Here is a 72089-nt window from a genome sequence, read left to right as displayed (position 1 = left end):
GAGGGTATAATGGAGGGACATGCTATCCTCTACTGTGGTTTCATGCTCGAATGTGTTATATTTGCACATGCCTTACAACACAATTTAATATCGATGTCACAATTGATTGGTGATGCTAATTGTGTTGTTCGATTTACACCTAATTTGTGTACTATACATGACCAACATTTTGGGAGTCTGATTGTAACAACCCCAACTCCTTGTACTAAGCAGGTCATTACCTAAAAATTAAATAACGAATTGACACTTTCTTGAAAAGAGGCAAACTAATTTTTATCAAAATAATTTCAAATAACCATTCGTAAACATAAATTTCGAGATAAATAAATAAAAAACACTATTATGAAAACTTATTTTAGGACTCTAACAAGTTTTAAAGATATAAAAATAAATCAATGACATGAAAAGTTTCACATAAAATGTTTAACATCGAAGTACTAAAAAACGAATGATGAAAAAGTGAAAGTAAAACTGAGTCCCCGTATGGCATGTCACGGGCTCTTCGTATTGCTTGCCAGCTTTACATTACCTCTAACATTACCTGAAATATTAGACATAGAGAAAAATGTGAGTTTAAAAATATACCCAGTAAGGGACCCACTACTAGTCCCATTAGGTATATGTTAACTTTTCATTAGGATTTCATTAGGAGGTATCCAAAACTATCATGTGTTTGATGGAACACAAGTAATCTAGTGATCTCGTAGCAACACTTTCATATGTCGGTGAACCTGAAGGAACACCTATGATATCAGACTGTAAGTGATCCCGTCGAACCACTTATAAACATGGCATGATAGATTGATGGTCCCGTAGAACGCACACAATCATAAATTTGTGATAATTTGTGATTTTGAGGGACACTGTACATGTAGGTACAACCTTAATGACCAAAGTTAACAGAGACACTACATTCCATAGCATGTAGCAACATCATAAACATGACATGAAATATCACTTATAAAATCTTAATGATGTGATTAATATATTATGCATAATCATCATCATAAACATATCAATCATCAACTACAACATTATATATGCATTTAGCTACCACCGATGCATAATAGTAAATATTTGTAAATTTTTTAATTCATGTTCGGGTTTAGTAGTAGAATCTCTTACCTCGAGATTTGCTAAAATCCTTGACAGTCAAAATCCAAATTACTCCTAAACATAAACAAAATAAAATTAATAATTTTGTCAAACAATCATCCAATTATTTACTTTAAGTTTCCAAACTTACCCAAGTTGAGGTTGAAACCAATTCAACTTCAGTTGGGGAAAATTCCACCAATTAATTGTTCCACAATTTGCCAATTGCACCTTCAAAGAAAAATAATCCAACATGAAGAAAATAATCCAACTTAATGCAAAATTAATTTATTTTAGACCAATAATTAACAATTAATGGGTATGCCTAAACCCAAATCAAGAACACACCAAAGTTCATCCAAAAGATGACTCAAAAGGCAAATGGCTTGGAAAAGTGAAAGCTCACGACTTGGCTAGGAAATGGGACTCAGCTAGAAAGCAATCGGCTCATGTGGTTGGAAGAGGAGAGATCGCGTAGCTCAGGTTGGGGAGTTCGGCTTGCATGAGAGGCATTTTGGCTATTTTGGCTCAAATCATGGAGGCACCATGACATTAACATTGGCATGTTGAAATTTGTATACTTTGTTATTTGAAAAGTTGTCTAGGTCAAGGAATTTTTCTTTACTCCATTTGTGATCTCTCTATATCAGACTAGTGTGGTTCCGATTAGGCAAGTTGTCCCCTAACTTGTCATTCTTTCACCAAATGACTTGTGTTTCTTGGCAATTCTCCTATCTCTTGTAAAACAAAGAAGCAACAAACAATGTCTAGTTCATCAGCCAAGGTTTAGTATCACTCTATGACTTCTATTACATATGAGCTTATATGGCTCAAGTTATTGCTTGGGAGTCTTGGGATAAATAATCCTTGTGCCATATATAATTTTGTTTTGTGATAGTTGGTCGAAATTGCATTTTGCTCAAAATCTAGTTTTTCATGCACACACAACACACATTGTGTAACATCCTAAATTTAAGGTAATTTCTAATTTAATTATCTTGAATTATTTAAAATCATATTATTATGGGTGCTAATTTAATTTGAACTAGAAGTTTAAGAAAAATGTGATTTGGTGTAATATGTTTGATTTGAAATATGTATGTTGGTGTATATATTTAATTGAGGTAAATTTGAATAATGTGGGAAATTTATGGAAAAGTAATGATTAATTAATTAATTAATTATATATATATATTTGTGTGTAATTAAAATTGAAAAGTTGTGACATATAAGGAGAGTGGGAGAGTGGGTATTTATTGATGATGTGATGGAAAAGAAAAGAGGAAATAAATATATATATAATTATTAGGGAAATTCTTATGGATAGAAAAAAATTTAAACTATTTACAAAATATAGCAAAAAACTAAAATCTACCAAAGAGAATTTGATAAATTTTGTTGTGTTTTGTAAATAGTTTTAATTTTTAGCTATACTTGAAATTATATATATGTATATATATATATAAGAAAATAAAAATATGATGGTTAATTATTGTTTTTTGTTATTTAATGGTATGGTTTCATTTGAGAACGCAAAAATTAAAAGAAAATAGAAAATAATTTCTTCATCTTCTTCTTCCCTAAGAAACACTAACACCAGCTCCGTTCTCCTCTTCCCTTAAGTTCTCTTGCCAGTCGACGAGTCATGCCACTCCTTACTCCAAGCTAAATTAGACCCTCATCGAGCCTCCATCTGACCAACTTCGTGCATGAGCCCAATCACGTCGATTCCTTTTCTGATAAGTCAAGTCGAAGTTGACGCCCTCTTTTCCAGCTGACGTCCAGCTGCTGCGAGCCCTCTGTCCACTGCCTCCAACTACTGCTGGTTCTTTCCATCACCACGCACCATATTTTTGTTAAGTTTGAGTGAGTTTGTGTGGTTGTTGTGAGGTTTTTTTTATGGATTTTTGAATACCCATTAAGGGGTATTTGGTAAAACGGGTTTGCAATTAGGGGGTTTGGCATCTGAAGCCAAACCCATGTTTGGGCACTTGAATAAAATTCTTAGGATTAAGAAACCAAACTCATAAGTTTGGAATGTGTCTTTTTTTTTAATTGAATGCCATAGGTTTTATGAAAAAAATTCACTTCAATCTCATATCAATGATCATGGATGACCGTTGGCAACAAACTTTGACCGACTTCAGTATCAATAATTCATTACCAATCGTGATCGTGATTGATTGGTGTCCACATTGGTTGATTGTCTTGACCGTTGGCTCTGGATCCTTTTGATCATCAGCTCCAAATCGTCTTGACCATTGATTATCGATTGTCTTGACCATCAGTGATCAATTATCTTGATCATTGGTGACCTACAACTTCGGACGTCAATGTCACCGGGTGAACATCTGGATCGTCGATGACCGATCATTATTATTATTGATTGATCGTCGTGCCTATTAACAAACGATCGTAGTGATGGTCAATAGGTGCGTAAAGAGGTTGGGTTCAAAGATATTCTCAACCCAACCCGTATTTCCGGGTTGGTTGGGTTCGAAACTCAAATTACCCAACCCATATTCTCTTCCAAATTTCTATAGCCCCTCATCTAGATTTTTTTTCTTCTATTTTTATTCATCTTCTTTTTCTTTCTTTCTTCTAGCTCCCCTTTCAGAATATCAAGATCGTTTAAATATCACTTTGATATGATCTAAACAATTGCTTACTTAGTTAACACGATCATTAAGCATGGTCAATATGATCGTTTAGATTTGAAGCCCTTTTCCCATCGTTTAAAAAGAACTACGCGATCATGTGGATTTCATCTAAACAATCGCTTACCTAGTCAATACGATCGTTTAGCATGGTCAACACGATTGCATAGAGTTGAAGCCACTTTCCCATTGTGTAAAAAGAACTCCACGATCGTGTGGATATGATTTAAACAATCGTTTATCTAGTCAACACGATCGTTTAGCATGAGTGAGACGATTGTTTAGATTTGAAGCTCTTTTTCCATCGTTTAAAAAAAACTACATGATTAAGTGGATATGATCTAAACGATCGCTTACCTAGTCAACATGATCGTTTAGCATGATCAACACGATCGTTTAGATTTGAAAAAGGCACTAGTATAATATATATATTATTATTAATACGGGTTGGGTTGGGTTGAACTGAATTTTTTAACCCTTAATGGTCAATGACCAATAGCCATGACCCTTGGCGACTAATTGTCACGATGGTAGGCAATCAACCAATCGTCTTAATTATCGACGACTGTTTACCGTCTTCACCATCGATCGACAACTGTCTTCGCGAAGGCTTCCTACACTCTTTCCCATTGGTTTGAATAATAAACACTATTTAAGCTCATGAATTACCTTTTTTTAAATTCAATCTAGAAACTTCGTCGGCCTAACCCCCGATGACTCTTGTCGTACAATCACTAGGTGCCATTTTCGACAACTCGCCGACAAACTTTCTGAAAAAGACACTAACCTTGAAAAATTAATATAAATGGATTTGTGAAAAGGGTTTTTTTTAGTCATTTCAAAGACGCATTTGATTTAATCACAATAATATTTGTTAAAATATACTTTCTCATGTTTCTATTTTTTTCTTTGGAGTTCCTTTTAATAATAATTATTATTAGATAATCTTTTTTAATTATTCTTTTCTCTCCTTTGTTTAAAATTAATCTTTCCTTCATTTTAGGAGATTTTGTTTATTTTGTTATTTTTTTTCTAGGTTAAAACTGATGACTTATCAATTGTGATTTCAAGTATAAGTCAAATATATATTGGTAAAGTAGTGAAAATTATAAATGTGACCATAACCATGACTAAATGTAACTCTACTTGACTTTCGCTTTTGCATGACTGTTTTGGTTATCCTTACTTTTGAAACCTATTAGACCATTTTCAATGTTGCTTAAGTGAAACTTTTGCAAACCACATAAGATTACATGACTTGTTATATTTTGTGAATGGTTTGGAATATTCATAATTAGATCATTGATGGTAATGCAACTGTTATCAAAATTATTGTTATTGAATGTTAAAATTTCTCGTTTTTACCTTCTTGTCATGAAATTCAATAGAGTCAAGAAATTGAATCAGAGGTACAAAATATAGTAAAAAAAAATTAATTAAAATTTTGATGAATGATAAAAGTTAGGATTTAAAATTCACAAAAAAAAAAAAAACTAAACAGATTAGCAAAACCCATGAATTCAAAACCAACACCCCACAGGCACCAAAAATCCATAATTTCAAATCATGCACCCCAAACACAAGCATTTGTAATTTTTCAGATATCAAAGCCCCATCAGATAAGTCCACAAACATTTAATTCCTAGACACATTGATTCCAAACATGAGCGTTGAATGTCATGAGAATGCTTGTCCAAGTCATTGCTTGCCTATGGTTGCATGCCCAAACATCTGCACATCACCTTATGTTTATGCTTTTATACTTAGTTTAGCTTGTTTCCTTTTATTTCCATGTCGCTTGCTTATATGTGACATTTCACTTTCATATGCATATCTGTCATTTGAAAATGTTAAAAATGTACTTTCATATGCAGATCCACTAGTTGAATCCCTGACCAAGCCCTGTTGTACTCTTTGCACTCTAAGCTTTCTTTGCAATTGACAGTCTTTAATGCTTTCTATAATAATAATTTCAATGCTTTTTTCTCTCTCACATTTTATAAAACCATTTTCTCTAAAAATGTGAAGGGAGGCTACATCATACTGTGAGTTTGCCCGCGACTTTCGAATTTAGTACGACTGACTTGTTCATCTTTGATATGGAACAATACTTTAAGGCCAGTGAAACCAACTTTAAGGAAACTAAGGTGACATTAGCCTCCATGCATCTATCTGATGATGCAAAGCTCCAGTGGAAGTAAAAAATGAACGACATCCAAAATGGTCAGTTTACCATTGATATGTGGAAAGATCTTAAGAAAGAACTAAGAAGAAAACTGTAGGAGCTCAGACACACAAGAACCATTAAAGATTATATTAAACAGTTCTTTATCGTTATATTGGACATCTGAGGCATGTTGGAAAAGAATAAAGTATTCTGCTTTGTGGAAGAGCTCAAGCCGTGGGCCAAGACTAAATTATATGAACAGAAAGTTCAAGATTTTGCCTATGTTCTTGCTATCTCTGAGAGATTGTTAGACTATGGTGCCGAACAAGAGTCATAAAAGAAGAATGTGACAACACCGAATCTCGGGAATAGGGTCTCTAAGCCTAATATCTCTCAAGAAACTTCATGAATGATAAGAAACTACAAACCCCAAGTACTAGTACTCCTCGAGGAGTACATCAGTCAGGTTCGAATTAGACAAGGCATATTTCCTACTTCCTGTGTAAAGACCCTTATCGAGTAGCCAGTGTCCACATCAGGGCTCGTTGACAGCTTTACCAGTCTCCTTACAATGTTCTAATGATTCTGAGTTAGAAACAGAAGTGGAAAGGGAGGATGAGGGGGAGACCCCTCGAATGGGTGTGTTACAATTCTTATTAGCAATTCAAAAGAAGGTCTCTCATAGAAAAGATTCTTTTGAAAAGGGACTCGTGTTTTTCGTTGCAGTCATCAACTTTAAAATCACAAAGGGTATCATGGGAGATTTAGATGAAACTCATAATTTCACATCAAAACAAGAAGCACATCAGTTAGAGTTGAAAATCGAGAAATACATAAGAAAGATAAAAGCTATTAATTACAAAGTTTTGCCAATTGTTGGAGTATCAAAAAAGGTATCTCTAAAATTAGGCGAATGGAGAGAAGATGTTGATTTAATTGTTGTTTGCATGGATGACTTGGACAATGTACTTGGTATGGAATTCCTCTTGCAATATAAAGTCATTTCCATGTCTCTGGCTCAATGTCTAGTAGTAATGAGCAGTAATTTAACAGTGGTCCAAGCTATCAAGTGAACTAGTAGGGTGAGAATGATTTCAGCCCTACAACTAAAAAAGGGGTTCAGTAGAGAGGAGCGGACCTTTATGGCCATCCTGCTAGTGGATGAGCAAATTGAAGCTGATACTGTCCTAGTAAAGATCATCCAAAAATTTATAAATGAATACGTTGATATAATGTTGCCTGAACTACCAAAGTCACACTGCCTCCTCGATGGGGGATTGATTACGAGATTGAGCTTGTCTTAGGAACCAAACTCCTAACAAAGAATGCCTACCAAATGGCTCCACCTGAGCAAGCGGAACTCAGGAAACAATTAGATGAGTTGTTATTCGTCGGATTCACCATACTAGTGAAAGCACCTTATGGGTCCCCTGTGCTGTTTTAGAAGAAGAAAGATGGGACACTCTAACTATGTGTAGACTATAAAGTTTTAAACAAAGTTAGGATTAGAAATAGGTACCCCCTCACGGTCATAATCTATTTGTTTGACCAGTTGAATGAAGGTCAGTACTTTATGAAGCTTGATCTCTAGTCAGGCTATTATCAAGTTTGAATAAGACAAGGGGATGAATTAAAGCCTACTTGTGTAGCAAGGTATGGGGACTTCGAATTCCTCCTAATGCCCTTTGGCTTGGTAAACACCCCTACAACCTTTTGCACCCCGATGAACTGGGTATTCCATAAGTATCTAGATTAGTTTGTTGTGCTTTATCTTGATGACATTGTGGTTTTCAATTCCAGTCTGAAAGAACACCAAGTCCATCTTCGGTTAGTTTTTAACAAGCTTCGACAGAATCATTTATATTTTAAGAAAGAGAAGTATGCTTTTGTCCAACAATGTATTAATTTTCTGGGTCACGTCATCGAATGTGAAAAGATTCGAATGGACAAGGATAAGTTGCGAGCTATTTAAAAATGATGAACCCCCACTTCCATGACAGAATTATACTCCTTTTTAGGGTTAGCTAAATACTATTGGCAGTTCATTGAAGGATTCCCAAGAAGGGGTATACCATTGACTAAGTTGTTGAAGAAAGGTACAACTTAGACATGGCCAGTCGAATGTCAAAATACTTTTGACGAACTAAAGATGATAATGCTAAGGGGTCCTGTCCTCAGATTGCTGATGTGTCTAAGCCATTTGTAGTCGAGACCGACACATCAGACTTTGCTACCGGAGGCGTCCTTACCCACAAGGGTCACCCCATAGCTTATGAGAGCCGAAAGCTTAATAGTGTTGAAAGGAGGTATATTGTGTCCGAGAAAGAAATGCTTGTAGTGGTCCATTGTCTGAAGGCCTGAAGGAGATATTTATTGGGATCACCCTTCGTTGTGAAATCTGACAAAAACAATATTTGTCACTTCTTTAGCCAACCAGATTTGACCTCTAAGCAAGCAAGGTGGCAGGAATTTTTAGCTAAATTTGACTTCAAGTTTGAGCACAAGAAAGGAACTACCAATAAAGCTGTTTACACCCGTAGTCATAAAGGCCGACATGCACTCCTGTATGCTAGCCCCCATTCATACGAGTAAAGTTGATGCATCGATGTGTGATATCATTAGCGAGTTCATTTGAAGGATTCCTCTAGCCAAGTTGTTATTGCTCTAGCCAAAGTCGGTAAAATAATACAATTTTGAGTCGAAGAAGAGTAATTAATGACAAGAGAAAAATGTATGTTGCGAGAGTAGGTGATCTAAGGGAAAATTTACTACATGAGTGTCATGACACCTTGTGGGTCAACCACTCTAGGTGGCAAAGGACCTATGCGCTGCTGAAGAGAAGCTACTTCTAGCCCAATATGTGAGATGATGTCATGCAATATAAGAAGACGTGTCTCACATATCAGCATGATAAGATTGAGAAAGCAAAAGTTGCTGGACTTCTCGAACCCTTGCATGTTTTGATGAGATCGTGGGAGAGCGTCTCTAGGGATTTCATTACACATCTCCTAAAGGTGGTGACCTTGAGGCCATCTTGGTTACCGTTGACCGGTTCTCGAAGTATGCCACTTTCATCCCTACTACCAAACTATATTCTGTCGATGACAACACAATTGTTCTTTAAGCATGTCGTGAAGTTGCAGGGTGTCCCAACGAGCATCGTAAGCGACAGGGATGGTAGATTCAATGGTACCTTCTGGACCTAGTTACTTACCTTCTTAGGGACTTATTTGAATATATCCTCAAGTTACCACCCTTAGATTGATGACAAAACCAAACAATTCAATTGTATGCTCAAGGAGTATCTACACCATTTTCTTGATGTAAGACAAAAGAATTGGGTCTAGTTACTAGACGTGGCTTAATTTTATTTTAAACGCTCAAATTAGTTCATTAGCGGAGAGGAGTCCCTTTAAAATTGTAAGTGGAAGACAACTCTTATTGCCTCATATTGTTGATCATTCTCACACGAGAAAAAAATCCACAAACTCACAACTTCACAAAAGAATGGAAGTAAATTACTGACATCACTCGAGCTTACTTAGAGAAAGCCTTGAAGCGTATGAAAAAGTGGACTGATAAGAAGAGACATCCTCTTGAGTTTTGAGTAGGGCATCAAGTCCTCAACAAGCTAAAGGTATAGCAAATTCGATTAAGAGGGCACAAAGACTAGTACCTCGTCAGAAAATATGAGGGGCCCTTGAAAGTCCTCAAGAAGATAGGAAATACATCGTATAGAGTGGCGTTGCCTGAATGGATGAAAATTTATCTAATAATTCATGTAAGTAACTTAAAACCTACCATCAAGACTTCAAAGACAAGCATGAAATGCATCGTATGGAGTGGAGTTGCCTGCTTAGGCACCTTGTTCGTCCATAATTATCAACATGGAACTTTGCAACCTTTAAAAATTGGGACATTCCCTCTCTATACTCAACTGAAAATTTATTTCTAAGTTTGATCCAGTCCTTGTTCATCGTTAAAGACCTAAAAGATTAATAGATTTGATTATTCAATAATTTAAATAGAGAGACAGATAGTTTATGGGAAGAGACTTGGGTTGTGTTTGGTTGGGATTTTTAAGTGTTTAAATTTGCAAAAAAGTTATTTTGAAAAAAGTTGTGGTGTTTGACAAGTTCTCATCATGCATTTTTTTAAAATTAGTTTACAAAATAATTCATTTTAGAGAAATCATTAAAAACCAGTTTTTTTAGAAAATGAATTATAAGTGATTGACCAAAATTTTGCAAATTTTTCTCATCTTATATTGAAATTTTTTCCATTCATACTACCCCTCCTTCTTTCATCTTTCTCCCCCATTTTTGACCTGCCAAAAACTCCTCCTCTCATCTTTCTCCCTAGTTATAAACTTTTGTGCTCACTCTTTCTCATTTTGTCTGTCAAATTATCAAGTGGATTCTTTACAAGGTATGTTTGGCCCATTATTCTTAAAGATATTTTGTTTTTATTTCTGATTAGTTTTTTTATTTGGGTTTTATGATAATTGTATTTGTGAAAGAGGATATAGGGGCTATCTGCATACGATATTCTTCACTATTATTTTCATCTCTAGTTAATCGAGCACATCTTTGTCATCATCTTTAGAATTTCATCACCTCTAATGGTACTTGTATTTCCCATTTGTTTCTCTCTTTGGTGGAATATGCTCGGAATTGCTTAGAACTAGAAGTATGGTTTCTACTATGTTCCTCCTTTGCATTGCCAGAGTCATTCTCATGAGTATACACCCACCTACTTTTTAGTAATCGAATGTCCAACTCCGTGTGTAACTTCCTCATAATTTTGAAGTCTTATATTCAATGCAGATATTCACGAAATTTCTTTTAACTAATTTATTTGATTTCTTATTGACTAGATGATAATTTGCCACATATTTACATTATCATGTTGTATGGGATGACCACAATTTACAACTGATCCATTTTTTGGTTCTAACTGATTGAGTTTAGGTTTGATTAAGACTTCTAAAAATTGAGCACAAGAACCACAAAAGAAAAAAATGGAACGACGAAAACTATAGCCGTCAATCTTATTACATTCTAGGTTACTCGTACTTGAAAATTTAAAAATAATTTAGATTGACTTATGCTATACGGCTATAGGATGTAGTGTAGAAGATTTGCTAAAGATGCAAGCACTAAATTAAAAGTAAAAGTGTTATTAAAGAAACATTTACTATATACTGCAAAGAATTGGGTAGGCTATAATGGCTTAACATGGTGTTTGCTATTGTAACTTTTCACTATTAGAAACAGGAGATCTCCTAACGCATAAAAGCGTCAAGAGATATAGGTAAAACCAACAAAAAATGATCTCCTGACGTATAAATGCACGTTAGGATTGAAGTCAAGCAAAATGAGTAGGGAGAGGATCTCCTGATACCAACATGAAGCGTCGGGACATGCGTAGAGAGATCCTCTATTTTAAAAAAAAACAATACCTTCCATTATTAAGTGGAAGGTATTATGTATCCAGACACTTCTCAGGTTTCAAGAATAATTTTAAATTTCCTCATCCAAATAAGAACATATAATATGCCATGGATGTTCTATGATATCTAATATGCCATGGATCTAAAGCACAAATAATACCCAATTTGGACATAATGGCCTTCACAACCCACAGTTTGACCTCATTATCATTGATCTGAAGCACAAATAACACGCACATAAAAAAATATATATATCAAATGTTACAAGTTCAATCGACAGTAGAAACAAGAGGCCAAAATGATTGTCATTATTTATCTGCATATTAATATTTGGATTCATGAACATAAAAACGTTAACTCCAAAGTCAAGAGTACAAAACAATGGATGAAGGAAAGTAAAGCTTATCATTCAAAGTGTTCTTTCTCACCATCCAAAAGAACGTATCTAAACGGATGTATGAAAATTCTACAGATTCCAAAAATTATCAACATTGTTCTTTGCTTTCTCAACCTCAGTTTAATCCTATGGAAAAAAAACCCTAATTTCGCCAAACCCTTAAAATTTTTCATTCATAGAAGAACAGTCGAAAACCTAAAACAAGAAGGATGAAACAAATTTGCTAACCTTTTAACATCAACGAGAGAAGCTTATGAGAATGTAGAAACTGAAAGAAGAAGAAAGTATATGTAGAATGAGCGGTGGGGTCGAACCATTTCTTCTTACCTTCGCATTACCTTTTTTGCAACCCATTCTTCTTCCCGTTTCCCCTTCACTGATATGTGAATCACAAATGAGGTAAAACTTTTAAAGGATAACTCCTAACCCACATTTTAATGTGTTAGGAAATTTTGGAGAACTCCCGACCCCACCAAATATGCGTCGGGAGTTCCCTACCATTTTTTGACACATCAAAACGTGCGTTAGGAAATTATGGCTATTTCCCGGCGACATCAACAATGCATTGGGAGTTCTCCAATCTCCCAACGCTCTAGTGATTAAGTCAAGAGATACCATCTCTCCCAATGCCTTTTCTCCGACAGTCTAATCCGGCGTTGGAAGATATTTAAATTCTTGTAATGTTTGCTACAAACTAAATAATGAATTTTTAACATTCTTTTTTAATAACTCTTCTGTATTCATCAAGGAGATAATCTTAAGACTAAAAGACACTCAAAATTTCACACTTTACTATCTACTTTATGATCTAGACAGTTACAATAAAACTGTAAATTAAATAGTAACTTGAATGTAATTTTTTCATTACTCTTTGTGAATGTTCTTCTTTTCTTCTCTATTTTTGTCTAGGTGAAATATTAAGGTATTTTGGTTATGAATTCACGTATATGTAGTTTTTCATTGATATGCATTTATCCATGCTTGTGTTGATGAAACTTTGAAAGGGAATATACCAAATGGACATTTAAATAAAGATGGATGAAAAAATGTTATTAGAATATTTAGAGAAAACACCGAAAGAAATTATGATCATAGACAAATGAAAAATAAATGGGCTATATTAAAAAAAAAAAAAGATCCATAGACATAGACAGACTTGGTTGGAAACAACACAGGCTTGGGTTGGGATTCATTGAGACAAATTATTGATGCACCAAATGAGTGATGAGAAGAGAATTTAAAGATATATCATTTATTTATATAGTATATTTATTAAGAATGAAAATTATAGTTAAATACTTCTTAAATCAATATCTTGTAGGTTAAGCCTGAGGCAGCAAAATTTCGAGTAAAGGGGTTGCAAAATGTAAACCAATTAGATATTCTTTTTAAAGATATTGCAGTGCCAGTTACAGGAAGATGAAGCATGGGCACCATCTCAAGGATTTGTACTTCAAAGTATGAAGGCAATTCATCTTGACATGTAGGAGAAAATATGATACATTTGAATATATGGAGCATAATGATACTAATGATACGAAATATTCAATACATACTGTTGAGGATTACACTTAAGGGAAAGGAAAAAAAGAAAAAAAAATAGGATCAAAAGGTACTGTTGTCAATAAACTTTGTAATAAGTTGAAATGTGTGTGGATCAATAAATAATAGTAGAAGAGATCTTCTAGGTTGCAGTATTTTTGAAGTGATGAATGTTTTACGAGACATACCTGGAATTGTAAAAGGTGATGAACTTTTCATGAAAGCTGCAAATATATTTAGAAAATAGAAAATAGAGAAATGTTCGTAGTGCTACGAGAGCCTGAGATTCAAGTTGCATGTTTGAAGCAAAAGAAAGTTTCACGATCTTAGATATATATGAAATGTTTGTTTGGATAGTGACTTTTCATCGTTTAGACAATTATCGTTTTGAAGTGTTCCCTTTGTTATGAATCTTTTATCATTAAAAAATTAATTGTCAGGATCTTTTGTTTTTAATTTCGTTTTTCAATTTTTTTTATATTTTTTAGATGTCATCTGATTATTACAATACTGATAGCAATGATCATTATGATGAAAGTGATGTTGAATATAAACTTGATCAATTAGTAAAATTGGGATGTGCTACTGTAGTGCATCATTTTGTGATGCTTGTTTGCAAAGAGTCTTATAGGACATTTTCTCACACTAGTTACAAATTTTTAATTGAGATTTTGAATGGTCACGAGGATAGATGTCACCAACAATTTAGAATGGAAAAACATATATTTCAGAAATTGTTAGTAGTTTAAAAAACAATATAACTTTAGTAAAGCCAAACATATGCCTTTGGAGGAGGCTCTTGCAATGTTTCTTATTACACTAGGTCACGGTTTCTCAAATATAATGGTTCGAGAAAGATTTCAGCACTCAAGTGAGATTGTATCAAGGTGGTTTAATGTAGTGTTAGATGTTATTGTCATATGGTTGTTGATGTAATTAGCCATCAGATCCATAATTCAAAACTACTTCTGATAAGATTAAACAAGACACTCGATATTGGTCATATTTCAAATATTGTATTAGAGCAATTGATGGTACCCATATACAGGTTGTAACACCTAAAGGAAGGCAAATATCGTACATTGGTGGGAAAAGTATTACCACCCAAAATATTATGGCAGTCTGTGACTTTAACATGTGTTTTACATTTGTTTGGGTTGGATGGAAGGGTGCTGCTCATGATGCTCGTATTTTTGTGGAGGCATTAAGAAGACCACATTTAGGGGTTCCACATCCATCAAAATTAAGGTTAGTATGTAAGAATTATAAATACATTAATGTTTATTATATTTTTAAGTATTTATTTTTACTATTAAGTGTTTACTTTATTATTTCAGGAAAATATTATCTTGTAGATTAGGGTTATCCACAAACGAAAAGATATTTAAGTCCTTATAGAGGTGAGCAATATCATCTTACTTATTTTCGACGTGGAAGCCAACAAAGAGGCATGAAGGAGGTATTTAACCATAGACATTCTTCATTAAGATGCACAATTGAAAGAACATTTGGTGTTTGGAAGAATAGATGGAGAATTGTTCGACAAATGCATAGTTTTCCATTTGACAAACATGTAAAAATTGTTGTTGCTTTAATGGCTCTTCATAACTTTAAAAGGGTTCATTCAAAAACAGATTTTGAGTTCAAGCCTTATGACGACGACGAGATGCTACTACCTTCAAATGATGAAAAAAATTATGAGGACCTCAATGAAGAGCATAGAAGTTCAGTTTGTGAAATGGAGATGAATGAAGAACGTGATCAAAACATAAAAATTATTGTTATGTTTTGTTGTTGGAGATCAATTATAGTTTTTATGATTATGAATTTAAATATCAAGATACTTCTACTTCTAAATTAAAATTGTCTAAAAACTTTAATACTAAAAACAAAAATAATGCTTGGTTTTAACTTTACTAATTTCAAAATTTTAAAACAATTAGTTTCAAAATATCGTGCAATTAATTTCAAAATATATTTCTTTCTAAAAAATCAAAATATATGTATTTCTTAATGATATTAGGTCATAGTGTTTAGTAGTCCTTTATGGTAATTTCACTTAAATATAAACATTTTTGGTATATGACAAACCAAAGGAAATCCACATATAAACACTTATAAAAAGATCTAACCAAACATGTAGGTGGTTAAATTTTAATCTTGTTTTCAAGAAAGTGTTTAAAAGGAAATATATTATTGAAAAACATTTTTTTCATATACAAACCAAGAGCACCCTTAATAACATGGAATTTGGGACACTCCCTCTCTATCTCAAGATGTTACAACTCTAAAGTCACTTTAAAAATACACTTAGTAACATGGAAAGAAACATGGAAGCCAATCGAGTCAATTATCTTAAAAATAAATCAATGCAATTAATCAAACTATGAAACTTCTCAACACCCAATAGTAAGAGTAAAATTGTTGAAATTAATAACATGGAACAAACATCATTATGTGCCCTATTTTGCAATATGAAGAAAATTCCAAAGCAAAATTGTGGATATTAATAACATGGAATAAATTAACTTATATGCGCCATTTTGCAATATAGTTTTGCAACAAATACAGATGGTAGTTTACAAATTTATTTTAATTTTAAGATCTTCAAACATGCCAAAATTTGAAAGTTTCCAAATCCATTTCCAAATTCACATTGTAGTTACCAAATTCATTTCCAAACTCACAATAAGTCTAACAAAGCATCAACCACAAGAACAACAAAAATAAAAAATCATCAACAACAACAACATTTACATATTGATAAGAAAAGAAATTATATACCCAAAGGAGGTGGCAGCGACAAGTGAAGAAAGGGGACAACGACGACGACAAGGGAGTAAACGGGGCCACAACGACGAGGGTGGAACGACTGGGGTGGTAAGGGGCTGGGTGGCGGCGAAACACAGACACAAATGAGGGCAAGGGGGCTAGGTAGCGACATCGTTTGACTTTCTCTCTTGTTCTCCCTTCTCTTTTCAAGTATGATTTTTTCAGATTTGAAGAGGGTTTTTATAAGGCAACTTCTGACGTACCTCAATAAGCGTCTGGAGTTGCCACAAACTCGTTACATCGTACAATGGTGTTGTGAAAATCCCACTAATGTCTGAATCAAAACTTAGTCGTTGGGAGAACCTTGCTGATTTTTATAATGCTTCGATATCTCTCGACACATGACTTTAAGCATTAGAAATGAGGATATATCTCCTGACACTGCCAATAAAACGTCTAGTGTGCTCCAATATATCCCGACGTTTTATTCAAGGCATTGAAAGTGCCCCAATGCGTCAAGTCATACGTTGGAAGTTGGTGTATAGCCCGACGCTTCGTATATGTCGTCAAGTATACTATATATCCCGATGCCTTTTCTACTGATAGTCTACACCGGCATTGGGAGAGTAGGAATTTCTTGTAGTGTTGTGTAGCTCATTTTAAACGATGGGAAAAAAACTTTAAATTTAAACGATCGGATAATAAACTCTAAACGATTGCGAGAAAGCTTCAGACATAAAAGATCGTATAATATAATCAAAACAATCATCAGATCCATATACACGAACGTTAAGATAGATGATTGTGTGCAATGAAATAATATACGTTAAACGATCGTGTTGACCATGATAAACGATCATGTTGGTTATCGTAAGCAATCGTGTACTCCAATGTAAATGATCATGAAAAACTTTAAATCTAATGATCATATAATACAATATACACGATTGTTTAGATTTTGGTACACAATTGTGAAATAGCTTCAAATCATCTTATCAAAGATGAAGAAGATGAAAAAGGAGATTTAAAGGATAAGATTTTATACTCTAAACGCCAAAGAAAGAAATCTGGAAGAGGAGATGAAAAAATCACAAACAAAATGAATAAATTGTAAAGAAGAAGAAATGAAGAAGTACACAACTCGCCCCACAATATTCAAAACCAACAAGGACATATATGGAATTTATGAAAAAATAATAGAGCTTCATGGACTTTTCTTATTTTGTTATATGAACCGTAAATATTTAGGGATTTTCTTACATTTATGTAAATTAACTTATAATAAAAATTAATTTTTTATTATTGAGAGATACTAATAGATGTCTCTTTGAGTCTATCACAGTTTCTTTTTTATAAAAAGTAAAATTTAATGTATTTATAGATAATTTTGATAGTTTTACTCTATTTAAATACAACCTTATTTAGAAACTATATTGGAAAATTTTCATAAATATAACAAACTAATAAATATTTACGCCCGTGTAACAAAGCCCATAAAGTTAGCCATTTCTTAAATATTCAAAGTTTTTCCTTCCATCTTTCTCTTTCTCTCTACGATTGTTTATCGTCTTTCTTCCTTTACTCTTTTTTTTTTCCGCTATGATTTCTTTCCATCTTTCTTCTTTTCCTCTTCTTTTTTTACGTCGTTTAGATTTGGGTAACCAAATCTGATTTTTTCTATTGTCTTTCTTTTTTTTTTCTCTTTTCTTTTTTCGCATTTCGTCTCTTTTTTTACGTCGTTTAGATGTGGGAACCCAAATATAATTTCTTTCTATCCTCTTTCTTCTTTTTCTCTTTTTTTTTTCGCTACATGAATTAACTTTCTTCTTTTCCTTCTCTTTTTTTACGTTGTTTAGATTAGGATAACCAAATCTAAAAGATCGTATATAAAGAATGAAAAAAAATCTTTAACAATCGTGTAGCCAAATCTAAATGACCAAATCTAAAATATCGTGTAACCAAATTTAAATGATCGTGTAACCTAATTAATGAAACGATTGTGTAACCAACTTAAGCGATAGAATTGATAAAATAAATTGTTTAGATTTGACTATCCAAATCTGAACGAACAAATCTAAACGATCGTGTATCAAATATATTATGCGCATTGTTGATGGGGCATTTTTTGTATTTTTCATTGTGGGTCTATGAGCTTTCTTCGTTTTTAGAATTGTTTTATAGAGTGTAAATATTTTTGCCGCTTTGTTATATTTTTTAAAAGATCCTAAATATATATACAAATAATTATGAAGGAAAACATATTTTGTTATTTGTTTTAGGAAAGAGAGAGAATGTTGATTGGTGATGATAAAGAAAGGTAGGGTTGATGTAGGGTTGCATAGATAATTGAAATGTAACAAAAATAAAATGAATAACAACTCCAAGGAAACACAACCAAACAAAGGAAAACAAAAAACTCCTTGAATGAAATTATTATTGGGAAGTCCCATTATTGATGTTATATTTAGGTCCTACAAAAAAAATATCAAATCAAATTAGGATGTGGGACCCAATGATGGCCACAGAGTTAAAATAAACCCATCACACTTACAAAATTGGAAGTAGAGTAGCCCGAACATGTTATTTTTCATCATAAGAGCTCTTTGTTGGGAGGCACTTGTTGAACATCATCATGCTCCAAACAAATTCAAAACCCTAAATAACAATGCTTTCCATATTGCATTTAATACTTGGTAAAGTCAATCTATACCATTCTAGAAAAAATAAATCTTGTATATAAATAAATTAAAAATTGATAATATTGTAACAATCTAATCTTTGGAGATCTTTAATCGGATCCATGCTAAATGAAAACTAAATAATCTTTTAAACTTAAAATAAAATATTTTCTAATAAGTAAGACCTCACAATATAGTGTCAACCACGGGGAATTTTCAATATTCAAATTAGGTTTTGAAGGAAAAACATAAAAGGAAAAAGAAACATTTTTAAATTTTAAATTTATTTACTTCAGGTCATTTGGGCAAAGATTATCTAGACTATAATAACCACCTTTTGCTATAGAAAATGCTATTTAAAAGTCTCCAATAATTAGCTATAGTAAATACTATTTCAAAACATTTAATTTTCTATAGTATTTACTATTTGACCTTCATAATTTTTTTATTCTTTCCTATAGTGTTTATTACTTGTTTATCAGTTCAAAATAGTCTACACCCGAATACATACTATTATAACTCAAACTAAAATAATTTGCACCTCAAACACAAACTATTCTAATCAAACTATAATAACTTATGGCTATAATAATCTACTCCTTACAAAACATATCCTTAGCTTTTTTCGTTAAATATATATTGAGAAGAAAGTCATTTATGAAAGTTATGAAATTAAGCAGAAGCAAAATGAAACAAGTCCCATGTGGCTTCTTTAATAGATTTTCTCTTTCTTTCTTCTTTTGTCCAGTGTTTGATACATTATTTTCTTTTACCAAAAAATTATTTCATGGAAGATGAATATATAAAATACTCAGTAAGTGGTCTCACTATTATCATTAGACTTGTTGGAATTAGTGCCTTACATCTTTTGTAACTTAGAGTTTGTAGTTTGATAACACAAATTATTTTTCTAATAAAATAAAGAGTATTTTATTTGACATTTAAACAACATTAGTTTAATCCAATAAACTAAGATTCAAGTTTATATGATGTTATTTGAACAATATGTGGTTGACATACAAGTAGTTTATGTTCAACTTATAACCTAAAAAATATATAGTAAATGAATAGAATGTTGAGTGTCTTATTCTGGTATGACTTCAAATATGACACACTTTGTAATTGTTATATGAAATGTAATTGCTACTGTAGCCCTAACTATGTTTGTCCCATCTAATTTTATTACTTTGAGGTTAATTTTAAATAATTAATCAACATTTAAATGTATGTTTTCTAGATTTCAAAAAATTGTGAAATAAAATTTGTTATAGAGAACAAAATTTGGATTGTGAGATCTTTTTTATTTATCATGAGAAAATCAATTTAATAAACTTTGGGAAAAATCAATCATCCATTATTGTTTTTTCAAAAAAAAAAAGAATCACACCATACTTGGTTAAATTAATCGTATTTAATTTATTATTTTTTTCTTTTAAATGTATTTTGTTTGATTCATTTTCTAATTGAAGGATGTTCACACGAGATTTCTAAAGAAATTTGATTCGTGGAGTTGAACTTGTGTTGATATTGTATTTATGTTGATTTAATGCGATGTGGTTCGATCTCTAAAATGTGATCCTTTGATTCTCTCTCGACTGGATGCTTACGCTTGATTTGAGGAAGCAGCACGTAATGTTCTTGAAGTTGAATTCTTGGAAGAAAGCTTGGATCTTCAAATGAGCTTCATGGTGATTCTTCTAGCTCTTGGGAGAGTTCCCTCGAGACCTTCTGGAGTCCAAAAAATTTTCCACCCACAAATGAAGAGAACTCCTTTATCTATAGAGTTCTCTGGTGGGTTTTTATGGACTTGAGCATGTTCTGGTCCATGAACCATACCCATGGGCTCAATCACTTGGATTTGGGTTATATTTAATTTTGGGCTAAATTAAGCTCATTTTTTAACTCAATTAAATTTTAGTCCAAGTAAATAATATTTAATTGAACCAAAATAACTAATTTGATCCAATTGTCATGATAAAGACATGTGACATCATTAGAATTGTCCAATTTGTCTTTAAATTTAATTTGGGACACATGTTGATTTTTTAGTTAATCTTAAATACAATTATTTTAGTAAATGATGTGGCAATTTGTAATTGGTTCCAAAATTTCTTATTCAACAAATGCCCCCTTTTGAGATTTATGCACGTATGGGTGGGTGAATCTCGAAAAGATAAATTTAAAGTCCAAATACGAGCTTCTTCTTTTTGCTTTAAATTTGAAACAAAGGCTTGGAATATATATGACATATCAAATTAATCAAACTATGAATCTAATACATGAGTTTGATTTAAATTTGAAATAAAGGTTTGGAATTTGTCCAACTCTTAATTTGAGAAAAGTTTAAGGATAAAAATTAATACGTGAGGATAAAAATTTGATGATTTTTTTTCTTGGTAAAATTTGGAACCATATTTTAATTTGAGACAAAGATGAGGTTTCTAGCATACCCTAATTTGTCCTTAGATGCACAAGAATTTGGAATGGTCAATTTTAATTTTAAGATAAAATGACCAAATCTAGTTTTGAGATAAATACGAGATCTCAAGCTTAGGATAAAGTTAAATTTATGTCTCCAATTTAAATTTGAGATAATTATCAAAAAGTGGAACTCGAGATTTTATTCCAAGATTTTTTTTATGTCTCAAGATTTTTTTTTCTCGTTTTTTTTTAAAACTTTTAACTTAATTCTTTTTTTATCTTCAGGTTTAGTAGTTGTTAATTTTTCGCACCAACTTGAAGCTCTATCAAAGGTTAAGGCCCTTTTTTCTTGCAAGCCCTTGAAGGTCCCATGCAAGTATATATGAGGTTACAGTCTCCTCGACGTCCTGCTTCTTTGACTGTCAGCTTCTAGGGTTTGTTCATGATAGATGATGCTACTCTATCATGACGCCCTATTCCTTTTTAGGGTTTGTTCATGATAGACGATGCAACTCTATCATGATGCCCTTCCACTTCTTAGGATTTTTTAATGATAGACGATGCAACTCTATCATGACGCCCTTTTGTTTCTTAGGGTTTGTTCATGATAGACGATGCAACTCTATCATGACGCCCTCCTGTTTCTTAGTGTTTATTCATGATAGACAATGTAACTCTATCATGACACCCTGCTGCTTCTTTAGGGTTTGTTAATGATAGACAATGCAACTCTATCATGACGCCCTACTGCTTCTTAGGGCTTTTTCATGATAGACGATGCAACTCTATCATGATGTCCTCTTGTTTCTTAGGGTTTTTTCATAATAGATGATGCATTTTACCATTTCCAACGTTTGAGGATTACTTTATTATGTACATCCCATAAGGACTAGAGTTTTAGTCGAAGTGGGAGTTTGTTGGGTTGTATGTTCTAAAACTCGTAGATAGTAAATATAATCAATTGACTGCCATTAATAAAGTGTTTTATTATTATAATTTCAATAAGTGTTATTGATTATATTATTAGTTTTTTTCTTTATAACCTAAATCCAATAAACTAACATCCTAAGTTGTTTGATGAGTCTTGAACAGTATGTAAAGACATACGGGGATCAATGTTCAAAATCAGCTTAAATGGTTCATAGTACAGGGTTAAGATTGGGTACCTTATCCTGTTAACACTATGGATACGACTCACTTTGTATTTGATACAAACACATTGATCCAATGTGTTCATGTATGCGACATGTGAGTGAGGGTATCCTATGCAATAAGTTTGCATAAGACTGGACCACGAAATAGTAATCACTAGATGTAACTCCGTTAACTAGTTGGATTTCTATTTCATTACGATGACCTAGGTGACTTAGTCTTAATCATGAGTGTATTATGAACTCCTGTTTACAAGAGATTGTCCTTTGATTTGTACGGGTGAGAGTGGCCAAATTGCCGACTCAATATACTTATCATTTTGGGGACAAGATCGAGTGGGGAGCTGGGAACATAATCACATAAGATAGAATTCACTCCTTCCCACCTTTAAGGTAAGTAGATAAGTGTTCCCTTCAATGGTGTCTCCGGGACTTGAACAAAGGGCCCTACCCTCTCTATGGCACGAGATGGGTTTCTGTTTAGTGGTTGGATCATAAACAGGTTGTTCATTAAAGGAGCACTGGTATTTAAGAACTAGAAGTAACCCAGGGGTAAAACGGTAATTTGACCCAGCTAGTGTGACGAACAGTTGTGAATGACTAACTTATTGGTATTGGTCTATATCCGTGGACACAGAAATATATCTACAGTGAAAAGAGTTCAACTGTGAGTCTTTAGTGGAGTGTACACACAGTTAACGAATATTGATTAATGTAGTTAATGAGTTTAGCTAATTAATCTCATATCGTTGTAGCTTCTGATCTGTAGGTCCATTAGGTCTCCTACCTAGCTCATAAAGAGTAATGAGATTTATTTATATTGGTTGTAATTTGAAATGTTCAAATTTACTTTGGAAATTAATATAATGTATTTTGATACATTATAATATAAAGTTTATATTTTAATTAGACTTTATTATATAAATTTAATTTTGGATATGATTCAAAATTGAATTACGAGAGAATAAAATATTTGAATAAGTTCAAATATTAGTTTAATTTGAATTAGAATCATATTAAAACTATAAGTTAAAATTTAATGTGTATATGATACATATTAGAACTATAGGTTATGAGAGAAATTTATATTTGAATATGATTCAAATTGTGGATTAAATTAAATATAAGATATTTAATTTAGAAATTAATTAATTGGAAAATTAATTAATAGTTTAGTTTAATTTGATTTAATTAAATTATATTTAATTAAATTAATTAAATTAAAACTATAGGTTATGCGATAGATATTCATTTAAATATGATTTAAATGAAAATACTAATTAAATATGATTTAATTAATTAATTATTTAATTAAATTAATTATTTAGTTTAATATATATTAATTTAATAATTATTATTAAATTAATAGGGAACGTGGGTGGTTTTCCCACGTTCCCATTTATTATCTCCAACTTCCCACTTCTTCCGTCTGAAGAAGTGGAAATTCTTTGCGTAACAATCACAACAGTGAGTTCTGCGAAGAAGACTCTCCCATTCTCTCTGAAAAAATTTCCTCCATTCCCTTATTCCAATTTTGGTTCCCACAAACCATTTCAATCAGAGAATAGGAAGGTTTCCAAGTGGTGGTGCCCCAAAATTTGGTGGTTGGTAGATTCAGAGTCGTCAACGAGCGTAAGTTTTTTTCTTCTCTATATTTTTTCAAAGCATGTTTAACCATAAAAATTGTTTTTCTATTTTTTGCCAATGTATTGATATTTTTAAGGTTCCAATTAAAATTGAGTTTCTGTGATTTTTCCGTTGTAAAGGGTTTTCATCCCTTCAGGATTAATATTCAAGATCAGCTTAAAGGGTGTATGGTATAGGGTTAAGGTTTGGTACCATATCCTATTAACACTATGGATACAACTCACTTTGTATTTGATATAAAAACATTGATCCAATGCGTTCATGTATGCGACCTGCGAGTGAGGGTATCCTATGCAATAAGTTTGCATAAGACTGGACCATAAAATAGTAATCACTAGATGTAACTCCGTTAACTAGTTGGGTTTCTATTTTATTAGGATGTCCTAGGTAACTTAGTTTTAATCCTGAGTATTAATGAACTCCTGTTTGTGAGGGATTGTCCTTTGATTTGTATGGGTGAGAGTGGCCAGATTACCGACTCAATATGCTTATCATTTTGGGGACAAGACCGAGTGGAGAGATGGGAACATAATCACACAAGATAGAATTCACTTCTTCCTATCTTTAGGGTAAGTAGATAAGTGTTCATTTAAATGGTGTCTCCGAGACTTCAACAAAGAGCCCTACCCTTTCTATGGCACGAGAGGGGTTTCTGTTTAGTGGTTGGACCATAAACAGGTTGTTCATTAGAGGAGCACTGATATTTAAGGACTAGAAGTAACTTAGGGGTAAAACGGTAATTTGACCCAACTGGTGTTACGAACACTTGTGAATGAATATTGATTAATGTGGTTAATGAGTTTAGCCAGTTAATCTCATATCGTTGTAGCTTCTAATTTGTAGGTCTATTAGGTCCCCTTCCTAGCTCATAAGGAGTAATGAGATATATTTATATTGGTTGTAATTTGAAACGTTCAAATTTACTTTGAGAATTAATATAATATATGTTGATACATTATAATATAAAGTTTATATATTAATTAGACTTTATTATATAAATTTAATTTTGGATATGATTTAAAATTATATTTTGAAAGAATAAAATATTTGAATGAGTTCAAATATTTCATATTAAAATTATAGGTTAATATTTAATGTGTGTGTGTGATACATATTAAAACTATAGATTATGAGAGAAATTTATATTTGAATATGATTCAAATTTTGGATTAAATTAAATATAAGATATTTAATTTAGAAATTAATTAATTGGAGAAGTAATTAATAGTTTCGTTTAATATGATTTAATTAAATTAAAACTATAGGTTCTGCTAGAGATATTCATTTAAATATGATTTAAATAAAAATATTAATTAAATATGATTTAATTAATTAATTAATTAATTAATTAATTAATTTAATATATATTAATTTAATATTGATTTATTAAATTAATAGGGAATGTGGGTGGTTTTTCCACATTCCCATTTATTCTCTCAACTTCCCACTTCTTCCATCTGAAGAAGAGGGAATTTTTTGCGTAACTAAAACAGAAGGGAGTTTTGTGATTTTGAATGGACATCGAATTCTCTCTAAAAAAGTTTTTTCCTCCGTAAAAAAGAAATTCCCTTAATCCAATTTGGTTCCCACAAACCATCTCAATCAGAGAATAGGAAGGTTTCCAAGTGGTGGTGCCCCAAATTGGTGTTTGGTAGATTCAGAGTCGTCAACGAGCGTAAGTTCTTCTCCTCTGTATTTTCTTGAAAGCATGCTTAGCCATAGAAATTAATTTTATAATTATTTTTCCAATGTATTGGTATTTTTAAGTTCGAATTAAAATTGAGTCTCTGTAATTCTTCCGCTATAAATGGTTTTTTATCCCTTAAATTGGTATCAGAGCCATCTCAATTTTAATTGAGAATTCAAAAAATTTGTATTGGCACTATGAATTTGAGGTTTTGCAATTGAATGTTTCTGGAATTTTGGCCATAGGTTTACTGTTTGATAGAATCAAAATGTAAAGGTCCCTGCATTTTTGGGCATTTTAATTTGTAAATCTGTAATTTAGAGTCCAATTTTTGGATTTGGGGTATTTTTCTGAGTTTATTGACACCAAATTTGTCCAAAACGGACAACCGAAAGGCTATCAATAGGGAGTTTTTTAATTCTGTACGAAAACCAAAGCGGAAAAAAAAACTCCGCGTCTGGAGGTTGAAGAATGCCTGACGCCAGCATAACATCATCATTGCATCAACATGATGTCAGCATAACAAGGACTGTAGTGGCTCGACGGCTGGGCTCGGCTTGGCTTATACAGACGTCTCGCTGCTCGACTCAGCGCGGTTAGCTTGCGGTCGGCTCCGGTTGGCTGGATTTGGCTCCGGTTCTTCATCTGGCATTGATTTAGGCTGTTTTTGGGCCGGTTCTTCATATTTTGGGTTGGTTCAAGCAATTATGGGCCAGTTTGGAGTGGTTTTTTACTCGTTCAAGGTTTTAGGGCCCGATTTTAGAGCTCTGGAAGCACTTTTAAGATAATTGTAATAGGATAAAATTATTATTTAGATAAATCCCACCTTAGGTTAAGCATGTTCATGCATTTTTATATATTATAAATGTTATAAGGTATGGTTTTAATGAATGATTGTGAATTTCATGAGTAATTTAAAATATGTTGATATTTTCAATATATGAAATTGGATAAGCATGATGCATGACATTACTTAGTTAAATATAATTTGTTATATTTAAATTAATGTCTTGTGTATGCTTGATTGATTTTCATATTTTTTTAATATAAGTGTTATATTAATAAAGATGAAAATTAATTTGCATTGTGCATATTACATCCATAGTTTAATATAATTGTTATATTAATGTAATATATGCATGTAATGTGGTTTTATTTAATTATAATTTGATTTTAATTATTTAAACTATAGTATGCATGATTATAGGGTAATTAACTAATTTTATAATAGTTATAAAATTTAATAATGAGAATCCGTCAACCTACAATAAAAAGTTGCATACAAACATAGGATCTTATGATTAATTTGGTTTAATTTTAAATTGTTTAAAATTAAATAGACCTAAGATCACATTAATTATAATAGGATTAGAATTAAGTCTTATTTTAGTTTAATGAAACTAAGTACAAATAGGATTTAAGGTTATAAGGGAACTCCACCGGTAAAGTTCTGTATAAGGTTGGGGGTACTTAAGTTGACGATTTACGGAACACCTTCTACCTGGGAACTAACCCAGAATCGGCGTTGAATTAACCTTATTTCTCTTAGCATAAGATGTCACTAGATAAATTAAATCGTTTAATTCACCTAAAAACTTTAGTGTAAAGTTTTATTATAAGTGTTATAATAAGAATAAACTTAGTTAGATTCATTTAGCCGGAATTTAGCTAAGTACAACTAAACCCTAAATTAATAGAACATTTTAATGGGAGAAAAATAATATATATGATATATCAATTTTTAGCTCTCACGTCCCTAAGAGTTCACACGTGAGATCCACACTCGGCCTCGTGTCGTCCTAGGCGCGGCCTCCCTTCGAAAAGTGTTTGTATGGATCAATAACAAGGTGAATAGGGGAAATGTTCATAGTAACTGGGAGTAGAACATGTGTCAACGTATCCTACGGTCTCCTCCATTAGGTTGCACCGTGAGATTTCTATGATCTGCCTGCATGTCATCTTGGAGCGACCATCCCTTCGGAGGGCCTGATCATTTAAGTTGGACCATCGCAAACTAAAGAAATGGATAGGATTTCTTAGGTTAATCTTCAACAGTTGTCTTTCCTAACGGTAGCCTATTGAAGCGTACCTCAAGAAATGGTAGGGTCACACTTACAGGATGAATTAAGTTAGTTAATGAATCCTTGACCAAACAATGGTAGCTAAGAACTATAGGAATAAGAGTTATTCTGGTCTTAGTAATTAGATGAGATTGTCTCAATTCAAAAGAAGAATAGTTGATCACCATTCAGTGACTGTTGCTCTAAACTTCTGAAGTATCGTTGCAAAAACTAATTCATTTGTTTTATTAGGGTTCTTTGATTGTTTATTTTTGCTGAATTGATTGGATTATTTTGCGTAATGGGTTAAGACAAAGATAACTAATACGGTCAATTGTTTGCTATTTCAGCATGTCTTTCTCAATTATTGCATTGCTTAAAAAAGATCAATTAACCGGTGAAAATTATGTGAAGTGAAAATCGAAATTGAATATGATTCTAGTTATCGTTGATCTACGCTTCGTCTTAATAGAGGAATGTCCTCCTTTCCCCACTCCAAATGCATCCTAAAGTGTTAGGGATGCATATATCGCTAGACAAAGGCCAATTACAAGGTCCGCCTCTACATCTTGGCTAGTATGTCTGACATATTGAGTAAGAAACATGAGATCATGGTCACTGCACGTCAGATCATGGACTCTCTTAGAGAGATGTTTGGGCAACCGTCCATTAAGATCAAACAAGAGGCTATTAAATACGTTTATAATGCACGTATGAAAGAGGGCCAATCTGTTAAGGAACATGTTCTCGACATGATAGTCAACTTCAACATAGCAGAAATGAACGGAGTGGTCTTTGATGAGAAGAGTCAAGTGTCCTATATCTTGAAGTTTCTTCTGAAGAGCTCTTTTCAATTTCGCAGCAATGTGGAAATGAACAAGATAGAGTACAACATGACTACCCTCCTAAAAGAGTTGCAAAATTTTCAGTCTCTTAAGGGACAGAAAAAAGGAGAGGCAAAAATTACCCATTCTAGGAGTTTTGCACCTTCATCTTTTGGATCTAAGATAATTCAGAAGAGGAAAGGAGGGAAGGGAAAAGGTCCTACTGTTGTTGCTGAGGGCAAAGGGAAGGCTAAAGTAGCCATCAAGGAAAAATATTTCTACTGCAATGTTGATGGACATTGGAAAAGAGACTGCCCTAAGTACCTTGCTAAGAAGAATGAAAAGGAAGGTAAATATGATTTACTTGTCTTAGAAACATGCTTAGTGGAAAATGACCAAAATGCCTAATACTTGATTAAGGGGCCACTAACCATGTTTGTTCTTCTTTACAGGAAACTAGTTCCTTCAAGAAGCTTGAAGAGGGTGAGATAACACTCAAGCTTCGAACGTGAGATGTCATTTCAGCTCGCGCAGTGGGAGATGCTAAGTTGTTTTTCGAAAATAGATTCATGTTTTTGGAAAACTTGTACATAGTTCCTAAAATTAAAAGGAACTTAGTTTTCGTTTCTTGTCTTATTGAGCATATGTACTTTATTATTTATTCTATGAATGAAGCGTTCATTTCTAAGAATGGTGTACATATTTGTTCGGCTAAGCTTGAAAACAATTTGTATGTATTCAGACCTAATGAAGCAAAAGCAGTTTTAAATCATGAGATGTTTAGAAATGTTAATACTCAAAATAAAAGGTAAAGAATTTCTCCAAATAACAATACCTATCTTTGGCATTTAAGATTTGGTCACATAAAGCTCCACTGGATCGAAAGATTAGTAAAGAATGGACTTCTAAACGAGTTAGAAGATGATTCATTACCTCCATGTCAATTTTGTCTTGAAGGAAAAATGACAAAAAGATCTTTTACTGGAAAAGGTTATAGAGCCAAAGAGCCTTTAGAACTTGTACATTCAGACCTCTGTGGTTCGATGAATGTAAAAGCTAGAGGGGGTTTTGAATACTTCATCTCTTTTATAGATGATTATTTAAGGTATGGTTATTTATACTTAATGGAGCATGAGTCTGAAGCTCTAGAAAAGTTCAAGGAGTATAAGACTGAGGTTAAAAATCTATTAAGTAAAAAGATTAAAATACTTCGATCTGATCGAGGTAGAGAGTATATGAATTTGAGATTCTAGGACTATATGATAGAACATGGAATCCAATCCCAACTCTCAGCACCTGGTACACCTCAACAAAATGGTGTATCAGAAAGGAGAAATAGAACCTTGTTAGACATGGTTCGTTCAATGATGAGTTACGCTCAATTGCCTAGCTCGTTTTGGGGGTATGCAGTAGAGATTGCTGTTCATATCTTGAACAATGTTCCCTCGAGGAGTGTTTCTGAATTACCTTTGGAGTTATAGAGAGGATGTAAACCTAGTTTAAGTCATTTCAGAATTTGGGGTTGTCCAGCACACGTGTTAGTGACAAATCCTAAGAAGTTGGAACCTCGTTCAAGGTTATGCCAATTTGTTGGTTACCCTAAAGAGACGAGATGTGGCATATTGTTCGATCCACAAGAAAATAAAGTTTTTGTATCAAAAAATGCTACTTTCTTGGAAGAAAACCACATGAGAGATCATAAACCACGAAGCAAATTAGTATTGAATGAAGCTACTGATGAATCAATAATGGTTGTTGATGAATTTGGTCCCTCATCAAGAGTTGATGAAACCACCACATCAGGTCAGTCTCATTCTTCTCAATCGTTGAGACGCGGTGGGAGGATGGTATCACAACCTAACCATTACTTGGGTTTAACTGAAACTCAGGTTTTCATACCAGATGATGGTGTTGAGGATCCATTGTCCTATAAACAGGCAATGAATGATGTAGATAAAGACCAATGGGTCAAAGCCATGGACTTGAAATGGTGTCTATGTACTTCAATTCAGTGTGGGAGCTTGTAGATCTACCTAAAGGGGTAAAACCTATAGGGTGCAAATGGATCTATCAGAGAAAGAGAGATTCAGCTGGGAAGGTACACACGTTCAAAGCTAGACTTGTAGCAAAAGAGTATACCGAAAGGGAAGGGGTTGACTATGAGGAAACTTTTTCTCTTGTTGCTATGTTAAAGTCTATAAGGATTTTCTTGTCCATAGCCACATTTTATGATTATGAAATATGGAAAATGGTTGTCAAGATTGCTTTTCTGAATGGCAATCTTGAAGAGAGTATCTTTATATCTCAGCTCGAGGGATTCATAACCCAAGGTCATGAGCAAAACGTTTACAAGCTGAATCTATCCATTTATGGGTTGAAACAAGCATCTAGATCTTGGAACATTAGGTTTGATATTGCAATCAAATCCTACGATTTTGATCAAAATGTTGATGAACCTTGTGTATATAAGAAAATCAACAAAGGTAAAGTAGCTTTCTTAGTACTTTATGTGGACGATATCCTCCTCAAGGGAATGATGTGGGACACCTAACTGACATTAAAACTTGGCTAGCAGCCCAGTTCCAAATGAAAGATTTAGGAGAGGCATAATATGTTCTTGGGATCCAAATCGTAAGGGATCATAAGAACAAAAAGCTAGCACTGTCTCAAGCAACCTACATCAACAAAGTGTTGGTTCGATATTCGATGCAGAACTCTAAGAAGAGTTTATTACCTTTCAGGCATGGAGTTCACTTGTCTAAGGAACAGTGTCCTGAGACACCTCAAGAAGTTGAGGATATGAAACGTATTCCCTATGCCTCAGCTGTGGAAGCTTAATGTATGCTATGCTCTATACTAGGCCAGACATTTGTATGCAGTGGGAATAGTCAGTAGGTATCAGTCCAACCCAGGGTTAGACCACTAGATGGCGGTTAAAATTATTCTCAAGTATCTTAGGAGAATGAGAGATTACATGTTTGTGTATAGAGCTAAGAATTTGATCCTTACAGGATACAGTGACTTTGATTTCCAGATTGATAAGGATTCTAGGAAATCCACGTTGGGATCAGTGTTCACCCTGAATGGGGGAGCTGTAGTATGGGGCAAGGATGAATTGCAGACTCTATAATGGATGTTGAATACGTCGCTGCTTGTGAAACAGCAAAAGAAGCAGTTTGGCTCAGGAAGTTCCTACATGATTTGGAAGTTGTTCCAAACATGAACTTGCTCATCACTCTATATTGTGATAACAGTGGGACAGTAGCCAATTCTAAAGAACCTTGCAGCCACAAACGAGGGAAACATATAGAGAGAAAGTATCACCTGATACGGGAGATTCTGCAACGAGGGGATGTGATCGTTACCAAGATCGCTTTGGAGAACAACATTATTGATCCTTTTACGAAGACTCTCACAGCTAAAATGTTCGAGGGTCATCTAGAAAGTCTAGGTCTACGAGATATGTACATTAGGTAGCCTAGGGCAAGTGGGAGATGTGTAATGGGTATGACGATGCCTTAGTTTATTGTATTTGTATATATACATTTCATGTAATATACTTGTACGTTTTACCATTTCCAATGTTTGAGAATTACTTTATTATGTACATCTCATAAGGGCTAGAGTTTTAGCCCAAGTGGGAGTTTGTTGGGTTTTATGTCCTAAAACTCGTAGATAGTAAATATAATCAATTGACCCTTATTAATAAAGTGTTTTATTATTATTTCAATAAGTGTTATTGATATATTATTAGTTTTGTCTTAATAACCTAAATCCAGTAAACTAACATCCTAAGTTGTTTTATGAGTCTTGAACAGTATGTAGAGACATACGGGGATCAATGCTCAAGATCAGCTTAAAGGGTTTATAGTATAGGGTTAAGGTTGGGTACCTTATCCTATTAACACTATGGATACGACTCATTTTGTATTTGATACAAACACATTGATCCAATGCGTTCATGTATGCGACATGCGAGTGAGGGTATCCTATGCAATGAGTTTGCATAAGACTGGAGCACGAAATAGTAATCACTAGATGTAACTCCGTTAACTAGTTGGGTTTCTATTTCATTAGGATGACCTAGGTAACTTAGTCTTAATCCTGACTGTATTATGAACTCCTGTTTGCGAGGGATTGTCCTTTGATTTGTACGGGTGAGAGTGACCAGATTGCCGACTCAATATGCTTATCATTTTGGGGACAAAACAGAGTAGGGAGCTGGAAACATAATAACACAAGATGGAATTCACTCCTTTCCACCTTTAGGGTTACTAGATAAGTGTTCCCTTAAATGGTGTCTCTGAGACTTGAACAAAGGGCTCTACCCTCTCTATGGTACGAGAGGGGTTTTTGTTTAGTGCTTGGACCATAAACAAGTTGTTCATTAGAGGAGCACTGGTATTTAAGGACTAGAAGTAACTCAGGGGTAAAACGATAATTTAACCCAGCTGGTGTGACGAACAGTTGTGAAGGACTAACTTATTGGTATTGGTCTATATCCGTGCACACAGAAATACATCTACAGTGAGAAGAGTTCAGCTGTGAGTCTTTAGTGGAGTGTACACAGTTAACGGATATTGATTATTGTGATTAATAAGTTTAGCCAATTAATCTCATATCATTGTAGCTTCTAATCTGTAGGTCCATTAGGTCCCTTCCTAGCTCATAAAGAGTAATGAGATATATTTATATTGATTGTAATTTGAAACATTCAAATTTACTTTGGGAATTAATGAAATGTATGATACATTATAACATAAAGTTTATATTTTAATTAGACTTTATTATATAAATTTAGTTTTGGATATGATTCAAATATTTGATTCAAAATTATATTATGAAAGAATAAAATATTTGAATGAGTTCAAATATTAATTTAATGTGAATTAGATTCATATTAAAACTATAGGTTAAAATTTGATGTGTATGTGATACATATTAAAACTATAAGTTATGAGAGAAATTTATATTTGAATATGATTCAAATTTTGGATTAAATTAAATATAAGATATTTAATTTAGAAATTAACTAATTGGAGAATTAGTTGATAGTTTAGTTTAATTTGATTGTTAAATTTGATTTAATTAAATTAATTAAATTAAAACTATAGGTTATGCGAGAGATATTCATTTAAATATGATTTAAATGAAAATATTAATTAAATATGATTTAATTAATTAATTAATTTAATATATACTAATTTAATATTGATTTATTAAATTAACAGGGAACGTGGGTGGTTCTCCCACGTTCCCATTTAGTCTCTCAACTGTCGACTTCTTCCGTCTGAAGAAGAGGGAATTTTTTGCGTAACTAAAACAGAAAGGAGTTCTATGATTTTGAAATGGACATCGAATTCTCTCTGAAAATTTTTTTCCTCTATAAAAAAGAAATCCCTCAATCCAATTTGATTCCTACAAACCATCTCAATCAGAGAATGTGAAGGTTTCCAAGTGGTGGTGCGCCAAATTGGTGTTTGGTAGATTTAGAGTCGTCAACAAGCGTAAAATCTTCTTCTCTGTATTTTCTTGAAAGCATGCTTAGCCATAGAAATTAATTTTATAATTATTTTTCCAATGTATTGGTATTTTTAGGTTCCAATTAAAATTCGATCTCTGTAATTCTTTTGTTATAAAGGGTTTTTTATCCCTTCACAAGGAACCTTGACTTATATTGAGAGTAACAAAAGTTTTTCTTTTCATTCGAGAAGGAACATTGCTACGAATTTCTCTCTCCCTTTACCTCACAAGGAAACTCCTCACCATGGTAATTCTCGATATTTGTATGCTTAATTCGACACCAAATTGACAAATGAGATGTTGGTTCCTTCTTCTTTGTATCTATGCTAGAACCAGCCTTGACATGCGGGCCTCCATACCCAATACGATTAAAAATTGGAGTAGAGGTGTTTGTATATTTTTCTTTTTAGCCATGCTTAACCTTTCAAAGGCTGATGGTCTTGTGGCCGTCAAGGCCTAACATGTGCCTTTCTCTTTTTTAATGGTTGTAGTTAGCCTTTGAAGGGCCGATCATTAGTTAAGGCTAGATGTTGACTGGTGACCTTTTCTTTCTGACTCTGTCATGCTTAGTCTTTCAAATACTGGGGCGCGTGCAACATGCGATCTAATTCGGTCAAATGCTGAGGTTCTCTGACTGCCACCTTCTTTTTCTTCCATAATATCAACCTTCTCTACAGTTATATGATTATTGTCAACTACTTTTTCCTTCCCCTTTCTAGTTATACGATTGGCTTTGGCAACTTGTATCCGAGTCCTTTTCTTGACTTGGGTATAGCATGTTCTTCCCATAACAGCTTCTTTTGGATTGAGGAGAGCTCAGGTTGTTCGTGAACTTTCAAGCTTTTAAACTCGGTGTGAGTTGTGAAGTTATAACCTACTTTTGCCATCAATTTGTAATCCTTGGGGTCGAACCCGTCTATTGTCCGCCTTTGAGGCAAGCTTGCTTCTGTCAAGTCTATCTTTATTTCTTGCTTAGTTATTTTGGTAAGCGGTGTAGTGAATCTTTCTTTTAGAACTTCAATGTCAATAACTTTCAAGCCTTGGGAGGACTCTACAAATGGTGATTTGCCTTTCTTGTGTCTCAATAGGAAGACATAGTCAAAATCGGTGGGTTGGAAGTCTTTTCATCCATCAAGATCATACTTTTTGTGGTGCTCGTGGATGCCTCACCCTTTCTAGAGTTAAAAGTTCTGTTCTTTTATGGGTTTCCTGTTTGCAAATGATTTCAGTTGTAAATTATCTTCTCTATTTACAAAAGAAATTCTATAGACACGACTTCTGGGCTATTGTCATTCTTCCAATAAAACTTTGCATCTGCAAAGTGAGACTCAGCCTCTGAGAACAGGTTATAGTCGACCTCAACCTTCTTTACAATGTCTTGATAAAATTTAAAGCACTGATGCAATGTCGAAGTTACTACTCCATTTCCATGAATCCAAGGACAACCGAGTAACAACTTATAAGTGGTCCTCGAGTCTATAACATGAAACAATGCACTAGCCTTTAGGTCACCAATTATGAGTTCTAAGCGTATCATACCTATTACTCTTTGGCTGCCCTGGTTGAAACCTTGAATTACCAGTTTACTATTTGAGAGTTCATCCATCAAGATGCCTAATTGCCTCATAATCGACTTCGACATTTTGTCGACAGTTGATCCATTATCGATGAGGATCCGTCGACTCTCTGTTCTCGAACATATCCAGAAACATATAAGGATCTATTATGAAGTTTAGATCCCAACAGTAAATCCTCATCTGAGAAGTCTATAGACATGCAATAAGGAGTACTCTCGTATGTCGCAGTTGGAGCACTCGAACTTGATGCTGCTGAATTCAATAATGCATTGATAAGGATGGTTTTGGTTTCTTGAGGAAGTGATAACAAATCATCCACATTGAATCTCGATAAGTCTTTTAACACCTCCTCCTCCTCTACTGATCTTGGCGGGATGCTTTCTTCCTTGGTTGCATTAATAGCATGACATGCAACAACTCTTGGGTTTTCATTCTGATGATCACAAAGCAATCTTGTGGGAAAGAAGTCTGCCAAGGTTACTAAGCGTTGAGGTCGGGGGAAAATCCTTGTCTTCCTGGTGCACAAGCTTAGGCTTTCGAGTCTTCTTCTTTTTCTTATTCTTTTGAGCCTTATTTCCTCTTCTATAATTTTTATAGAAGCGAGACTCTTTTGTCGGAGTCAACTTTCTTTTCTTTCGGCAGGTCACAACGATCCACTGTTCATCGTCTTCTTCGATCGATTTTTCTTTTTTTTAGAATCCTCGGGTGCAACTTCTTGATGGAATTGGACCACTATAGGCTCGAAGGTCCTGAACTGGACCAAGTTTTCCCTTTGCTCAAAAATCAATCTTGGGGAAAGAGCCTTTAACATTATCGTTATTGCAGCATGGTTTGTTTGAGCTACCTCCTTCAGGTTTAGCTGTATCTTTTTCTCACGAGCTAACCTTAGAATTAGCTCTTTCAACACAAAACATTTCTCTACTGGGTGACCGATGACTTGATGATACTTGCAGTAGTTGGGATCGTCCACGTTTCCTGCTTGCTCAGGTCACTTACATTCCGGCAGCTGGATCAGCTTCTTCTCCAGTAGTTGCTCTAGCATATTAGCAATATCTGAATCGAGAAATGGGTAAACTTTTTTCTATCTTTCTTTTAAAGTCATACATCGTCTCTCACTTCCATCATCCTTCTTTTCAGCTCTCCCTTTCTTTTTTTTAGAGAACTTTAGTGGAGTCGCATTTACGACCATAGATTCCTTGACGGTGCTCTTCACTACCTTTTCAGCACCCTTTGTCTCCTTCTTATCTTTTCTTACTTCAGGAACAGGAAAATCTTTAGTTCCTCTGCTGGCGATGTTCAATTCCATATCATGAGCACGAGTTGCTAACTCTTCAAATGTGCATGGCTTTATTCCTTGTAGAATGTAAAGGAGTCCCCAATGCATGCCTTGGGTGTACATTTCTACAGTCGACAGTTCAGTGAGTCGATCTTTGCAGTCAAGACTTAGAGCTCTCAATCAATTTATGTAATTGATGACTGGCTCTCCCTTTTGTTGTTTGGTATTTGTAAGCTCCATCATACTCACGGTATGTTTAGTGCTATAGAAACGGTTGAGGAACTTCATTTCTAATTGTTCCCAACTGTCAATGACTTTCGGCTCTAGATCGGTGTACCACTCGAAAGCATTTCCTTCCATGCTCCGAATGAACTACCTAACAAGCTGGTCTCCTCTTGATCCTGCATTCTCACATGTTTCGACGAAGTGGGCGATATGGTACTTTGGGTTGCCCTTTCCATCGAATTGCAAGAATTTTGGAGGTTGGTACCCAAGCAGCATTCTTAAGTTGTCAATTTTCTTAGTGTACGACTTAGAGTACATGAAAGAAGTTTGCGGCGATCCTCCATACTGTGCTCTAATGGAATTCGCGATCATAACCTGTAGCTGCTGAATTGAGAGAGAAGCAACAGAGACTGATTGTTGTTGAAGTTGGTTTTCTTGCACCACATTCTTCCCTTTATCAGTAGCTTTGACAACAGGAGTTTGACTTGACTCAGCAGTTTCACGAGTCTGCATCTGCTCTCTCAAAGTTATGATTTCATGGTCTCATTCCTCCATAACCTTCATCAGGAAGTTAATTTTCCTCTCCATCTCTGCCATGGCAGCCTCGACCGTTATATCAGCCATCATGACAAATATTACGTTAGGGTGTGCTTCCTTCTTTGACTTACTAGAAGCAGAATCAGAATTATCATACAGAGGATTTTCTTTTAGGACAATCCCAGTTTTAGGAGACTCCATCAATTGCTTAAGAATGCTCTGAGCGATGTCAAAACCTTGATCCTGCTCTTGAGTGATTCCCTTCGAACGACTGCGGGTGATGGGTTCTGTGTAAGCGTCGCTTGAACAGAAGATTTGGATGTAGCCTTCTTTGATGCCATTGATTTTCTTGTAGATTTGGATAACAAGAGAGAGATGAGAGGTAGAGAGGTTCTACCACGCGTGCCAATTTGTTCACACGAGATTTCCTAAGAAATTTGATTCGTGGAGTTGAACTTGTGTTGATGTTGTATTTATGTTGATTTGATGCGATGTAGTTCGATCTCTAGAATTTAATCTTCTGATTCTCTCTCGGCTTGATGCTTACGCTTGATTTAAGGAAGCGGAGCACGTAATGTTCTTGAAGTTGGATTCTTGGAAGAAAGCTTGAATCTTCAAATGAGCTTCAATCTTTGAGGGTGGTCAACTTCAGGAGTTGGGGAGTATTCTAGCTTTTGGGAGAATTCTTTCTAGACCTTCTAGAGTCCAAAAAATTTCCTCTCCACAAAGGAAGAGAACTCTCTTTATAGAGTTCCCTGGTGGGTTTTTATGGACTTAGGCCTAGACCATACCCATGGGCTCAATCACATGGATTTGGATTATATTTAATTTTGGGCTAACTTAAGCTCATTTTTAGACTCAATTGAATTTTAGCCCAAGTAAATAATATTTAATTGAACCAAGATAATTAATTTGATCCAATTGTCATGATAAAGACATGTGACATCATTATAACTGTCCAATTTGTCTTTAAATTTAATTTGGAACACATACCGATTTTTAGTTAATCTCAAGTACAATTATTTTAGTAAATGTCGTGGTAAATTGTAATTGGTTCCAAAATTTCTTATTCAACAAAGGAAATTTGTATTCTCTATAAAATTGGGTGAGCTTTGACCATTTCTGAGGATGTTTTCTTACATTACCACACAAAAACACTAGAAAAGTCGCACACACTAAAAGAAAACATAGATAAAAAAAGAGAGATTTTAACAAAAATCATAAAAGAGAGATAAAAAAAATGAGTTTTCTACACATCAATATGTCACAAAGAAAAGCTACAATGAAATTGGTTGGAAGTTACATTTTGGTAGGGCATCTAACTCAAGGATTCTGCATGCACCTTTAGACAACCAACTTCAAATTTTATTGGAAATCCCTTTGATTTTTCTTTAGTTTTTGTTTGTTTTATATTATATTAACAGAAAGGAAAAAGTTTTGTTTGTTTTATTAAAAAAGGTAAAGTTGTGAGAAGAGATGAGTGGAAATAAAAAGAGAAAGAAAGAAGAGAACAAATGGAGGGGAGAAAAAAATAGAAGTTTACTTCAAATGTTGTTTTTAGTTATTTTCCTTCTCATACATATTTGCTATGCTACTATATTTCTAATATATCCAAATTATGCTATAAGATTATTAATCTTTATTGGCTTTCTTCAAAAAAAAAAAATTTTTGACGATGAAATTTACAAGGTCTATTTTTCTAAATTCTTAAGGTGAGAGATTGATTTCTTGGGAGTCTCATATCGTTCTTCAATAACTTTCCAAGAGTTTTAAAATTTCTACTTATATTTGCTTAATTTAATAGGATGGATGTTTAACTATGTTTTATTTATATATGGTTGATCTTAACTCTTATTTGATTTCTAATTAAAAAATTTCTAAGTTTTTAAAAATATTTTTAATTCTAATTTCTTTAATCTTTAAAGTCTTTCATAAAACTTTTTCTAAATTAACTAATTAAATTTTGGGAAATTTTCAAAAATAGTAAAATATTGAAACTATTTACAAAATATAGCAAAATTCATCCAACTCTCTATAATCTATTTAAATTTTTGCTATATCTCATCAATAGTTTCAATATTTTGCTATTCATAATAATTTCCCTCAAAATTATGTGTTTCCAAACATTAAAGATTAATAATATTATTTCAAAAGGTTTTCTAATGAAGGTTTTCTAATAATTTATATCATTTTTCTTAAGTAAAATCTTACGACGGAATCTAGAAAATTTGGGAGTCCAATTCTAAAATTTTTGAGATCAAGGATTAGATCTTTGGGAGTCCGAGATTTGATCATAAAAAAATATTTTAATTATTAAATTTTAAGAAGTATCTTTACTAGAAGACTATTTCTATGACAAATTTTGAGAATGTACTAACTTCTCGCATTCTTGAGGTGAGGAATAATTTCTTCTCAATTATAATATAGTCCAAATTGATGGATTTTATTCAACTTATTTTATAGGATAATTACTTCAAATATTGGAGTGATCAATAGTTTAAATAAAAAAACTTTATTTAAAAAAATTAAAGAGTTTATTTCAATTTAATATTTGAAATTTAGCTGCCATTTTTCGAGATGAGTGTTATGAGGTGCTAACACCTTCCTTGTACACAAATGACTCCCCAACTTAACTCTAATCTTTGCAAACCAATTTTTTTTATTAAAAATTATTTATTTTATTTCGATATCCAATCACTTTGTAAAAATGATTAGTGATGACTTTTTTTACTGTTCTTTAAATTAACCCACTTTTAGGAAGTCAATTACTCCACGACATCTCAGACACGTAGTGACAATTACAAACGATATGTGTCATACTGTTCATGTGAAGACATGTGAGTTGGGGTATCCTATATAATGGAGTTCATACATAGACCAAACAATGAAATAATTTGTTTCACTTTATAGAAACATTGCTTATAGGAACCAATATTTTAGTAGGATGGCCTGAGGATACTTGACTTTAATTCTGAGTAAGTGGTGAACTTCTGTTTATGATGCCAATCTATTGATCAATATGGGTTAGAGTGTCCTTGATAGCTGATCAAGAAGCCTACCATTTTGGGGATTTGTCTAAGTAAGAAGTTGGGAATAGTAGATAGTTGCTCCCTTAATGGTTGATTCAGGGTCTTGAACAATGAGATCTTAACCTTTCACTGGCATAATATATATAGTAACTTGATCCAACTATAGTTATGAGCAATAGTGAAGAGCCAACTCACTATTGATTGACTATATCCATTTACATAGAAATATATCAACAGTGTGAATGTGCAACTACCAATCTTTAGTGGAATGACCAATAGTTAATGAATATTGATTAATTAAATTAAATTAGTTTAATTGACTCATCTCATATTATTAGAGCTTATAATCTGTTTGTTCCTTAGGTACCCATGTTATCTCCATAGGGAATATTTGAATTGTTCAAATTTATTGAGAGAATTTTATATTAATATGATTAATATAAAATACAGTATATTTTGATACAGTAATAGAGATTTGTTACAAAATAGTGTTCTTCATCCAAGCCACATTTGTTATTTAAGCATTAATTGTTATGTTCTACAACCACTGTATTCTTCATTGCGTTCTTCTTCATTGTTCACTGTGTTTCATTCCAAGTTCTTTATCCGTTACTTGTAACGTACAGAAGATATTTGTGGTTTAGAGGGAGCCTAAACCAATGTTGTGGAGAAGAGAATCTCAGTCTTAGAGGGAGCCATAGACACACCAACTAGAAGGAATTCTCTATCTTTAGAGATAGCCTAAGATTCATCAATGAAGGGAGTTTGTTGATCCATAGGAAAGATAATACTGTGAGAGATTTGAGTCTCACACTTACTGTTAGCAGCCAAATTGAAGATAATAATTAATATTGCCACTCTTAGGAGGAGTCTAAGCACGTGGAGAGCGAGAGGAGCTCACACTTAGGGAGAGCCTAAGTATTCTTGAGAGGAAGTCTCACGTTTAGGCAGAACCTAAGTGATCATTAAGTTATGTTCTATGTGAGTCATTATAGTATAAATATTGCTACCTCGTAAACTACTTAACTTTCAATATTACTGGATTATCTATCTTGGATACTTTGCTCCTCAGAAGTAGGTAGTATATCGTCAAACTGGGGTTACCAACTTCTGTAGCCCCTTTTACTTTTACTTGTTGTTAGATTTAGAGTTTAGGGTTTAGAGTTTGGTAAGGGAGAAGAGAGTTTATATTTATATACTAAAGGAGAGGATGAAGTTTATGTTTGCTCATTGAAAAACATGTGGAGAGACACAAAAAAGGAAAAAAGAAAAAAAAATGATCTTGTAAGGTGGATGTACGAGTACTAGATAGGAAAATAAAATGTTGTCTCTGCTGTGATGAATTAGTGTACCCGTACCCATATTTTGGGTACGGGTACCTTGGGTGGATGTGTGTAAACTATGCCTTAAAGTAAAAGAAATGCAAGTTTAGGGTATATATATATATTATATATTTAAGTTATAACTAAATTAAGGAAAAATTAGAGAAACTTTCTCAAGTGATTTGAGTTTTGAATTGAATGTAGGATGCTGATAAAACGTTTTGATTTAGAAGTTGTTAACACCCTTTTTGTAGGTATGCTAATTAAATCTACCAGCATTATACCTATATGAGTTATGTTATGGAAGATGACAAACAATGTTATCATATTTATTAATTTCAAATCTACATCTTTTTGCAAAGAACTACCAAGTCAATGTTAATAGAAAAAGAAATAAGTTACATATTACATAATAGAATATATGTAAACATTGTAAGATGGACAAAAAGTAATTTGAAAATTTTCCCTTTGGATCTAAATTGATAAATTGATACAAGAAAAGGAGAGACAAGATGATGAGAGGAAGTTATGATTAGCATGTTGCCGCCCATTATCTTCAATGTGAATACATTTACACACTCAAAAACTTACCTTTTATTTACCCCTTAAATATAATAGTTTGACTTTTTTAAAGTATGATATTTATAAATGACAAATGTTTCTACATACTTCAATCTCTAAATTGATTCACTGAGTGCTAATTTGAAATTTCAATTGACATAAAATCTCTTGTATTTTGATCCATATTTTACTAAAAGATTTTTTTTAAAAAAATTAAAAAGAAATAAAATAATACTTAATTTAATTTTTGAACCGTTTAATTTTAATAATAAGTCATTTTGAAAAAATTGAGGGGTTAGTTTAACCATTTTTAAATGTACCGTATTCTTTTATAAATAATTTAAATAAAAATACATTTTTAAAAGGAACATTTTAGAAAAATAAAAAATATCGAAACTATGTACATACAACAAAGTTCATTAAACTTCATTTAATTTTCTTTTTATATTTTGTAAATAGTTTCCTTTTTCAATTGTAACAATTTTTCTTTTAAAAATCTTTTTCACTTCCAACCTCAAACTTTTTTGTTCGATACATATCTAAAATGTCAAAAAAAATATTTACACATGAAAAAAGAAAAGGAAAAAAGTCATAAAAGGGGGAAGTTTTCCAAGTATATTATGAACTTTTTACCTTTGAAGTTAAAATTAAGTTTGTTTTGGTTTCGCTACTTTAATACTTGTTCAATTTTTTTTGTATTTTAGAATATCTGATTTTCGTTTCTATATTTTTAATAAATCTTAAATTTAATCTTATATACTAATTTATTATCAAATTTGTTTTATTATTGATGAGTATTTTGAGTATAAATTATGAAAACATATTTACATACTCTATTTTTTTATATAAAACAATGACGGTTATAATCTAATCCATTTCGATATAATTAAACATTAACTAGAAAAAGAAGTGAAATTTTAAGATTTGTTAAAAATAGATAGAGAAAGTAAAATTAAACAAAACTATAAAGCAATTGATAATTTAAATATAATGGGAATGAAAGGTAACTTTTTAAGAAAGAAAGGAAATAAATATAATAAAGTTGAGTTGTAATTTGAATGGAGGTTTTAGTAAGTGAAAAATGTTAGAACAGTGAAGTGAAAGTGAAGGGACATTAGGGCAGGAATCAAGGGGTAGAGGACCTGTAAAGTGTAAAGCCATCAAACAACCCTATACCCTCATCATTTCCAATCATTTCTCTGTTCATTTCTCTCTCTCTCTCTCTCTTTTTTTTTTTTTTTTTTTTTTCCTTCTCTTTCTTTTTCTCTTTACATTTCTTTTTATTCAATTTATACATGTACTAAAATATATCCCTATTATTATTAATTATTAATTATTAATTTTTATTATTATTCTTCTTATTCTAGCTTACTCTTATTTTAGTGTGGGGGATTTGAAAGATAAACAATTTTTTCTTCTTTCTTTTCTTTCTAATACATTGCTCACGTTGATTAGTTTGATCATCCTTCACATTTATAAATAAACTAAATTGCCAATAGATATGATGGATATTATCAATTGCCAATAAACTAAACTTTAATATTTTTAAAATTTGTTTATAATCAAATGTGGTAATAAGGAGTACTTTGGGTTGTTAAATTATTTAGCATTTATATGTATGACGAGGCAATGGACCTACGCATTATGGGATGATAACACCATAAATATAGCATCCTAACTTTGACTCTCTCTCTCTCTCTCTCTTTGTTAATGATGTGGCTAGTCCTCAAACCATTATCATTATACCAATGCCTCTCTCTCTCTCTCTCTCTCTCTCTATTCACATTTTTTAGAATCTTAAGAAATGGAATAATATTATATTAAAAAAAAACACTTCAAAGATATGGATATCATGTTATATATCATAACTTTAGGATCAATCTTTCGACATAGTAACTTTTGTTAGAGATCAAATATTTAAAAATCTCTACTTTGGTTTTAAAATTTTAATATTATTCTTTTTCAAAAGAAAAAAAAAAAGCGAAGTTACAAAGTTGTCGAACAATATATGTATGATCTCCAATATTTTGACCTTAGTTTCAATTTGAAACTTATTATATTGGGTAGAGTTTCAATTTAATCAGATTTTAAAATTTCATTTTGATTTTGATGTTAACTTGATGTTTAATTTATAGTTGTAAAAGTTTCAATTTGCTCCTTAATTAAATCTTCTTGCAAATCTATGTGATATTACTAAGATTTTGAACCTTTTATATGTTTCAAACTTTACAAATTAATTAATTGGGTAGTAGATTATTGTATTAGGACTTGGAGCAAAACAAATAAATAAATAAAGGTTTTTTTATTAACTGAAACATTTAAAACCATAAAGATAAAATTGAAATTATTCTAACAATATATTAAACTATACTAAAACAAAACTCTAATTTTTTTGTAAAAATAAAAAAAAAAAAAACAAATTAAACAAAACAAAGAGAACCTATTTATTATTTAAAAGAAAGAAAAAAAGAAAGAAAAAGGAAAAGAAGAAAGGTCTTAATCCAAGAAACAACCCTAAAACATAATTGGGAATTGCATAGACAAAAACCCATTTGGTTTGTTAGGGAACAAAGTTCATGAAAATAGGGTTCTCTTTCTCTTTCTCTCTGCCTCAAAGGACAACAAGACTCCCCAATATCTCCCACCTTTCTACCAATGTCATGTGAAGGGGTGATGGGTGTGGGGATAAATTCCACTTTATAAAATCATAATTCTCATCATCATCCATGTCACCACCCAAATTAAATAAATAAAGCAAATGGGATTTTAGTATGATTGGGACTGAGCCCTCCCTTTAGAGGACATGTATCATGACCATTGTATCATGGATTGTCTCACCTACCTATTTTCCTTTCTCTCACTCTACCATCTCCTATTTTCTTTTTTTCTAACTTTTTTCTTCCAATTTTCTTTTTCTTTTTCTTTTTCATCTTTTTTCCCCTATCCTAACATTTATATGCCAAACCTAAACACAACATACCTTTTATTTATTTTAATTTACAAACAAACAACTCTTTATTTTACTTTATTCTATATAAAGAAAAAAAAAAGTAACATTTATATAAAAGATACCTTCTTTGTTTGCAATCTCTAAATTTGAATTTTTTTTATTATTTAGATTTTGCAAGGCTTGAATCATTTAGGACAAAAAAAAAAGTTAAAAATATTTATCAAATATAACAAAATTTGTTGTTTTCTATTTTTATCGGGCATGTTCCTTTGTCTTGTCATTTAAAATAATTTTCTCTTTTTAATTATTTTTGGTGAGTAAGTTGAAGGCTGAATTATGTGGTGAAATTTATAGTTTAAAACTTAAAATTAAGTTTGAGAAGAAGAAAAACAAAAAGTTGTTTAAAAGCTAGATAATAATTATGAAGGGAGGGTAGTAAGGATTTTTGAGTCAAAAATGTGGTGTGGTTACCATGTAAATGGAGAGACCACATGTTTCTCGGCCTGCACACTTCATGGGCCAAAATTTAGAGAAAGAAAGCCCAAAACTTAACTCAAAGAGTGTTTGTTTAACAGTGAGGTTTTGGGCCAAGCCCATCAGAAGAGGCTTACAATACTCAGTTTTAGGAGAAATTCAGCGGATTAACGCTAATTAAACGTGAAACATTTTAAAAGGGCGCACAAGAACGATAGCAAAATAGAAGGTTTACTTTGAATAAATATTAAATTTTTATTTAAATCAATAAAATAGCAAAATCAGAAAATATGGAAAAACTAATTGCTGGAATAATATCTTAAATGCCTCTACCTAATTGAAAAAATTGAATCCTAAATACAATTGTTCAAGAAACTACAAATACCATATAATTAAAATTAAACTCCCAACACATGATTAACACATCAAAATCAAACGTCTATCAATTGCAAAAACTATTGGAGCTTCCAGCTGATCTCCTTCAAACCTTTCAAAATTTTCATACTTGGATTTTCTTCTTGTCAACTCCTCTGACCGGAGACTTTGGGGTTTTCATCTTGCTTGCGACTAAACCCATAAAAGTCGACTAAACCTGACTCCAATAGACGTTGAAACGTTAGAACCCGCCGCAAACCCACGACCAACGTCGAACGTCGTCAAACGCTGCTTAAAAAAAGCCCGTTGCCGCTGACGTTGAAACTCCAACGTCTTCCTCTGATGGCTAAACCAACCTCTGGCGGCTCTAAAACCATGGTTAAACTAGCTGTTAAACACGTTGCGAAGCTGTTGAAACGAACGCTGGATCTGCCATAAACAACGCAAAACCGTCATCTTCTGTCCGCCTCGAAATCCACGACTAAACCTCTAACGTCTTCCACTCCATTGACCAACGTCTCTCTTCTTGTTGGAACAGCGGAAACCGTCACACCACACTCTTCTATATCAATCTTTTTTGCTAGAAAAAACTATCTACTATATTTTTACAACTTGCAGTTGCCCCCTCTTCTTATTTTTCATGTTTCTTTTCTTTCCTCTAGTTTAATTTAAAAGACATAAGGAAGAAGATTCAATTAATTGCAAAAAGCATATTGAAGGTCATTTAAGAAATTGTAATGATTACCAATATTATTAATAAATTGTTTAAAATATAACAAACTTAATCTTGTAGATATAATTACATCAATATTTTAGGAATAATGTATAAAATTTGAATTCAAAATAACAATTATGTATTATGTATTATTTATGAAATTATTGTTAAATCATCAAATTTTGGAGATGAAAATAGTGTAAATGAAGTTTCTTATTTTAGCATTATTTTAGGGATGATAATCTAACTCAAATCTTTAACATAATTTTAGGAATTCAAACTAACTATTTAAAATTAGAGTGTAAAAATTGGATTTAAAAATAAGGTTAAAATTTGAGATTAAAACTAACTATTTTAGGGTGAGATATATATTTCTAAACTCAAAGGGTTAATAAATATCAAAAAAAGTATGTATTATGTATTATTTATGTCTATTTTTTGATAAATAGTTTGAAGAATAAAAAATGTGAAATAGTTGAATTTATCTTTGTGTTATTTTAGGGATACGATTTTGGGATACGAGATAAAATTTGAATTCAAATTGACGGTTTTAGGGGATGATATAAATTGTAGATTCAAATTGTTCTTAAAATTTTGTAATATGTATTATTTAATAAATTTTTTATAAATAATATGAAATATAAAAAATTGTAAATTAATTGATTTAAATCCTAATAATTATGGGATGTTGAAACTAAAGTCATATCTTTAGTAGATGTTGGTGAAATCTTTTGGTACAATAGAATATTTTTTGATTTAGTTAAGATTTACCAAGAGTGAATGTGTTTATAAATACACTGTATTCGTACTCTGTGATATTTTGTTTGATTGAATTGCCCTTTGTAAAGGGTATACTCAGGCAAAAAAAAAATTGAAAAAAAATATCTAGTAGGCAGTTTTGCCATAAATCAAAATATTTTTGGGACTTGCTATTTTTATATTTGCAATCCAATATTTTGCTATTTTGACTGTTAATTTTGACGGAAATTGCAAATTGAAACTAATGGCATATCTTTAGGGATTGTTGGAACAATATAATATTTTTTTATTTAGTTAAGAATTATCATAAGTGAGTGTGTTTACAAATATACTGTATTCGTGATATGTGATATATTATTTGATTTTTTTATCTCAACAAATACATTGTATTTATATATGGACAATAGTCATCCGTGGAGGGGTAAATTCGAGCCAAAAAAAAAAATCATTCTGGCAGTTAGTTTTGCCATAAATCAAAATAATTTAATAGTTTGCTATTTTTCTTGTTTCTATCCATAAATTTGCTATTTCTACGATTTTCCCATTTTAAAATCACCTGATTGTTTACTAATATTCTAATATTTTATTTAAAGATTTCCTATTTTTTAGAATTATTTTAACCTTTACATCAATATCAAATATAATTGATTTTTTGAAAATATATAATAAATATTACCTTAATTATATTATACCAAATTTATTATCTATTTTATAATTTTCATAATTATTATAATAAATAATCTACAATTATATTTGTATTTATTATTAGGACGTCATTTATTGTAGATTTACTTTAATATGGTATTAAATTGAAGCTAATATGGTAATATTATATTTAATAATTTCTACAAATTCACTTTATTCAATTTCATCCTCAACTCAATATCAAATTTTCACAAACCGACTTTCCAACGTTGGTAATCGTTATAATTTTTTCCGATCAGTTTTCCGTTTGGTTTTCCATCAACAATATATACTATTATATACCACTATATAATCTAATTCTCTTCTGTGATATATTAGATATATACACTTGCATATTTTTTTATAATACATAAGTGTGACACATATATAGCTATATATTATTGGTTGTTAGTGTATATACATTTCATTAAACTTATTTCTTTTCTTGTTTTTGTTTCTTAAACGTGCTGTCAACCGTATATTATGATGGTTTTTTTTAATGATTGTGACAACTACATTAGTTATAGTGTTTCCAAAATATTAGTGAATGAAAACATGTCTTTTAAAGACTTGTACAATAGTCTTCTATCCAAGTTAGTTAGTTATATTGATATGGATGGTATTGATATATACTTCTATTCCTTCTAATGCATATTTGTTTTATTATTATATATACCACTACATATTTAAAACAAACATGTGTTAGTGACCTATATATATACTTGTATATTTAAAATAATACGTAAGCAGTAACATGTATAGTTCTATTATTTCTTGTTAGGTATGGCCAAAATTGCTGAAGATTATGATGATCATTTCTTTCAACTAATTGTTTCATGTTGTTAATTTTCTTTCTTAAATTATGTAATATAGTATACAATATATAATGAACTTATTTTTTAAGTTTTTGGACTCTTTGCTCTTTATTCATTTTTAGGATCAATGGTGCATCTTGCAAACATACAACATAAAAATATCATATAGTTTACTGTATATAACATATATTATATATCATTAAGCATCACACACATAATATTTCACATATGTTATAGTATATATTAAATATCATTAAGCATTAAACATTAAGGGCAAATTGCCAAAAATAGGTTAAAAAACGAGCTTTAAATGAATTTTGGGACAAGTTTTCAAAAGAAAGACTTTTAGGACAATTTGGGTGTGAATGGACAAAAATGCCCTTCATTAAATTTCTATCGCTCTCTATTGATTTCGCCTACCCACGTTCGCTTTTCCTTCTCTTTTGCATAGAACACCTGAAGTAAAAAAAAAAAAAAAAACATCTCCTTTCGTTGGCTTTTGAAATTTCCCGCTCTGCTCTTCGAAGATACTCCGACTGTTCGTCTGTCGTCGGTCCTCCAGTGCATTTCGTCGCTTCTCCTTTTCGAACCTAAGAATCAACTTTGAGTGTTTTCTCTTATTTCAGTGAGTTTTATCTGTAACCCATTTTCAATATATTTGCTGTAAATGTTTGGTTTTGGAATCGACTTATTTGCTGGAATTTGTTCCTTTTTCTTCAAGCTTCAATCATGACATCGACATCGACATCGACCGACGGACCCTTGTACAAGATTAATCATTCCCATCATTTTTATTCCTTAGTAAGTTGTTTGTCTCATTTAGAAAAGACAACACATAATATTAAGACCAAACTCAAACCCGATCAATTAGCCTTATTTAGGAAAACAAAGTTTGGGCACTTTTTGGACCTAAATATTGTCTTTAATGGGCCACTCATCCACTACTTACTGTTAAGGGAGGTGGAAGATGAAGGAAAGGATTCTATAAGTTTCTTACTAGGGGGCGTTGTTTGTACTTACGGTAGGAGAGAGTTTAACATCATAACTGGACTATGGGGTCCTAAAGAGGATTATATTCAGTTGGTTGGGAATAGTCGACTGTTGGAGAAGTTTTTCAAAGACAAGGAGTGTATTTATGTTAGCGACTTAGAGGATATATTTTTGGAATACGAGGGTGATGACGATGATATTGTGAAATTAGCTTTAGTCTACTTTATAGAGATATCTTTGTTGGGAAAAGATAGGCGAACCAAAGTCGACATTGGTTTTTTCAAGATTGCTGATGATTGGAATACATTTAATAATTATAATTGGGGTCAGATTGTTTTTGTACGCACGCTAAATGCCTTGAAAAGAGCCTTGGACAAGCAATATGCCAAAGAAAAGAAGAAATCAACACAGACAAAAAAATATACTATCAATGGATTTCCGCATGCATTACAGGTATGTGACTTCTTACTTCTTACTTCAAAACTTTTAAACGATCGTTTAGTTATTTTAAACGATAGTTTAGTTATTTAAACGATCGTTTAGTTATTTAAACGATCGTTTAGTTGTTTTAAACGATTGTTTAGTTGTTTTAAACGATCGTTTAGTTGTTTTTTAACGATCGTTTAGTTATGTTAAACGACCGTATAGTTGTTTTCAAACGATTGTGAAACCACTTGTTTATATATCTATATATATCTTGTGGCACTTCCTAAACTTGTTTGTCAAATGTCGAATAGGTTTGGGCATATGAGTCTATACCAACCATCATTGGATGTGGTGTAGATAAAGTAAACGATCATGCCATACCACAAATGCTGAGGTGGGTGTGCCAACAATCACCAAAGTCCCAAACTATAAGCCAGGTATTTGACTCGCCAATGGTAAGTAGCAAGCAATAGTAACTTACTTAAGGATCGCATGATTTTGTGCTTATTTCTTTGTCCTAAATACATTTGCCTTTTTCTATTTGCAGTTTATAATTAAGGCGGTCATTGAGATGACACCTGAAGAGGAGCAGTTGAAAATTACTTCAGGTGAACTTTTTGAAAACTTCCGCTCATCTACCATTATTCAGTCGAAGAATGGTGGTTCAAAAAGAGTAAGAGAAGTTGTTAATGATGAAGATGACTTCAAAAAGAGTAAGAAACAGAAGTCCAAGATTAAGATGAAAAAGGCTATTCGGAATCTCCAAGATCGAGTAGCGGTTGTTGAAGGACAACTTAATAGTATAAAATCAGATATTGACGAATTGAAGGGCATGATGTCAACCATATTGAAGCACATTGGACTTCAAAGAAAGGTTAGAAATGAAACTGTTAAGTGTATTGACATTAGTTGTTTCATATTTGGTAATTACTCATACGTTAAGTTGCATGTTCTCGCTAATTCATTTTGAGGTTCCATAGGGTGACGAAGGGGACCACAAGGTGTCCGAAGGCTTAGTAGATCATACATTAGAAAGTAAAGAAGTGGATAATGCTAAGATCAAAGATGTTGACACAGGCGGTACCCCTAATTGGTTGAGGATGCCAAAGGAGGATGAACACATTGAAGTTAAAAAGAAGGTTTGGTTCCATGTTCTTGCTAATATTGATGTTTAATTTCTATCATTATCCACACTAATGCATTATGAGCTTCCATAGGGCGACGAAGATGTGTTGGAGAAGAAGGTTGATATTGGTTTAGAGGAGCCAATAGATGTCGTTGACGATGAGGACGTCACAGAGATAGAACCATTTCTCACTCAACGACCACACGTTCGGCCCGCCCGTAGGAAGCGTGCAAGTGTTTACCTATCAACCCCATTCACAACTCTACCTAAACGGTCTGTGACATCAACCACCAGCACCTCTCAGTATGAACCAATTGTTTATGATCCTATGCACAAAATACTTGACGTCCATTTAGATAGACTTCGAGCTTGGATTACAAACAAGCGTACAGATGATGAGCTGCGTGAAACCTTTCATGGGAAAAAATCAAAGGCTTTTTTCAGAGACTTGTTTATGTGTTGCCGGTGGTTGCGGATGAGGTAAGGGATTATCTTATCATTTATGCAATTATAATTTTTTCATTGTTATGGTTCTATACATTTACTACTTACTTTTGTTTCTATTAGCATTTGGATGCACTTTTTCTTTTCATTCGCTTGAAGATTAAGGCAGCCGGGATACCTTCTTCTCAGAACTTCACAACTGCAGACACAATCTTTATGGTTTGTAATCATCACGTTACTTTATGTATGTATTTGCGTTTGATATTTGTCTTTCGGTCTGATATTTGTGTTTGTATGTTTTTCTTTGCAGCGCATTTTAGTTTCGAAGTGGCCCCTATACAAATAATGTATTAAAGAGAATCGCCCGTTTGACTGGGACGAAGAGTATAGGTTGGTTGACTATGTTGTCGGGTCAAAAGAGGACTTCCAAGATTCTTGGGCAAGTGTTGATTACGTTTACTCTTCATTCAATGTCCATGGCAACCATTGGATTCTATTATGCTTGGATTTGGTAAGTTGTCAAGTGAAGGTATGGGATTCGCTTCCGTCACTTTCAACTGCCGAAGAGATGACAAACATATTACTGCCCATTCGACAGTTGGTGCCAAAGTTGTTAGATAGTACTGGCTTCTTTGATAGGAGAGGTAGATCATCGACATACAAGGAACCTTGGCCAGTTGTCATTGTTGACTCAATTCCACTTCAACGAAATAATAGTGATTGTGGCGTATTCACAATTAAGTATTTTGAGTACATAGCTGCTGGTGTTGGTTTAGATACATTATGTCAAGAAAACATGTCCTACTTTAGAAAACAATTAGCATTTCAATTATGAACCAACACTCCTATGTATTGAAATATTTACATAAATCACAAGTATCAATTGGTTGTTCAATTATTCTTTATGTTGCATTTCAATTAGTATCAATTGGCATTTCAATTAGTAGTATCGATTATTCTCTATGTTGCAAAACTACTTGTAGCTAAACGATCGCTTAATTTTTTATGATTTTAAGAAGATCGTTAAGACATCGTTTATTAAGAAGATCGTTTAGACATCGTTTATTAAGAAGATCGTTTAGACTTTACCAAACGATCGTTTAGATTTTACTAAACGACCGCTTAATATTTTGACGTTTATTAAGAAGATCGTTTAGACTTTACTAAACGATCGCTTAAACATATGTGCGCGATGAGTATTTCTCTACACGAATCTTTTGTGATATGTATCTAAACGAATACAAATATTAACTTAAATATTCTTTCTCAATTTTGGCCGCGTTTAATTGAAAATATCACAAAGTATTTATTTTATAACAAAGTTTAAAATTATAATATGTTATTCTCTCTATAAAAATTACATAAAAAAAATTATATAAACGAATACAAATATTAACTCAAAAGTACAAGAACGAAATATATATTTTTTTATTTAGCAAAAGTATTTATTGGCCCAAAGTTCCAGCACATATTGTTGTCTAAACAGTTTCATGTTTGTCACAGTTAGACAACCAAGGTCACTACCAGTTACAAGGCATTCAACAAATTTAGAACAGAAAATTCCACAATCCAATGAACGCCCTTTCTGTAATGTGGCCTTCGATCTGCATATTGGCCAAGGGCCATATGTGAAATGATCTGAATGGAGGTTGACTCTAATTGCAATCGCGAGTGAGGGGATGCATCGTGCACGCATTTGAAGAGCTTCATCAACAAGTTTCTGCTCAACATAATTTGGCATTGAGTCGAACACGTAGATCTTGCATTTTCTCATGTCAGCTGCAATAGCCAACCAGTGTTCTTTTATGTTGATGCAGCTAATCACGTAGTTGACATCTCCCCACCCTGGTATTTGGTCGTAATCACCAACAGCATTGTTGAAATAGTATTCCACATCTTTTTCTGTCCATATAGTTAGGTATGCTGTTGGGTCTGTCCATTCAGCTTTCTTATTATCTGGTGTCACTAGATGAGTATCGAAAATATGGTTCCAAACAATGCAGTCTGGTTTATTGATTCCAAGCTTCAAGAACAAGTCAAAAAATTTAGTCAAAATATAATGATGCAGTTTAACTTCTATACAAACAAAAACTAAAGAATAACAACTTACTAGAAACGAGGAATGTAATATTCTAAAAGAACGCTTACAAAGGTGCTTGAGATGCAACATTTTATTCTGCAAGTGGCATAATAGCAAATCCAATGTCTACAAAGAAAAAATAAACGATCGTTTAGTGAATGAAAGGAGAGTATAAGTGATCGCTTAAGAAATGTACATGTGATCGTTTACTTACTAAGCGATCGTGTAATATTAACTTAACGATCGTTTAGTTAATAGAAGCGATCATTTAGTTAATAGAAGCGATCGTTTAGTTAATATAAGTGATCGTTTAGTTAATAAAAGCGATCGTTTGGGAAGAGTACTTACATCTCCATGTACCCATGTGTTTTCTTCAAGCTGTCTGAAAAAGTCTTTCTTTCTGGTTGTGGAGACTACTTTCCTTTGTTCATGGGTTGTTTTTCTTGATCTTTTCCATTGTAAGTATTCCTTCCATAATTTTGGATCCACTTGCCACATCGGATTATATCTATCTACTTCTCTGATTTCCACATCTGGGACAGGTGTTGTAGATTCTGATATGATCTGAGCAGATGTTGTGGGTGGATTACGTTGTTCATCTTCATCTTGCACCTTTTTATTTTCTATTTTACATAGCTTTCTTCTCTTTATTGGTTTTTCTTGTTCATCTTTATCAGACACAGTTACTAGTTCTTTTTGAACCAAAGTAACTGCTTCATCATTTTTTTGAATCTCAACCTGTTTTTTTGTTGTTTCCTGCAATGTAATCGTATTAAACAAGTAACAAACTATTAATTCAAATGACTACAAATTTTTTGTGTATACATACCAGTTGAGATTCTTCATGTACAGTTTGATCCAATGGAGCCAATTCACAAAGTGCAAGAGGTTGGCTCACAAGTGGAAGGGTAGTAATCATTTGTGGCAGGTCTGTTTCTTTCTGAATTTGATGACTTATACTATCCGATATATCTCTTATAATCATTAGCAAGTCTGTATCCCTACCGTCTATGCTTATATCACTACCACATTCCTGTAACGTTATAGTAGGAAAAGTTCGGGAAAATACCTTTTGACGTTTACGAAAAATATGGACTGAGACAAAAATGGTCTGAGAGAACAATGGACTGAGAGAAAACGAAGGTAAGTGATCAGTGCGGTTGTGTATTGCGTAGTGACGAAAAACGAACGAAGAAGGCGGAACGTATATATCGGTTGTTTTTACCAAAGGGGCAATATTGTAAATTCGCGTACTTTTTTGAAATGTTGAATCGCGGTTGTAAACAATTCGCGGGTGTGTTTCGTTGTTTTAAAAGATCGTTTAGTTTTTGTAAACGATCGTTTAGTTGTTTATAATCGATCGTTTAGTTAATTTCAAATGATTGATTGGTTATTTTAAACGATCGTTCAGTTTTGTTTGACCGATCGTTTAGTTTTGTTTAACTGATCGTTTAGTTATTTTCAAACGATCATCTGGTTGTTTTTACACGATGTTTTGGTTGTTTTTAATCGATCGTTTAGTTTTGTTTAACCTATTGTTTAGTTGTTTTCAAACGATCATTTGGTTGTTTTTAACCGATCGTTTAGTTATTTTTAAACGATCATTTAGATATTTTTAAACGAACGTTTAGTTATTTTTAAACGATCCTAAAACTAATTTTTGTGTTCTTAAATGAATAAGCCAATTGTTATTTTCGTCTTCTTCATCCATCTGGAAGCACAGAAAGTAAGAATGTTGGGACAAATCATTAAGAAAACACATCATTAACAAACATTCATTAATTAGTGTAATACTTAGTACATTGGTAGAGTAATTTTTAATCTTGTATGCTCGACTTGTCGGTATATGAAATTGGATTGGTACACGTTAATCTGTTGTGACCTATTTGTTTACACCGACCACACTTATGCAATTTCGGAGCTTCACCAACACTTGGAATCCTCTTTTTCTTCGATCGACCACACTTGGAATCCTCTTTTTCTTCGAAGCTTCACCAACTTCTGACTAGAGGAGCTGTTGTCAACTTTACCTTTTCCTTTGCAATCTTTTGTAGGAGCATCTCTTTGTTCTGGGATGTCAAACAATTCATTGTACATCTCAACTGACTCCCATGTAAAAGTATCATCTTTTGAATGATATGACTCATATGATTCCCATATAGCCGAATTGGTCCCTATCATGTTATCACACAAGCCAACCTGAACTTCACCAATATCAACTTCATTCTCATCTAATGTACCCATTCCAATTGGAGGATGAGGGTTTAAATTTTGAACTTGGTTGCTCCCAGATACTGAATTGTAATCTTTGTTTAACACTTTCATGCTTCGATTGCTTGTAGGCTCAAATGATAGGTATAGGGGGACCTCCAATGGATTTTCACTAAGAATATAAAACTTCAAATCACGGTCATTGCTTAACTCAAATGGAGGAGCTTTCTTTTCCCCTTTGATCTCATATATACATCTTATCTTTATTTCGAACTTTGTAGGGTCAACTTCTGCAAGGTCATATAGTTCAGACTGTAAATCTTTGTGCGTTATTTCTTCAGGGACAACAATGCCTTTTAACACTCCTCCTTCATATTTTCTTCGTCCCTCATCCCATGCACCACCATGACGCACTAAAATCCGAACATGTGCCATCCTTAAACTACCTTAAGTAGTTTTATATCTTCAAAATTTGATTTGAACTTAAGAACCTACAAGATGCGTGCAAGATGTAAAGAAATAAAAAAAATAACTGCAAGATGTGTGCGGGCCTAAGAGAGTTACTAAACATGAAAAGAATAGATCTACATGGATTAGGAGGTGTACCAATTTGATTTTGAAATAAATAGTGAAAGTTTGGAACGTGCGAGATACGTGCGAGATGTGTGCGAGATACGTGCGAGATAAAGCATGAGGGCCTAAGAGAGTTACTAAACATGCAAAGAATAGCTCTAAATGGATTAGGAGGTGTACCAAGTTGATTTTGAAATAAATAGTGAAAGTTTGGAACGTGCGAGATACGTGCGAGATGTGTGCGAGATACGTGCAAGATACGTGCGAGATACGTGCGAGATAAAGCATGAGGGCCTAAGAGAGTTACTAAACATGCAAAGAATAGATCTAAATGGATTAAGAGGTGTACCAAGTTGATTTTGAAATAAATAGTGAAAGTTTGGAACGTGCGAGATACGTGCGAGATACGTGCGAGATAAAGCATGAGGGCCTAAGAGAGTTACTAAATATGCAAAGAATAGCTCTAAATGGATTAGGAGGTGTACCAAGTTGATTTTGAAATAAATAGTGAAAGTTTGGAACGTGCGAGATACGTGCGAGATGTGTGCGAGATACGTGCGAGATAAAGCATGAGGGCCTAAGAGAGTTACTAAACATGCAAAGAATAGCTCTAAATGGATTAGGAGGTGTACCAAGTTGATTTTGAAATAAATAGTGAAATTTTGGAACGTGCAAGATACGTGCGAGATAAAAAAAATACGTGCGAGATAAAAAAAACCTTCATTCCTTCTATTCCTATTGCTTACTCCTCCTCTGTTTGATCCAACTAAATCCTCATCCTCTAGTTCAATTCATTTTTCACTACCCATTGAACTTTATAAGAACCTAAAACCAAACTTTGACTAAACTAATTTACGGCAAATAAGTCCAATTCCAAAAACCAGACAATTACGGATGAAAATAGCACCAAATACCCCAACCAAACATTTACTTACAGCAGATAAATTGAAAATCGGTTAGATATGAAACTCACCCAAATAAGAGAAAACGCTCGAAGTTGATTGAATGGTCTGAAGAGGAGCGATGAAATGCACTGGACAACGACCGACGAAGGGCAAGCGACGATGGGCAAGCGAGGATGGGCAAGCGACGATGGGCGGACTAGGTTCAGGTGTTCTACGCGAAAGAAGAGAGAAGGGAAAGGAACTATACGCGAAAGAGAAGGAATCGATCGTGGAGAGAAGGGAAAGCAAACGTGGAAGAGGGAAAGGAAAGGAAGGGCATTTTTGTCCATTCACACCCAAATTGTCCTAAAAGTCTTTCTTTTGAAAACTTGTCCCAAAATTCATTTAAAGCTCTTTTTTTAACTTATTTTTGGCAATTTCCCAACATTAAGCATCATATACAAAATATATCTTTAAGCAGAAGATAAATAATATATCATATATTATAGGGGTCTTTTAAAAAATATAACAAAGCAACAAAATATTTATACTGTATTGTAACGACCCAACCTTCCAGACTAAGCTGAGGTCACTATGTACTGCTAAGACTCGACAATAAAGCACACAAGCTCATAAAAGACCGATTACGATTCATTAAAAACATTTAAAATATCACAAAAGCAGTTTCAGACCCTCTTTTAAATTTCGTTCTCAAGAGTTCCAAAATATAGTTCACAAAATCATTAAAACAAAACCACCAATCAAATGTTCTGACCATGACTCAAAAGAAATAGAAATTTACAAATACGTCAGCGGAAGCATAAAGAAACTAGACGCGTCCATATGGCCTTCGTGCATCCTTCTTGCTCCTTGTCGGTCTGCCCCTCGCCATATCCTCATTTGAAAAGTTAAAGAGAAAGGGTGAGTATAAGAATATACCCAGTAAGGGACCCACTACTGGACCCGTTAGGGTAATAACAGTTAGCTTCCTATTAAGGGGTACCCTACATAAACAGTCTAGTAATCCCGTCGGATGCACGTATCAGTCTCGTGATCTCGAAGGATGCACATATCAGTCTCGTAATCCCGAAGGATGCACATATTAGTCTCGTGATTCCAAAGGATACACATATCAGTCTCGTGATCCCGAAGGATACACATATCAGTCGAGGAATCTCGAAAGACACCATGCCTGTAAGGTACGCTACCTCATAGATAAAGTTAACCGTTACCCCACAGTCTATACTCATCCATCTACAACAGTCGCATCACAATAACGTTCAAGTTAACGGTTCAGTTATAAGCTTAGCTAGTCAGACTGTTTAGGTTTAAACAACTGTCACCTCAGTCGCCATATGAATATCTAATTCACACGTCATCGTGACATTTCTTTAAATCCAGTCAATTAGTCAAATCATCACTTTGTAAAATCACCTGACGATACTTCGTCTCAGTTCAAACCCTAGCGCATCTACAGGTAATCTATGTTATGCATAACATCCATATTATGCATAACAGTCACATTCAAGCCACAGCGCAGATCAACGTCGTCTACACAACTTATACAAGAGGTTTTCGAACTCTTAGTCCCTCCACGACATAACCCCATAACCAGTAACCCGACAACAGACCTTAACTTTACATAACATTAAATTTTCGAAAAAAATCCATCGAAATTACTATTCCAGTTAACAGCATAGCCCATCAACATAACTACAACACACAAAACGTCTGGGCATCGGTGTCTATCCGCAGAAACAACTCATTAACGTATATAAGTACATAGGCTACAACTAACAATCACGTCACCTTTAATCAGTCAAGAGTGCATAATAGGGATATGTTATAGGCACACATGCATCAATCAATCCAATACATCTCCTATCGTATAATTCCCATGTGGGTTACTACATTTCCAGTTTCGGTTGAAGGTCCAGTAGTAAGAAATCCCTTACCTGAAAATTTTTGCTATACTCCTTGATCGAGTTCACGTCCAACGAATCCACCTAAACGAAATCATAAGGATTTAAACGATGACACTAGTAAAAGTCACTTTTAAATCGTTCTAAACAACATCCGTCGACGTACTCGAGTAAAGGAGAGCTATCTCTAATTAAGCCTGCCATGAAACCCAAGAACTCGAGCATCAACTCTCTAACACCTTCAAGGAACGAAAGGTAGTTCCATGTTTTTTTCCAATATCTATACTCGAATCGGCTACAGCAACATTAGGAAACTCACTAAATAATCCTTACCGAAGACTTATCGTGACCCGATGTAGAGGGAAAAAAAGGCTTAGGTGGCTCGGTGAACAAGAAGTTCGGCTTGGCTTGGAGGTGGCTCGGCTCGACTCGGCTCGGTTCGCAGCTTGTCTTGGTCAGCTTGCGGCTCGGCTTGGATCACAGCTCAACTCGACTTCGCGCAGGCGCCTGCGGCTCGGCTCGAATCGTTTGAAGTCGGTGCACACCAACGACTAATTCTCGGCTCCACGCGACAACGGACGAGGGAAAATGCGTGGGGATGGTGGAGATTGTCTGCGACTTAGCTCGAGTTCTTCTTGATTGTTTCGAACGGCGTACGGAGAAGGGGACGACAAAAACGGCGGCACCGCAAGGAGGCGTCGACGTCCGTCGCTGGGTTTGGCAAAAACCAGAGGCTGAAGTCGAAAAGCGATCAGAAATAGAGCTGTCGCACGCCGGCGTTACGCGGCTGACGACATTTGGCTGAGGCAGAGACGACCGGCTAGGCTTCGCGGAAGGCACACGGGAAAGAAGCGACGAGCTGTCGAGAAAGAAAGCGGAGAAGATTGGGGCAGCGGTCGGGCGAAGGAAGGAGAAGGAGAAGGGAGCCGGAGGGGGAGGTCTGGCGACGCGCGGGTATCTTTAGGTTTAAATATATATATATATATATATAATAATTAATAATAATAATAATAATATAATATAATATAATATAATATAATATAATATAATATAATATAATATAATATAATATAATATAATATAATATAATATAATATAATATAATATAATATAATATTATTATTATTATATTATTTTATATCATATTATATTATTAAAAATTTATACCCTTCATTTTCTTTTTCTTTTCTCTTTTAAACCAAAAAAATTTTAACACCCAAAATTCTTAAAATTCCCAAAAATTAACGTAAGAACGTTGAAACTTACCTCGAAAATTTTGAGCGTTACATGTATAAAACAATTTCGAAAACGGAAAAAGCCCAAAGACCCACAATGGAAAATACAAAAGTGTTCTGTCAACCATGTCATTAACAAGCGTAATATATTTGGTACACGATCGTTTAGATTTGCTTACACGATCGTTTAGATTTGCTTACACGATCGTTTAGATTTGCTTACACGATCGTTTATTTTTTCAAGATTCTTTGGTACACGATCGTTTAGATTTGACTAAACTATTTTTTTTATTCTTTTGGTAAACGATCATTTTTTTATACGATCATTTAGATTTAGCTACTTCAATCTAAACGCTTTTTTTCAAGATTCTTTATATACGATCCTTACCCTAATTTAAACGACATACAAAAAGAGGAGGAAAAGAAGAAGTAAAAAAGAGAGAGAGAGAGAGAGAGAGAGAGAGAGAGAAGAAAAAGAAGAAAAACAATAGAAAAGAATCAGATTTTTGTTACCCAAATCTAAAGAAGGTAAAAAAAAGAAGATGAAAAGAAGAAAGACGGTGAAAAGAAATCACGGCGAAAAAAAGAAGAGAAAAGAAAGAAAGATGATAGAAAAAAATCGCAGCAGAGGGGAGAAAAAAGACGAAAGAACAAACCTGGAATATTTAAAAAATGGGTAACTTTATGGGCTTTGTTACACTGACCGTAAATATTTTAGTAGTTTGTTATATTTATGAAAATTTACCAATATTATACAATATATATAAAATATCATTAGGAATACTTTTTCCTAATTGTATTGATATAAATTTGTACTTTCACATAATATAAAATTTGTTACAAAATTAAAATAAAATGTAAAATATGCACACATACATTGTTATCTAATATTATGTTAAATATACACAGATATATAATGATATATTTAAATAAAAAACAATTTAAGTCATGGTAAGATTTTACAAATTAACTTCCATTATATGAAAATGAATGCAAATTTGATAAAATATAATAAGTATATATAAGAAATTATTAAATTACGTGGACCATATTTGTGTAAAATATAAGTTTATTTAGGACATTTTTAAAAAATTTGGAAAGTTTGGGTCCATCTTGTAATATGGTATACTGTTTTAGGCGTTAGTACTTAAAACTCGAATTTTTTTTTTAAATAATATGTTTTTTAAAAGTAATGTCAATAATAGAGTAGATGGACAAAAATAGGGTAATGACAACCACCTCTGCCTTCAGCCACTCCGTAAGGTGTCGTCTGGTTTTGGAGCGTCTACACAACTTTGGCGTCGTCGCATCTCAGGTAACCGCCCGATCCCTTTCTTCTTCATTTTGCCGATACGTAGCTAATGTGGTCCTCTCTTCGTGTACCGCAGTGCTTGGTTAGTCGTGTTCGAAGCCCAAATCTAAGCCGCCCTCTCTTCCATATTGTGAGTCATTGTGAGTTCATTTGTTAATTTTTTATGTGCGTTTAACTGAGTTTTGTTTATCCATTAACGTTTGGTTAAGGGTAATTAAGGTAATTAGTCTTGGAATTTATTTAAAGTTTCTTAAAGGGACCAATTGGAGATTTTTACAGCAGATTGTGGACCTTGCTCTCGAGGAGCGATTTTGTTTCAAACTTAATTTGATAAGTTGAATTGGAAAATTTAGTTGGTGATAGTTAATAATTCTATTAACTTCTTAACTTTTATATGTTTAGGACTAGTTCATTCGCAAAAATTTACCTTTCAACCAAGGATTTTAGCTAAGCTCGAGGTAAGAAAATTCCTACTACTGGACTCCATTTGAAATGTAGAATGCAGTGACTGATATGAAAGTTGGATTATATTGACTGTACTAGACTGAATGATGTGCGTTTATATAGAGAGCATTAATAGTATACGTCTTGATTGATTTCATACGATCTAACTGTTATACATAGTTCGTAATTTGTGTTTGGGGTGTCATGTGTTGTCTATACATACTGAATGGTTGTGTTGTTGATGGAGATTGAATGTTTGGGCTATTATGTGTAAATTACTTTGACTGATGAGTCGTGCTGTTGACTAAATATAGATGATAGGAATTTGACATAGATGATGGGGATTTGTCTATTATATGTAACTTGGTTGTATTGATGGGTCGTGTTGTTAGTTGAATATAGATGATGATTGGACTATCAAGTGTACTTACATATTGATGGTTTGTACTCTAGAATGGAATTTGCTTTTTAACTGTGATGTATAGTTTAGTTACATATACTGGCTAAGAGCACTGTGACCATACTTAGATTGCTTGACTGATTATGTATAGAGACTGAACCATTAGTTGAGATGTTTCGTATATGACTGTCATGGATTGTTTGGACTGGACTAAGGATAACTGTTAGCTCTATCTATGGGGTAGCGTACTTTGCAGGCATGGTGTCCTATATGATCACCATATGTTGTGTATCCTTCGGAATCACTAGACTGATATGTGCATCCCACGTGATCACTAGACTGTTATGTTGCAGGGTACCCCTTAATAGAAAGCTAACCGCTATTTTCCTTTAACAAGACCAGTAGTAGGTTCCTTACTAGGTATATTTTATACTCATCCTTTTTATGTTTAACCTTTTTAGGTAAAGGTAATATGCGAGGCAGACCGACGAGGGGTAAAAAGGATTCGTGAATGCCATACGGGGATGTCTAATTTAATGCTTCCGCTAGACGTTTCTTTTCTTTTTATTTTGTTTTGTTATATTAAATTATTTTGAGGATGGAAATGAGTCAAAATTTAGGATATTAATTGTTTTGTTTGATAGTTTCCTAGACGGTTATGTGAACCTTTGAATTTTATTTTAAATAGGGCTGAAAACAGATTTTCTATTGTTTTGGATGTTATTTGAATTTAAACAGGATTTATGGAACTACTTTTCGTTTTAGTGACGTGTCTTAGTAGTAAAGTAATGACCTGAGCTTAGTCTAAAAAGTTGGGTCGTTACAGTTGGTATCAGAGCCTAAGTTTTAAGTTCTGTAGATTAACTTATGATGTAAGTCTATGTTTTTGTGTTCCTATGACTAGAATGATCCTTTGACACTCGTCAGCTACGCTTTCATGAATTATATGTATAACTCTATATGTATGACCTTGCTGTCGAGGAGCAAAAAGTGTCCAACCTGAAGTGCAACCTGTAGCTCAAGCTACCAATCCTGCTGCATCGGTCACTCATGCAGACCTGGCTACTATGGAGCAGAAGTTCAGGGACTTGATTATGTAGATGTGGGTACCGCAGCAGCCTGCCCTACCAGCTTCTGCTCAGGCTCTAGTTGAACCCCAGAGCGTGCCAAACCAGCTATCGGAAGAGGCTAAACATTTGAGGGATTTCAGGAAATACAAACCTAAGACATTCGACGAGTCTTTGGAGGACCCCACCAAGGCTCTGATGTGGTTTTCTTCAGTGGAGACCATATTCTGGTATATGAAGTGCCCTAACAATCAGAAGGTCCAATGCGTCATGTTTATGTTGACAGATAGAGGCACTGTCTGGTGGGAAACAGCGGAGAAGATGCTAGAAAGCGACGTGAGTCAGATCACCTGGGAGCAGTTCAAGGAGAATTTCTATGCGAAATTCTTCTCTGCCAGTCTGAGAGATGCCAAGTGGTAAGAGTTTTTAAACTTGGAGCAAGGCGATAGGACCGTGGAGTAGTATGATGTAGATTTTGACATGCTATCCCACTGTGCTCCTAAGATGATAGCGACGGAGTCTGCCAAGGTCGATAAGTTTGTCAGAGGTCTCAGGCTAGATATCCAGGGCTTCATTCGAGCCTTCCGACCAGCCATCCACGCTGATGCACTGCGCCTGGTAGTGGATATCAGTTTATAGGAGAGGGCTAATTCGCCCAAGATAGCAGGAAAAGGATTAACTTCAAGACAAAAAAGGAAGGTTGAGCAGCAGCCTATTATAATGCCGTAGAGGAACTTGAGACAGGAAAAATTTCCAGAAAGAAGTCGTTGTGTACCATCTGTGGGAAGCATCATCTAGGTCATTGTTTGTTTAGGATCAAGACTTTCTTCAAGTGTAAGCAAAAGGGGCATATAGCTGATAGATGCCCTATGAGGCTTACTGGGATTGCTCAGAACCAGGGAGCAGGTACACCACAGCAGGGTAAGGTCTTTGCTACGAATAAATCTGAGGCTGAGGGAGCAAGCACTATAGTGACATGTATATTGGGGCATTATGCTTTAGTTCTGTTTGATTCTGGTTCATCATATTCCTTTAGCTCTTTTGTATTTGTATCACATGCATGCTTCGAAGTAGAACCTCTAAATCATGTTTTATCAGTGTCTACTCCATCTGGGGAGACTATGTTGTCAAAAGAAAAGATAAAAATATGTCAGATTGAGATAGTGAGTCACGTAGTAGATGTAACGTAGTTAATCCTGGATATGCATGATTTTGATGTAATTCTAGGTATGGATTGGCTAGCTGCTAATCATGCTAGTATAGATTGTTCCCGTAGGGAGGTTGTGTTTAATCCTCCTACAGGGACCAGTTTTAAGGGGGTAGGAATAGTAGTGTTACCTAAAGTGATCTCAGCTATGAAAGCCAGCAAGCTACTTAACCAGGGTACTTAGAGTATCTTGGGCCATTGTGGTGGATACTAGAGAGGCTGATGTTTCCTTTTTATCAGAACCTGTGATGAAGGATTATCCAAATGTTTTTCTAGAAGAACTTCCAGGATTACCCCTCACAGGGAGATTGATTTTGCTATCAAGCTGGAACATGGTATCGTTCCTATATCTAAAGCTCCATACAGAATGTCCCCAGCAAAATTGAAAGAGCTGAAAGTGCAGTTGTAGAAGTTGCTTGACAAAGGCTTCCTTCCACCGAGTGTGTCACCTTGGGGTACACCAGTTTTGTTTGTTAAAAAGAAAGATGAGTCAATGCGCTTGTGTATTGACTATAGAGAGTTAAATAAGGTAACTGTTAAGAACAAGTATCCTTTTCCCAGGATTGATGATCTGTTTGACCAGTTGCAGGGAGCTACAGTGTTCTCTAAGATCGATCTTTGATCAGGATATCATTAGTTGAGGATTAAGGACAATGATATACCAAAAATAGCATTTCGTTCGAGATATGGGCATTATGAGTTCATTGCGATGTCCTTTGGATTGATGAATGCTCCAGCATTGTTTATGGATTTAATGAACAGAGTGTTTAAGGATTTCTTAGACACTTTCGTGATTGTATTCATTGATGATATCTTGGTGTATTCCAAGACAGAGGCGGAGCATAAGGAGCATTTGTGTATGGTTCTAAAGACCCTTCGAACCAATAAACTATATGCAAAGTTTACAAAATGTGAGTTTTGGTTGAAGCATGTATCTTTTCTAGGCCATGTGGTTTCTAAAGATAGTGTTTCTGTAGATCCAGCTAAGATAGAAGTTGTTACCAGTTGACTCCGACCTTCCACAGTTAGTGAAGAACATGAGAAAAAATTTGTGTACGTATTATTGAATATATGTAGTAGTATATATGTAACAAATCACAAAACATAAATGTATTATTCAGTAGCATATGTGTAAAAAATCAAAATAGGAGGAACATTATTGGAATATATGCTATGAAACGAAAGAATAAATAACAAACTTTTGAAGGAAAAAAATATATGCTACAAAACGGAAGAACAAATTTTTGAAAGAAAAAAATATATGCTATGAAACGGAAGAATAAATAATATATGGAACAAAAAATAAAAGACTAACTGTATCACAAGAAACAAATCGGAAGGGAAGAAGAAAGAACAATTTTTTTTTTGTAATAGAAAACGGAGAAGAATGTCGACGTCGGAATTGATGATCGTGAGAAAATAACTTTTGGTTGGGATGAAATTGAAAATATTTATTTTGTAGGATAATTAAAAATATTATTACCATATAAGATAATAATTTATATCATATTTAAATCATTCAAAAGTTAATAAATATTACATTAATAAATACAAATATATATGTAATAATTAAATAAGTTACAATTGGTATAATAATTATGATTATTGATAATTAAGGAAAATATTTTTCAAGATAAATGAAATTGAAGCAAAAAGGTAAATTGACCCATTTTTTTGTAAAAAATGTTAGCTCATTTAGGACTTTTATGAAATATATTAGAAAGAAAGGTTTATTGTATAATATAATATAGCAATTTAGGTTATTCTAGTTGAAAGCCTTAAATAATATTTAATTGGACCAAAATAACTAACTTCAATCAATAGTCATCATGAAAACACACGGTGTTATCGAATTCGCCAAATTTATGCCTTCAATTTTAATTTGGGACAAATGTCAACTTTCAATTATTTCCAAATTCAATTATTTACAATTTCATCATTGATTCAGTAAATGATGAGACAATTTGTGATTGGTCCAAAATTTCTAAGAAATTAAAATGTCACGTAAAAGTGTCATTTTAAATTTTAATTAGGCCAAATTTATATTTTAATCAATAAAATATTGAATTTGTGGTTTTGTTGTTTTTAATAATTTAAGGTAAAAGGAGATTGTCTTTCCTTATTTTTAGTATAGTAATAATGTAAATGTGTTTACTAAAAGGAATGTTGTAATGTAAGAAAGAAATAGGGTAATTTTTATATATGTAACAAAACACTAAACTATTTACGACCCGTGTAACAAAGCTCATAAAATTAGTCATTTTTTAAATATTTCAGGTTTGCCCTTCCGTCTTTCTTCTCTTTCTCGTTGCGATTTCTTTCATCGTCTTCCTCCTCGTTGCGATTTCTTTTATCGTCTTTCTTCTTTTCCTCTTCTTTTTTTTCTACTGCTATTTATTTTCATCGTCTTTCTTCTTTCTGTTGCAATTTATTTCCATCGTTTTTCTTCTTTCTGCTGCAATTTATTTCCATCATCTTTCTTCTTTTCCGATTCTTTTTTATGTCGTTTAATCTTTCAATCGTCTTTCTTATTTTCCTCTTTTTTTTTTCGTTGCAATTTCTTTCCATCGTTTTTCTTCATTTTCTCTTCTTTTTTTACATCGTTTAAATTTGGGTAACCAAATCTAAACGACATGTACAAAAAATAGCAAAATCTAAAAGATCGTATATAAAGAATCTTGAAAAAAAATCATTTAGATTGAAGTAGCCAAATGTAAACGATCGTGTAAAAAAAATAAACAATCGTGTAAAAAAAATAAATCATCGTGTAGATAAATCTAAACAATTGTGTACCAAAAGAATTAAAAAAATCGTTTATCTAAATCTAAACGATCGTTTACTAAAGAATCTTGAAAAATGATAATGTAAACAAATCTAAACGATCGTGTAAAAAAATAAACTCGTGTACAAGAAGAATTAAAAAAAATAATCTAACCAAATCTAAATGATCGTGTACCGAACGAAGAATCTTAAAAAAATTTGTTCAATCAAATCTAAACAATCATGTACCAAAATAATTAAAAAAATTGTTTAGCAAAATCTAAACGATCGTGTACTAAAGAATCTTAAAATAAACAATCGTGTAAACAAATCTAAATGATCGTGTGAAAAAAATAAACGATTGTGTACCCAAATAATTAAAAAGAATCGTTTAGTCAATGTAAACGATCGTGCAACAAAAGAAAAATGATCTACCTGTCTAAATCTAAACGATCAAATATAAACGACCGTGTAACCAAATTAAATGATAGAATTAAAAAAATAATAGCCAAATTAAATGACCAAATCTAAACGATCGTGTACTAAACAATAGTCAAATCTAAACGATCGTGTACCAAACGTATTACACGCGCGTTGTTGTACCAAATATATTACGCACACGTTGTTGACGAGACATTTTTTGTATTTTACATGGTGGGCCTGTGGACTTTTTCCGTTTTCGAAATTGTTCTATATAGTGTAAATATTTTACCGTTTTGTTTTATTTTTGAAAAGATCAAAAAAAAAAAAAGGATGGGTATTAACTAATAAGATAATTATAATATTTAGTAATATTAAAAATAAAAATTGATATTAATTGAAGTGTGCATAAGCTGATACGAACCCTCGCAGATATCAAAATATATGTAGATATATAGTAGAAACAAACCCTAAACCCTCGGTATATGATAATATTTTTTTAAAAAAAATATAAATATAGCAATATTTATTAATTAAACATTCTATTATTAATTTTTTTTTATAGATTCGGCTATAATTCCAATATTTTTTTTTTAAAAAAATTGCTAATATTAGAATAATGAATTAGTAGGTTTAGATGCGTGAATTGAAAGAGTTGGATTTATTATTTACCGAATAATATTATTATTGACCTTTTTTTAAAAAAAAAATTATTATTATTTATTATTTAATAATTTATTTTATTTAAACCACTTTTGTGATTAAAAACAGCTACAGTACAGGTGTTGCCCAGAGGTAGTTACCAAGTACACATGGAAATTCCACAATTGAATTGGGAGCGTAAAATTGAAAGTAATTAATTTTATAAAACAGCTGAATTTACCCGTTCATACATTCAAAATTAAAAAATTTTAAAAAAATTGATATATTTTCAACTTTTTTACCCTTATCAAGGACGAAGAGTTGGAAATTATTTACAAAATATAATAAAATAAACTTGAATAAATTACTGGTAGATTTTACTATTTTCTAAAATAATTTTAATTTATTTTCTCTATATCTAAAAGTGTATCCTGTCTTTTATTATTAATTTTACTTCTATTTTTTTATTAAAAAATTGTTTATTTATATTAAAAAAATAGAACGAAATAAAGAAACGAACAATTTAGGCTGGTAATCATCTCAATTTTTTTTTTATTTTTGTTTTATGGAATTTTAAAATTTTGTTTTATTGTTTAGTAAAAACAAAAACCATGTAATGTCTTTCTTTTTCTATTTTCAATTTTCTTTTATAATTTTAAAAAAAATTGAAAATAAATAAATTCGTTGTAAAATGAACTTAGTTTTCTAAAAATTAATTAAAGAAAAAACAGAAAAGAAACGAGGGTTTAGTTACAAAAAGGGTGTAGGGATTTTGTATTATTGTAAATACTGGTCATTAATATTGATGTCTTCCACTTTGGAAATATACAGGATAGAATCAAGGAAATACTTCCCAGCGAACAAGAGAAAGCCACGTATAAAAGACAAAGAAAACAGAACACAAAAATAATATCGTAACAAACTCAAAAACACCCTATTGCTCTAACAACAGAGGATGGAGACGCTGTCGAAGACGGAGGAGAACGGACGCGATGTGGAGGAGGACCGCCGTTACCAAAACTCGACGCCAAACAAAAAAAAAAAAAAAAAAAAAAGAGCCGTTGGGATAATAGCCGTTGTTAGTGACCTGGATTTTTCCGACGCGGTGGAGAGCTTCCATATCCCCCATCCAAATTTCAAAATCAAATGCCCTAACGGCCTGAAATTCCGTCCTTATAAATCTCACTCCCCCTCCGCCTTCCACTGTTCTTTATCTCAGATTCTCCATTACTTAATTCTTTCTAGCCCTCGCTCTGTTTCCCAATCAATTGACCTTCATCATCATGTCTCTCTCTACTTCTTCTTCCTTCCAATGTTCTTTTTCCGCCACTCCAAACACCGATCACTTCCTCATTTGTCGATTTGGGTATTCCAGCCGTCTCATCATTGTAGATCAAATACTGCAACAGACTCCCTCAATCCTCATGGGGGAAACTCTGATTCCTTTCTCTAATCTCTGGCATCCTGAACAACAACAATCAATTGAGTTTTTGGTTAATGAGTTTCTGGGTTCATTCAACCTCCATTCCTTTGCTTCTGCCCGCCGAACCATTTGTCGTAAGATTCTCTCCTTTGCTCTACAGTTTCATAACGTTCATGGGAGCTTCAAAATAGAAGCCAACGTCGAGCATGTGGAGGACTTGATCATCGGAGAGCAAGGATTTCAAGAAACTCCTTCCCCGCCAAGGACAACAGGGGCGCCGGAGTCTGCGATTGAGAGACTAAGGAAGGAGAAATTTGATGTATTAAATAAAGAAGAAGAAATTGGAGATTGCAGTGTTTGTTATGAAGAGCTGAAAGGACAAGGGAAGGAGGTGAGTAGGATACCATGTGGTCATGTGTATCACAAATCATGCATTCTCACTTGGCTTCAAATCAACAACTCTTGCCCACTGTGTAGAGCACCATTACAACCATGAACACTTTCTTCATTTTGCTTTTGAGAATTATCTTAATTCTCTTCCATTTTTTTTATTCTTTTAGAATTCTTATGCAAATGTAATTTTGTGCTCTCTTCCTTTCCAATGTAAGTTGGTACAAATATATATTTTGTCTAACTATTGATTGATACAGATTTGGGAGCCTATCATCACTTTTCTTTTTCTTACTTTTCATACGAAAGATTAAGGGAATTTAAATCTACAAACAGATTATAGTTTAAAATCAAAATATAATAAAATAAATTAAAATATGGAAATTGTTCAAATATATATTTTATCTAACTCTTTTGTTTAACATAACATATATATTTTTTAAACGTGTGCAATATATTTTAGTTTTTTTTTAGCATATATATTATATACGATTTAAAAATGTTAGTGATTATTTTAAAATAAATGCAAACTCTATTTTTTAGAAAACTCGGAAATATAAAGTAAAAATAAATTTAAAGAGAAAAAAAATAAAAGGTGTATTATTAATGGCGGTGGCGGAATAAGGCGGCGGAAATATAAGAGCCGTTGGTGTGAAAATTCGAAAACGAAAACAACCTGTAATTATTATTTTTAGGAAATAAATAAACACCAAAATTAATCAATTAATTGGACATAATCAGGATCATAATATTAAACACCA

At 33.1% G+C, this 72089-nt stretch overlaps 1 protein-coding gene across 1 annotated transcript; it reads right to left on the bottom strand.

The window, feature by feature from the left end:
- Positions 1 to 35322: 35322 nt before the first annotated feature.
- LOC127150667 (uncharacterized) lies at positions 35323 to 37049 on the bottom strand. The gene is made up of 4 exons (XM_051089168.1): positions 36767 to 37049; positions 36495 to 36625; positions 35864 to 36083; positions 35323 to 35759 (listed from the first exon to the last, which is right to left on the bottom strand). Exons 1-4 carry the CDS (start codon positions 37047 to 37049, stop codon positions 35323 to 35325), a joined length of 1071 nt encoding a protein of 356 aa, XP_050945125.1.
- Positions 37050 to 72089: the final 35040 nt, after the last annotated feature.

Source organism: Cucumis melo, chromosome 8 (assembly GCF_025177605.1).
Source record: "Cucumis melo cultivar AY chromosome 8, USDA_Cmelo_AY_1.0, whole genome shotgun sequence".
Lineage (NCBI taxonomy): Eukaryota > Viridiplantae > Streptophyta > Magnoliopsida > Cucurbitales > Cucurbitaceae > Cucumis > Cucumis melo.
This window is presented reverse-complemented; position numbering and strand designations above follow the sequence as displayed.

Excerpts from the sequence above, each read along its gene's own strand:
- LOC127150667 (XM_051089168.1), bottom strand. The coding sequence starts at position 37,049 with ATGTACACCCAAGGCATGCATTGGGGACTCCTTTACATTCTACAAGGA. Across the intron at positions 36,084-36,494 it reads TACAGCTAAACCTGAAGGAG|AATGAAAACCCAAGAGTTGT; the intron begins GTAGCTCAAACA and ends TGTGATCATCAG. Across the intron at positions 35,760-35,863 it reads TCCAACTGCGACATACGAGA|AGAGTCGACGGATCCTCATC; the intron begins GTACTCCTTATT and ends GTTCGAGAACAG.